This window comes from Bos indicus, chromosome X (genome assembly GCF_029378745.1).
Source record: "Bos indicus isolate NIAB-ARS_2022 breed Sahiwal x Tharparkar chromosome X, NIAB-ARS_B.indTharparkar_mat_pri_1.0, whole genome shotgun sequence".
NCBI classification, from domain to species: domain Eukaryota; kingdom Metazoa; phylum Chordata; class Mammalia; order Artiodactyla; family Bovidae; genus Bos; species Bos indicus.
In genome coordinates this window covers 40,301,347-40,372,371 of record NC_091789.1, presented here as the reverse complement: position 1 = coordinate 40,372,371, position 71,025 = coordinate 40,301,347, and the positions used below count along the sequence as shown (strand labels likewise).

At 46.3% G+C, this 71,025-nt stretch overlaps 2 protein-coding genes and 2 long non-coding RNA genes across 6 annotated transcripts; 1 reads left to right on the top strand and 3 right to left on the bottom strand.

Moving 5' to 3' along the window:
* Positions 1-15,999: 15,999 nt before the first annotated feature.
* On the top strand, positions 16,000-24,649 carry LOC139180869 (uncharacterized). The gene is made up of 2 exons (XR_011565086.1): positions 16,000-17,316; positions 24,445-24,649. It is a non-coding gene; the product is annotated as an uncharacterized lncRNA (long non-coding RNA).
* Positions 24,650-36,029: 11,380 nt separating this feature from the next.
* Positions 36,030-37,629, bottom strand: LOC139181008 (heat shock transcription factor, X-linked member 3-like). The gene is made up of 2 exons (XM_070783675.1): positions 37,070-37,629; positions 36,030-36,676 (listed from the first exon to the last, which is right to left on the bottom strand). The coding sequence occupies exons 1-2, from the start codon at positions 37,550-37,552 to the stop codon at positions 36,140-36,142; spliced, it is 1,020 nt and encodes a 339-aa protein (XP_070639776.1). The 5' UTR covers positions 37,553-37,629; the 3' UTR covers positions 36,030-36,139.
* A 4,572-nt stretch (positions 37,630-42,201) lies between these two features.
* On the bottom strand, positions 42,202-46,875 carry LOC139181499 (melanoma-associated antigen 4-like). Its single transcript, XM_070785026.1, has 6 exons — positions 46,589-46,875; positions 45,574-45,665; positions 45,148-45,226; positions 44,804-45,079; positions 44,534-44,679; positions 42,202-42,410 (listed from the first exon to the last, which is right to left on the bottom strand). The coding sequence occupies exons 1-6, from the start codon at positions 46,873-46,875 to the stop codon at positions 42,202-42,204; spliced, it is 1,089 nt and encodes a 362-aa protein (XP_070641127.1).
* A 6,051-nt stretch (positions 46,876-52,926) lies between these two features.
* Positions 52,927-59,222, bottom strand: LOC139180982 (uncharacterized). 3 transcript variants are annotated; one of them, XR_011565142.1, is made up of 5 exons: positions 59,023-59,222; positions 55,807-58,811; positions 54,883-55,024; positions 54,161-54,324; positions 52,932-53,949 (listed from the first exon to the last, which is right to left on the bottom strand). It is a non-coding gene; the product is annotated as an uncharacterized lncRNA (long non-coding RNA). The 3 variants fall into 3 exon arrangements; XR_011565143.1 differs by lacking the exon at positions 59,023-59,222 and having other exon boundaries at positions 52,941-53,949; positions 55,807-56,279; positions 58,492-58,888; XR_011565141.1 differs by lacking the exon at positions 59,023-59,222 and having other exon boundaries at positions 52,927-53,949; positions 55,807-58,888.
* Positions 59,223-71,025: the final 11,803 nt, after the last annotated feature.

The window sequence follows — 71,025 nt, the reverse complement described above, 5'->3', positions numbered from 1 at the left end:
CATACACAGTGAGAGAGAGACAGAGACATTGTGAGACACACACTGAGACACAAACACATACTTAGAGACATATACATACAGAGAGAGACACACACACACTGAGAGATAGAGAGACATCCACACTGAGATAGAGAAACACACATGGATAAAGACTGAAACACTGAGAGAGAGACACAAAAACAGAGAGACAATATATAGACATGCATACTGAGAAACACACACTGAAACACATACACATACAGAGAGAGAGACACACACACACAGACACACACTGAGAAACAGACACACACACACTGAGAGAACATGCCCACAGACACTCACTGAGACCCACAGCATCAGAGAGTGAGACACATACACTGTGAGAGTCAAACACACTGAGAGTGAGACAAAACCACACTGAGAGTCACACACAAGAGAGAGACACACACATTCACAGGGAGACACACACACAATGAGAGACATACACAGAGACAGAGACACACACACACGCTAAGAACCAGAAACACTCACACTAAACAAGACACACACACTGAGAGAGACACACAAACACACTGAGAGACACACATTCTGAGAGACACACAGAGGCACACAAATTGAGACTGACACACACGCTGAGAGAGACACACATACACTTAGAGACATACACATCAGGGAGAGATACACACACACTGAGTGAGAAAGAGACATCCACACTGAGAGAGAGAAACACACACAGAGACACACACACAAAGAGAGACTTAAATACTGACTGAGAGACACAAACACACTGAGAGTCACACACACTGAGAGACTCACACAAACACTAAAAAGAGACACACAACACTGAGGCAGACACACAGTGAGACCGACACACAAACTTAGAGGGAGAGACGTAATGGGAGACACACGAACAGAGACACTGTGGGGACACACAGAGAGACACACACACAGACACACACACACTGAAAGATACACACACACTGAGAGTTGGCCACGCACACAGTGAGAGAGAGAAAAACACACACACACTGAGAGAGACATACACAATGAGAGAGAGACACAGATATTGAGAGACACACACATGCTAAGAACCAGAAACACTCACACTGAAAGGGACACACACACTGAGAGAGAGACAAAAACACACTGAGAGACACACATACTGAGAGACACAGACAAAGACACACAAATTGAGAATGACATACATGCTGAGAGAGACACCCACATCCAGGAAGACAAACACATTCCTGAGAGCGAGACACACACACACATTGAGGGAGAGAAATATACACAGAGAGAGAGACACACAAACTCCCACACTAAGAGAGACACACAAACACTGAGAGAGAGATACCCACCTACACACCTGGGAGGGAGAAACACACATACTGAGAGACACACACAGACACTAAAAATAGACACAAAACACTGAGGCAGACACACAATGAGACAGACACACACACATTGAGAGAGAGAGACACACCGGGAGACACAAGAACAGAGACACTGAGAGTCACACAGAGACACACACACAGAGAAGCACACACACACTGACAGAGACACACACTGTGAAAGAGGGAACACGCAACACACAGAGACACATACACACTTAGAGAGAGACACACACACTGAGAGAGAGACACACACTGAGAGAGACAGACATCTGCACTGAGAAGGAGGAAAACAAACTGAGAAACACACACACTGAGAGAGACATACACACTGAGTGACAGGCGCAAACATTGTGAGACACACACACTGTGACACCCACTCACACACTTAGAGACATAGACATACAGAGAGAGAGACTCACAGACACTGAGAGACACAAACACACTGAGAGACAGACACACTGAGAGATTCACACAAACACTAAAAACAGACACACAACACTGAGGCAGACACACAGTGAGACAGACACATACACATTGAGAGACACAATGGGAGACACACGAACAGAGATACTGTGGGAGTCACACAGAGACACACACACACAGAGACACACACCCTGAAAGACAGACACACACACACTGAGAGTTATCCACGCACACTGAGAGAGATACAAACACACACACGCTGAGAGACACACACACTGAGAGAGACATACACAGTGAGAAAGGGACACAGACATTGTGAGACACAGGCACAGAGACACACACACACACTTAGAGGCATATACATACAGAGAGAGATATACACACACACTGAGAGTCACACACATTGCAAGAGAGACACAAGCAGACTGAGAGACACACACAAGAGAGAGACAGTCACAGGGAGACACAGACACACTGATAGACATACACAGAGAGGGAGACACACACACACACACACACACATGCTAAGAACCAGAAACACTCACACTGAACGAGACACACACACTGAGAGAGAGACAGAAACACACTGAGAGACACATATTCTGAGAGACAAGCAACAGTTAGAACTCAACATGGAACAGACTGGTTTCAAATTTGGGAAAGGAGTATATCAAGCCTGTATTTTATCACCCTGGTTATCTTATATGCATAGTACATCATGTGAAATGCCAGGCTTGATGAAGCCTGAGCTGAAATCAAGATTTCTGGGAGAAATACCAATAACCTCAGATATGACACCACTCTTATGGTAGAAAGTGAAGAGCAACTAAAGAGCCTCTTGATAAAAGTGAAAGAGGAGAGTGAAAAAGTTGGCTTAAAACTCAACGTTCAAAAAACTAAGATCGTGGCATCTGGTCCCATCACTTCATGGGAAATAGATGGGGGAAGCATGAAAACAGTGACAGATTTTATTTTCTTGGACTCCAAAATCACTGCAGATGGTGACTGCAGCCATGAAACTAAAAGACACTTCTTCCTTGGAAGAAAAGTTATGACCAAACTAGACAGCATAGTAAAAAGCAATGACATTACTTTACTGACATAGGTCTGTCTAGTCAAAGCTATGCTTTTTCCAGTAGTCATGTATGCATGTGACAGTTGGACCAGAAAAAAAGGCTGGGTGCCAAAGAATTGATGCTTTTGAACTGTGATGTTGGAGAAGACTCTTGAGTGATCCTCAAACTGCAAGTACATCGATCCACTCAACCCTAAAGGAAATTGACCCTGAATATTCATAAAAAGGACTGATGCTGAAGCTGAAGTTCCAATACTCCGGCCACCTGATGCCAAGATTTGACACATTGGAAAATAACCGGATGCTGCAAAAGACTGAGGGTAAGAGGAGAAAGGGGCGACAGAGGATGAGATGCTTGGAAGGCATCATCGACTAATGGACATGAGATTGAACAAGCTCTGGTAGATGGTGAAGGACAGGGAAGCCTGGAGTGCTACAGTTCATGGGATCAAACAGAGTCTAAACAACAATTGCATTAAATCATGAAAGCTGTAACAACAAGATGAATTGACCTCTCCTGAGTGCCTTCTATGCATCAGGCACTGTGTTATGGAATTTACACCTATTAAGTGATTCTTATAGGTTTGATAATATTTAATAGATGAGAAAACAGGATTCAAGATGCAAAGTAACTCTATTTTTAGTTCTTTATTAAAGGAACTGAACCTGCCTTGTCATTAATAAGAATATGAAGACAAGCCTCACATTTACTGCAATTTTTATATTTAATTCAGCAAATATTTTAAAGGTAAACCTATTAAGCACTGAGATCAGACTTGGGGAAAGATCAGAAGAGTGAGATAATTAGTAAGACTTTGGACTTGTCCCCAGAGGCTGACTCTGTAACTGGGAGAGAGGAGAAATGGACCAGGTAAAAGGAAGAAAGGATACATCCAGATGCAGTGCAACGCCTCAGGAGAACTTTGGCCAAGAGGACACTGATCCCAACAGAGAGGATGTGGGAAAGCTTGGAGGTGCAGTTCATACTGAGCTGAGTAAACTGCAGGAGGAGACATGGAAGCAGTCGGGTTCCCCGAGTCTCCCTCCATTCTTCAACAGCATGCATTCATGAAGCTGAGCAGACCATTTAAGCCAGGCGGGAGCACTTTCAGACAGAAGATCAAAGTCTGAGAGCAAATCCCTGGCAAGGGGCACACTGTGCAGATCCAGTGCAGTGGAGGAAGGAGAGGGCTACTTGTAGGCTCTGCATGAGTGGCAGGTATAGGCGGCTGGCGTGGAGAGTGCCTTTATAAAATGAGGATCCAACATGCAAAAAGCGGGAGATCTCTTACTGAACTTCAGCTTTTTTGGCCATTCTAGATAAATCAAAAGTCCTGGCACCTGGCCCACACACCCTCCTATTGTGAGTGGCAGCTCCTTCTGGGCTAGATCGTGCTCTCTGCATGTGTTCCAGCCCCCTCGCTTCCTGTGGTTTGTACCCATTGACCTCACTTCTTCAAGTTGCCTGCCAGGGCCCTGGAGCAACAGGGACTCTGTCACTTGGCTCAGTCTCATGCTGAGTCAGAGGACTAAAAAGGTCAACAGGTTCTGTGCTTAAATCTTGTCACTACGACTTTACTACATGCTACCTTAGCTTCCTCATCTGTTAAGTGGGCATAACAGTATACTCAAATCTATAGCAACCACTCAGTATGTGTAATTTTCTTAGCATAGCATCTGGACCCATCAGTTCAGTTCAGTTGCTCAGTCATGTCCAACTCTTTGTGACCCCATGGACTGCAGAATGCCAGGCTTCCCTGTCCATCACCAACTCCCAGGGCTTGCTCAAACTCATGTCTCTTGAGTCAGTAATGCCATCCAAGCATCTCATCCTCTGTCACCCCCTTCTCCTCCTGCCTTCAATCTTTCCCATCATCAGGGTTTTTTCCAATGAGTCAGATCTTTGCATCAGGTGCCAAAGTATTGGAGCTTGAGCTTCAGTATCAGTCCCTCCAATGAATATTCAGGACTGACTTCCATTAGTATTGACTGGTTTTATCTCCTTGCAGTCCAAGGGACTCTGAACAGTCTACTCCAACACCATAGTTCAAAAGCATCAATTCTTCAGCCTTCAGCCTTCTTTATGATCCAGTTCTCATATCCATACATGACTACTGGCAAAACCATAACTTTGACTACACAGACCTTTTCTATACTGTTTACGTTTATCATAGCTTTTCTTCCGAGCAGCAAGTGTCTTTTAATTTCATGAATGCAGTCACAATCTGCAGTGATTTTGGAGTCCAAGAAAATAAAATCTATCACTGTTTCCATTGTTTCCCCATCTGTTTGCCATGAAGTGATGGGACCAGACGCCATGATCTTATTTTTTTGAATGTTGAGTTTTAAGCTAGCTATTTCACTCTCCTCTTTAACTTTCATCAAGAGACGCTTCAGTTCCTCTTTGCTTTCTGTCATAAGGGTGATGTCATCTCCATATCTGAGGTAATTGATATTTCTCCCAGCAATGTTGCTATGCCAACAGCAAGCTGCTTAAAGATAGTCCCCAGAACCCCAGAGGGACACAATAGCAGGCTGGCAACAAGGTGACTTGGAGCACTTTTTTCTGCCCTTGTCAACCAATGGTAGGTCCCAAAAGCAGATGAAAGACCACGGCATAATTTTCCTGGTTCCTTCCCAATATCATCTTTGTGCACCAAGTTTATCCCAACCTTTCAACTCATGGAACCCTCCTTGCTGACCTAGTGACTTTGCACTGTTACTACACCCAGCATACAGATGTGAAACCTGAGGCTGGAAAAGGGTCATCACTGGCTCAAGATCTTAAACCCTGGCCAATGAGCCATGACACCACAAGGCCAAGGACAAACCCAGGCAAGGACACTGATCTGGGCTGCTCAGCCCTGCGCTGTGAGGCTGATGGTCATACACCTTCATGGGTAACCAGGGTACCTGGAGGGACACTAGGGCACAGAAGCTGGGGTGGGCAAACAAGAGACAGCCTCCAGATATTGGGCTGATTGGAAACCACAATTTTGCGCAGGGAAAACATGGCCTTTGCAATTTAGGGTCAAGATTAATCCTAAGAATATTAGCTACCAAGCATGGAGTAAGTGAGGCCTGGGTGCCACTTCCTAAAGGCAGCTTTCCATCCTGTCCAAAGCTAACACACAGGCTTCTCTGAGACAGAGGGGGGCGCCCAGCAAGGCAAGCAGCACCAGCAGCAGCACAATGACCTTTCTCCTCATCTCCTCTACTTGCATTGCCTATTGGCACTTGAGAAGTGTGGTATGAAAGCAAGTCAACAAGGTGAGCCTAATGCTGCTGAGCTTCTGGTGTCATTGCCTATGTCTCAAAACCAGAGATTTCTGAATCACATTAACACCCCAGAATTGTGTGGGTGGACCCAGGTTTTTTTGGGCTGTACTGGGAGACCACACAGGGCTCCTTCAGCTCTTGTCCTGAAACAAGATTGTGGACAGGTGTCCAGAATTACAAACTAGTGAATACACGAGTTTGCCAAGTGTCCGTCTTCTTTTTAGCTCTATGTTCCACCCATTTATACCACAGAAGACCATGGTTGGTACCAAAAGATTCCACATCCTGAGGCTGTTTGGCAGATGGTGTGGTGTATACTCATCCAGGTTGACCTGGGGCTGGCCCTCGGTCCTGCCTGTCCCAGGAAGGGTATCCCTCTAGGCCAAAGGTTGGAGGAAGGTAACAGAACCAGTACCCCTGGGCCTCCGTCAGTCTCTGAAAGTGTTGGCTCTTATTGGGGCTAAGATGACTTGTGCCTAATGCTTTGTCCAAAACCTTTGGGGGCCACAAGAGTTTAGGGATTTAGAAATCATTAATAGTGACACAGAGATCAACACCCAGGCAGGCACATGCAAACACACTGACACGACTGCAGTGAACCATATGACTGTTAATACCAAGTGGGCTACATAGAGAAAATTCGGGATACTATAAATAGCTTCTTGGTATCATCCATTTTTTGTTTTACTACCAAAAGTGTTTAGGTCAATCTGGTGAAAACACTTGGCTGCTGAAGTGTTCTGGGTGATAGAATGGTGGACAGCAGATTATGGACCTGAGGCAGCAGGCAGATGTTGACTCCTGCACAGTTCAGGGAAGAGGCTCACAGCTTCATAGATTCCTAGTCCTGCTAGGAACTTGTGGTCCTAGCACTGGTTCCCCCCAGTTCACAAATCCTTGCAGTTTGACTCAGCTCACAATGCCTGTCTCCAGGGGCCACTATATACATCTTTGCTCAAAATCCACCAGTGGCTCTCAAGCCCCAAACCAGGCCACATCCTATAGAACCTTTGACACTGGGGGCCAATGGTGTCCATCTCTTCCCCCTTTCCTAATCTGAGGATCCTTGCTGTCTCCCTGTCTCCCAGCTGCAGACTTCAAGGTACATGCCTGCATTCCCACTCATTCTGGGGAAAGCTTTCTTGGCAAAAGAGATGCCTCTTCAACCAGTATTCATAGTAGGTGCTTTCTGGTTTACAGACTGCTTTTGTGTGAATCATCCAGTGACTGGCTCACTCCCATCAGATACACAAATAAATAGTATTACTAGTAATGGGCACATTTCACACTGTGCTCATCCTTCAGATAAACAAATGGAGACTCTGAGAGGGAGTGATTTGCTGAGACTCACACTCCAGAAGTGGTGGTGCTGGGGACCAATCCAGGTTTGAGATGGCAGAACAGAGTGTCTTCTTTCTTGCACACCACCTCTGTGGAGGACCATAGCCTCCCCAGCCTTCCTGGCTGCTGCACATACCTGCTCGCAGACTTGCCTCTGCAGGCAATGGATGAAACTTCACAGCACATCAAAGTCTCTAGAAATCCTTTGCTAAAAATCCCTCAGAGGACCTATACAGATGGTGTCAGGCTGCAGGCCCTCCACAAGCTCGCCTGCTCCAGCTACACACCTGGGCTCAGTTCCCTCCATGGGTCTAACTCTTGGCGGGCCTTCCTCCATTTCCCAGCGAAGGAGACCCTCTTCACTACAAGACCCAGCCAAGATGGCCCTCCCGTCTAAAAAGCCCTCCATGGTCCCTTGATGTGAGTCAGTGTTTGGTCCCCCACATTTCATGCTCCCCAACCTCTGCCTCGTATCAAGCTCTGCACTTTACAGGTCTGCCTGGAAGATGTGCTCCAACCTCTCCACCCCGAGCCCTGAGTGATGCAGGTGTGAGGGAATACCTGAGGGCCTGCACAGTGGAGGAGCCTCTTACAGGACAGGTGTCCTTGGACTTGAATGCACTTTTTCTTGGCACCCAAACCTGCCCTCTCCCATCAGATTGTGCTTACACCATGGCTAGCAGATGGCTTGTTGTTGGGGGCCAGAGTGAGGTACTCTGCCCGTGACAAAGGTCATGAGGAAGGAGGCTCGACATACGCAAAGGCAGGATCGAGCCTCAGGAGTCCCCCTGGAACTCCTCGAGCATCTACCCCCATAACCAGAGCCTGCCTACTTTACTACTTTGTGCTCACCTACACCTCTGACTTTACGGGGGGCTGTCCCCCACCACCTCTTTTGGAGAAGGAGTTAACTTAGAGCTCCAGTTTATAATAATTCCTGGGCGTGATAAGAGTGTTTTAACCTACAAACTCCTCTGAAGGTTCTCTGGCCTGCCTGACAGGCTTGTCCGGCCACATGTGATCGCTCACAGCCTCCCAACCGTGAGAAGCACAAGATGCTTTAAACCTTCTAAAAACAGGTTCCTTAGAAAAGTTAGAAAACTATTAGTATAAGTATAATGGGCTAATTAGAAATTGTGTTGGTGAAGGGTTTTTCATTTGTTGAGCCAATGTTTGTTGCTAAGTCTCCACATCCCCTGCCCTTACACACATTAATGAATATATAGAATTAACCTTTGATATTAATCACGTTAGACCTTAGGCTAAGTAAATTCTTTCCTTAACTAAAACCCACTACACCCTCACCCTGTAGGAATGTAACTTTATTTGGGTGGCGTCTGTTTTGAGAATAATCAGCCCTGGAGAAATAAGTGTCCTGATTGACTGACCGCTGTCACAAGGAGAGGGTCGTAAATTGTCAGCAGGCCCCCCTGGCCAGAAGATGATGTAACACCCCTAAGACCTCTGTATACATTTGTGTGAAGCACCTGACTTTAATAAAAGTCAGGACTGCTGTCCCCACGTGACTTTTGTATAACATCTTAGTGTATAAAAACAGACTCTGGAAAATAAAGAATTGGGATCAGTTTCTCGAAATACTGGTCTCCCCATGTCTCTCTCTCCCTCTGGCTGAGTCTCCATCTGGAGCGCGGAACCCACCATGCTTACTAATTATGCCTGGGCTTCTAAGATCCGACCGGGGAGGCCTCAGTGTCTCCTCTCCTTCGGGAGAACGGAAGGACGCCTGCGGCCTACGTAAGTGGTGCAAGCTTCTTGTCTTGAAGTTTTATTGGTCTCCCGCGTAAACCAAGCTACTCAGCCTCTTTTCTCCACTGAATTTTCCTACTGAGCTATCCTTATTCTATTACTCTTTATATCTCTAATTAATATCTAATTGAAGCTATCGTATCCTGACCCTCGCCGACGCCGTCTCTCCTTCGAGTACCCTGGATCAGCCGGGGCTGGTCCTCGGCAGGTGGCGCCCGAGACAGGGATTTTCGAAGGTAAGCTCCCCAAAGCAATCAGAGCCATCAGCCCTATTGCTCCCCGTTCTCGGAACAACTGGGTCACCAGCCCTCTTGTTCCCCCACGGAGCAGTTTGGGTCACCAGCCCTACTGCTCCTCCCTTGGAACAGTTTGGGCCATCAGCCTACTGTTCCTCCCCCGGAACAATCTGGGCCATCAGCCCTATTGTTCTTCCAGTGTTCGGGACGGCTAGGACCCCACTCAAGGGTGCCACGGACCCCCCTGTAGGATAGACAGGGCGAGAGGAGTGGGAAGTGTTGAAAGTGTTAAAGAGTTAGAGTTAGAGAGAAAAAATGGTTTCTGAAGTTAAAAGGCCAAAGAAAAGCCTGATCTTTTGAAAGCTAAAAGCTTTATCTTCTATTATATTTAACTTTCTGACATGGATAACACTGAAACTAAGAATGGCAACTCTTTATACAATTAATCTTGAAACTGTTAAAGCTACTGTTAATTTAGATACTTGGGTGAAGGTGAAAAAAACAACTAAACACTTATCCTATAAATATGATTAAAAATGTTCTGGATCCTCATCATGAGGCTGTGGGATAGCCTATGGGAGAGGCTATAGCGGTGGATGGTAGTGGGTCTCCACCTTCTGCGCAGATCATATTTTCTGCCATTGACGAAGAAAAGGAGGGAGACTGTGCTCTACCTCCGGAGGAAGGAGAGGGCTTACAGGACGCTGCGGCCGGGCGCCCTGGCGAGCCCCCTCCCCCTCTACACAAACCTTTAAAAATTTATCCAACAATTTCTGATTTAAGGCGACTACTCCACCTCCGCTTGCACTTCCCAGGGCCTAAAAATTCCCCAGTTTACATCCAAAGCCTCCCAGAGCATTGCCTAAGGTTGAAAAAGATAAAAAAAGTTTTATTTTTAAACAAAGCAGCTTTTAAAAAATACACAATATACAGAGCCTGCTCCTTGCAGAAAAACCCCCTCAGGGGGGCTTCACCCAAGCAAAAAAAAAAAAAAAGAGAGAAAGAGAGAAAAATAAAAAGAAAAAAGAAAAAAGTGAAAAAGAAAAAAGGAAAGAATATAGAGAAAGATCTAAAGATAGAAAAAGAACTAAAGAGTGAAAAGGAGAGAGGATCGGAGGAGGAAGGAATCAGGGAATGCAGCAAGATAGAAAAAGAAAAAAAAAGGAAGTTAGAAAAAGAGATACAGAGAGAAAGAGAGGGAGGAGGAAAGAAAAAGTTAGAGAGAAAGAGGGTAAAGGAAACGAAACTAAAGAAAGAGAAGGTAGTAAGAAGGAAGAAGGGAGAATGAAAGAGGGAAACAAAAAGGAAATGATAGAAAGTAAAAGAAAAGAGAAAAGGAAGGAAAAAAGAGAGTGAGGGAAAGAAAACTTGAGAAAGATTTAAAGAGAAGAAGTAAGAAAAAATCAGCAGAGGAGAGGAGAGGACTTACAGGACACTGTGGCCAGACGCCCTGGCGAGCTACCTCCCCCTCTGCGCAAACTTTTAAAAAAAAACAAAACTTATCCACCACTTTCTGATTTGGGGCGATAGCCGCCGCCTCCGTTTGCGCCTTCCAGGGCCCAAGAGTTCCCCACTTTGCCCCCAAAGCCTCTCAAAGTGTTGCCTAAGCCTGAAAAAGATAAAAAGTTTTTTAAACAGTGGAGTTTTTAAAACAGACTGCGTATACAATATGCTCCTTGGAGAAAACCCCCTCAGGGGGGTCTCACCCAGGCTAAGAGAAAAGCCAAACGGTAAGGGGATTTAGCAACAATATTAACCCTTGACGAGGTTACTCCAATTCCAACGGGAGTGGCTGGCCCCCTACCTGAGGGCATTGTAGGACTTGTGCTAGGGCGTAGCTCGCTTTCTAAAAAAAAAAAAAAAAAGAAAGAAAGAAAGAAAGAAAAAGAATAAATAAATAAAGAAAAAGAAAAAGAAAATTTCGGTGGTGCATGGTGTAGTAGATTCTGATTATATTGAGAAATTAAAGTTTTGTTCTCACCGCCTACTAAAACTGTGCAAATTAATAAAGGTCAAAGAGTAACACAGCTTTTGCTTTTTACCTTATTATCAGACAAGGAAAAACCTTGACTTCTCAGGCTAGGAGCCACAGAACATTTGGATTTAGTGATCTAGCCTTTTGGGTGCAGGGAATTACAGCTCCAAGGCCTTTAAAAGATCTTTTAATTCAAGAAAATAAAATGTCAGGGCTATTAGACACAAGAACAGACGTCTCTTAGCATTGCTGGAAAAGACTGGCCCAGTTCCTGGCCCACACATACTACTAAAAATGAGTTGGTGGGATTAGAGAAAGTGATATGTGGGGTGAGAATGCTGTAGAAAAAAAAAAAAAAAAAGGTGAGGGAGAGTTTAAAACCTTGAAGAGTAGTGAGTTTCCTGTTGCTGGAAGTATTCAAGCAAAGATTAGATGGTTGCTTGTCATCTAAAAAGCTATAGACCAGATTTAGGTTACAAAACAAAAACTGGAGAAGCTTATAAAGATGTTGTGCAACACCTCTTTACTTGCTTCTCATATTTAGGTGTGCCAAAAGTTTTAAAAACTGATAATGCCCCTTTGAAGCTGTGGAGAGATTGTTTACTAACTTTAAATGATTTCCAAAAATTATTAGGGGACATTAATTGGATATGCCCTCATTTAAAACTGACTACTGCAGATTTAAAGCCTTTATTTGATTGCTTAAAAATTGATCCTAATTCCAGTTCTAAGAGAAAGTTGACTAATGAGACAGAGTTAGCTCTTGTTGAAGTGTATGAGACTTTAAATGGTCAGTTAATTAGGGTTAATATTACCAAAAGATGAGATTAAATTATTCTTGCCCTAAAACATACACCTACAGGATGCTTGTGACAAAAAGGCCCATTGGTTCCATCTACCAGTGACCCCAAGAAAAATAGTTTTATCTTATCCCAGCTTGGTGGCACAATTAATTATAAAAGGAGGAAAAAGGAAGTGTGGAACTTTTTAGAAAAGAAGTAGCAAATATAGTAATTCCCAATAAGGATCAACTACAAGTCTTTTACAAAGTAGTGATGATTGGCAAGTTGCCCTGATAAATTTCAGGGGTCAAATTTTGTTTCATTTGCCCTCAAGCCCCCACAGTAGTTAAAAGTTCAAAAATGTTAGATTGGCAGTTTGAAGATACCTGTGGAACTTTCCAACCCTACGTAGTTCCTACGCTCCCCTTTACCCTATGGGGGAGGGACATGCTGTCTCAAATAGGAGGTACTCAGAGAAGGGTTTTCTCAATTTCTTAGTGATCAACAGGCGGTACAATTAATAATACTATATATATTATTATAAATACATAATATAAATATATTTGCCTAATTGCAGTTCGCCTAATTAGGTATGGGTATAAATAAAATATAATAGAGGTATACCTAATTCTATTTATGGATCTATACTTAATTAATCTGTATATAAATTGGTATGTATACTGTATATGCATATTATATATATACCGTATAATCAAATATATATTGCAGTAATATAATGTGTGTGGTTGATATTAATTGGTATGGTTTGATGTGCTGTGATGATATATGTTCTATATACTGTATAATTATATATGTGTGACATGTACTATTGCAGTACATTGGTTTGTGTTGGCTGGTATTAGCTGTGTACGTGTTGTATTGCTGTAATATATATTAATTAACATTAATTATAAAGATTAATTCAAGTATATTGATTATGTCAATAAGTTTATACTTGTTGCCATGTATAAATACATATATAAATACATTTTGCATTTAGATATATCTGTATACCAAAATGAGATAAGGAGGTTATACATTTATTATTTAAATTTATACACAGACCTAAACTAAACATTAGACCTAAATTAACATATCCCAAAATTTAAAATGTAAATTTTAAAAATTAAATTGACAACTGCTTGACAATTCTTTTACCATAAAACCCCCGTAGGTGTAATTGGGGTAGCCAGACAAAAAATTGGTTTTATGGCAAAACGGCCCCCTAGAATGGGTCCATCTCCCCGCCCAAGCTAAAAAAGTAGTGGCTTCTTATCCAGGACTGATAGCTACGTTGATATTAAAAGGGAGAAAGAGGAGCATTGAATTATTTGGTAAAGAGCCATCAGAAATTGTAATTCCATATAATAAGGAACAACTTGATGCTCTTCTAATGTTTGATGAGGACTGGCAGATTGCCGTAGGAAATTATTTTGGTCAAAATTTTTGCATCATTTACCTTCACATGTTTTGCTAAATTTTATATCCAGACATCCAGTTATTTTTCCTGTCAGATGTAAACAATCTCCTATTCCAAATGCTCAAATAGTTTTTACTGATGGGTCAGCAAATGGTAAAGCCTCCATAGTCACTAAAAATCACCAAAAGGTTTTAGAAACACGGGAAACTTCAGCTCAAAAAGCTGAAATAACAGCAGTCATAGAGGCTTTTGCTATGTTTGCAGATGAAGAATTTAACCTTTATTCTGATTCTCAGTATATTGTCAGGTTGTTTCCACACATTGAAACTGCGGTTTTTGTCTGAAAATAAAACTACCATATTTCATTTGTTAACTAAATTACAGCAACAAATTTGGAAAAGAAATAAAATATTTTTCACTGGACACATTCAGGCTTATTCCGGATTGCCCGGCCCTTTAAATGCCTTTAATGACTTGGCTGACTTGTTAACCAGAAATGCAGTGGCTACGGTGATTGAGGAAGCCAGAGCCTCTCACTCACTTCATCATCAATATGCTACTGCCTTAAGATATCAATTCCAAATTCCCAGAGAAACTGCTAGGGAGATTGTGCACTCTTGCTTACACTGCCCCACTGTTTATAATATAGTCTACCTACGGGAGTTAATCCTCATGGTCTCAAACCTAACGTACTCTGGCAGATGGATGTAACTCATGTCTCTTCATTTGGAAAACTGTCCTTTGTTATACCTTTTCTCATGTCATTATTGCAACTTCTCGTACCGGAGAGGCAGTTAAAGGTGTTATACAACATCTCTTTACTTGTTTTTCATATTTGGGCCTACCAAAAGCTCTGAAAACTGACAATGCTCCTGCTTACATTTCTAAGTCTTTTCAGGAATTTTGTTTACAGTTTCAAATTAAACACAATACAGGCATCCCTTATAATCCCCGGGGACAAACCATTGTGGAAAGAGCACATCAAACATTAAAGCTTCAAATTCAAAAATTAAAAGAAGGGGAGTTTAAGTATAGCTCTCCCCATCAAATCTTGCAACATGCTCTTTTTGTAATAAATATTTTAAATGCCGATTCCGCTGGAACTACTGCAATGCTTCGTCATTGATGCCTGGAGCAATTAAATGTAAAACCATTAGTTAAATGGAAGGACCTCCTCTCAGGACAATGAAAGGGTCCTGACCCATTATTAACTAGCGGTCGAGGATGTGCTTGTATTTTTCCACAGGAAGCAAATTCTCCAATTTAGATCCGGGACAGGTTGATTCTCCATGTTGCAGACCCCCAGACACCCAGTTCCCCCATTGCTTCGATCACAAAAGAGGAGCCCGCCGGCAGGGAAGACAAGATAAACATCGAGATCCCGGCGAGACTGACAGGGCAGCTGCAGCGTGAACTCCAACCAGAAAATAATTCTACTTATTCTGTTTTAGCTTATCCACCCTTGCCTTATGTTTTCCTTTTTACTAATGACTCCAACAAACTTAATGTAGGCATGAATTATTCAGGTGGACCTAACGTAGTGACTTGTGAACAATGTATGCTTTCATCTTATTTAAACCCTCAATGTAATGTTTGCTCCTTTGTGGTGTTACAACGCCCACCCTATCTTATGGTGCCTATATGATAGCTATGGTCTTACTGTGTTACAACAACTGCAGGATTTAATGCGATCGCGACGGTTTGTGGTCTTGCTTATCCTAGGAATAGCAGCTTTAATAGCAGCAATTAGTTCTGTTACTGCAGCAGCAATATCATTGACTCAACAAGTGCATACCGCCCAATATGTTGATACCATGTCTAAAATTGTTTCTTTAACTCTAGCAACTCAGGAAGCTATAGATAGAAAATTGGAGATGAGAGTAAACGCCTTAGAAGAAGCAATTATGCATATTGGGACTGAGTTACAGGCTTTGAAGGTGAAGATGGCTTTGACATGCCACGCTGATTACAGGTGGATATGCGTGACATCTTTGAAAGTAAACGAGACAGATTATGAATGGGAAAAGATTAAAAATCATATCTCAGGTGTTTGGAACAGTTCTGATATTGGCCTGGACTTAGGGAAACTTCATAATCAAATACAGACCTTGGAACACTCTCGACTGGATTTTACCGCCACTGGAGCAGCTAATGACTTTTTTCACACCTTCTCTAACTTTTTTTCTGGAAAAAATATTCTGTCTAATATCCCTAGTCTCTAATTCTACTTCTCATAATCATTCTTCCTTGTATTGTCAGGATTCTCCGGCAGAGCATTCGGAGGCTCGCGACTGAGCTGCATCTGGCTGTTTTAAGAAATAAAAAAGGGGGAGATGTTGGGGGCCAGAGTGATGTACTCTGCCCGTGACAAAGGTCATGAGGAAGGAGGCTCGACATACGCAAAGGCAGGATCGAGCCTCAGGAGTCCCCCTGGAACTCCTCGAGCATCTACCCCCATAACCAGAGCCTGCCTACTTTACTACTTTGTGCTCACCTACACCTCTGACTTTACGGGGGGCTGTCCCCCACCACCTCTTTTGGAGAAGGAGTTAACTTAGAGCTCCAGTTTATAATAATTCCTGGGCGTGATAAGAGTGTTTTAACCTACAAACTCCTCTGAAGGTTCTCTGGCCTGCCTGACAGGCTTGTCCGGCCACATGTGATCGCTCACAGCCTCCCAACCGTGAGAAGCACAAGATGCTTTAAACCTTCTAAAAACAGGTTCCTTAGAAAAGTTAGAAAACTATTAGTATAAGTATAATGGGCTAATTAGAAATTGTGTTGGTGAAGGGTTTTTCATTTGTTGAGCCAATGTTTGTTGCTAAGTCTCCACATCCCCTGCCCTTACACACATTAATGAATATATAGAATTAACCTTTGATATTAATCACGTTAGACCTTAGGCTAAGTAAATTCTTTCCTTAACTAAAACCCACTACACCCTCACCCTGTAGGAATGTAACTTTATTTGGGTGGCGTCTGTTTTGAGAATAATCAGCCCTGGAGAAATAAGTGTCCTGATTGACTGACCGCTGTCACAAGGAGAGGGTCGTAAATTGTCAGCAGGCCCCCCTGGCCAGAAGATGATGTAACACCCCTAAGACCTCTGTATACATTTGTGTGAAGCACCTGACTTTAATAAAAGTCAGGACTGCTGTCCCCACGTGACTTTTGTATAACATCTTAGTGTATAAAAACAGACTCTGGAAAATAAAGAATTGGGATCAGTTTCTCGAAATACTGGTCTCCCCATGTCTCTCTCTCCCTCTGGCTGAGTCTCCATCTGGAGCGCGGAACCCACCATGCTTACTAATTATGCCTGGGCTTCTAAGATCCGACCGGGGAGGCCTCAGTGTCTCCTCTCCTTCGGGAGAACGGAAGGACGCCTGCGGCCTACGTAAGTGGTGCAAGCTTCTTGTCTTGAAGTTTTATTGGTCTCCCGCGTAAACCAAGCTACTCAGCCTCTTTTCTCCACTGAATTTTCCTACTGAGCTATCCTTATTCTATTACTCTTTATATCTCTAATTAATATCTAATTGAAGCTATCGTATCCTGACCCTCGCCGACGCCGTCTCTCCTTCGAGTACCCTGGATCAGCCGGGGCTGGTCCTCGGCAGGTGGCGCCCGAGACAGGGATTTTCGAAGGTAAGCTCCCCAAAGCAATCAGAGCCATCAGCCCTATTGCTCCCCGTTCTCGGAACAACTGGGTCACCAGCCCTCTTGTTCCCCCACGGAGCAGTTTGGGTCACCAGCCCTACTGCTCCTCCCTTGGAACAGTTTGGGCCATCAGCCTACTGTTCCTCCCCCGGAACAATCTGGGCCATCAGCCCTATTGTTCTTCCAGTGTTCGGGACGGCTAGGACCCCACTCAAGGGTGCCACGGACCCCCCTGTAGGATAGACAGGGCGAGAGGAGTGGGAAGTGTTGAAAGTGTTAAAGAGTTAGAGTTAGAGAGAAAAAATGGTTTCTGAAGTTAAAAGGCCAAAGAAAAGCCTGATCTTTTGAAAGCTAAAAGCTTTATCTTCTATTATATTTAACTTTCTGACATGGATAACACTGAAACTAAGAATGGCAACTCTTTATACAATTAATCTTGAAACTGTTAAAGCTACTGTTAATTTAGATACTTGGGTGAAGGTGAAAAAAACAACTAAACACTTATCCTATAAATATGATTAAAAATGTTCTGGATCCTCATCATGAGGCTGTGGGATAGCCTATGGGAGAGGCTATAGCGGTGGATGGTAGTGGGTCTCCACCTTCTGCGCAGATCATATTTTCTGCCATTGACGAAGAAAAGGAGGGAGACTGTGCTCTACCTCCGGAGGAAGGAGAGGGCTTACAGGACGCTGCGGCCGGGCGCCCTGGCGAGCCCCCTCCCCCTCTACACAAACCTTTAAAAATTTATCCAACAATTTCTGATTTAAGGCGACTACTCCACCTCCGCTTGCACTTCCCAGGGCCTAAAAATTCCCCAGTTTACATCCAAAGCCTCCCAGAGCATTGCCTAAGGTTGAAAAAGATAAAAAAAGTTTTATTTTTAAACAAAGCAGCTTTTAAAAAATACACAATATACAGAGCCTGCTCCTTGCAGAAAAACCCCCTCAGGGGGGCTTCACCCAAGCAAAAAAAAAAAAAAGAGAGAAAGAGAGAAAAATAAAAAGAAAAAAGTGAAAAAGAAAAAAGGAAAGAATATAGAGAAAGATCTAAAGATAGAAAAAGAACTAAAGAGTGAAAAGGAGAGAGGATCGGAGGAGGAAGGAATCAGGGAATGCAGCAAGATAGAAAAAGAAAAAAAAAGGAAGTTAGAAAAAGAGATACAGAGAGAAAGAGAGGGAGGAGGAAAGAAAAAGTTAGAGAGAAAGAGGGTAAAGGAAACGAAACTAAAGAAAGAGAAGGTAGTAAGAAGGAAGAAGGGAGAATGAAAGAGGGAAACAAAAAGGAAATGATAGAAAGTAAAAGAAAAGAGAAAAGGAAGGAAAAAAGAGAGTGAGGGAAAGAAAACTTGAGAAAGATTTAAAGAGAAGAAGTAAGAAAAAATCAGCAGAGGAGAGGAGAGGACTTACAGGACACTGTGGCCAGACGCCCTGGCGAGCTACCTCCCCCTCTGCGCAAACTTTTAAAAAAAAACAAAACTTATCCACCACTTTCTGATTTGGGGCGATAGCCGCCGCCTCCGTTTGTGCCTTCCAGGGCCCAAGAGTTCCCCACTTTGCCCCCAAAGCCTCTCAAAGTGTTGCCTAAGCCTGAAAAAGATAAAAAGTTTTTTAAACAGTGGAGCTTTTAAAACAGACTGCGTATACAATATGCTCCTTGGAGAAAACCCCCTCAGGGGGGTCTCACCCAGGCTAAGAGAAAAGCCAAACGGTAAGGGGATTTAGCAACAATATTAACCCTTGACGAGGTTACTCCAATTCCAACGGGAGTGGCTGGCCCCCTACCTGAGGGCATTGTAGGACTTGTGCTAGGGCGTAGCTCGCTTTCTAAAAAAAAAGAAAAAAAAGAAAGAAAGAAAGAAAGAAAGAAAAAGAATAAATAAATAAAGAAAAAGAAAAAGAAAATTTCGGTGGTGCATGGTGTAGTAGATTCTGATTATATTGAGAAATTAAAGTTTTGTTCTCACCGCCTACTAAAACTGTGCAAATTAATAAAGGTCAAAGAGTAACACAGCTTTTGCTTTTTACCTTATTATCAGACAAGGAAAAACCTTGACTTCTCAGGCTAGGAGCCACAGAACATTTGGATTTAGTGATCTAGCCTTTTGGGTGCAGGGAATTACAGCTCCAAGGCCTTTAAAAGATCTTTTAATTCAAGAAAATAAAATGTCAGGGCTATTAGACACAAGAACAGACGTCTCTTAGCATTGCTGGAAAAGACTGGCCCAGTTCCTGGCCCACACATACTACTAAAAATGAGTTGGTGGGATTAGAGAAAGTGATATGTGGGGTGAGAATGCTGTAGAAAAAAAAAAAAAAAAAGGTGAGGGAGAGTTTAAAACCTTGAAGAGTAGTGAGTTTCCTGTTGCTGGAAGTATTCAAGCAAAGATTAGATGGTTGCTTGTCATCTAAAAAGCTATAGACCAGATTTAGGTTACAAAACAAAAACTGGAGAAGCTTATAAAGATGTTGTGCAACACCTCTTTACTTGCTTCTCATATTTAGGTGTGCCAAAAGTTTTAAAAACTGATAATGCCCCTTTGAAGCTGTGGAGAGATTGTTTACTAACTTTAAATGATTTCCAAAAATTATTAGGGGACATTAATTGGATATGCCCTCATTTAAAACTGACTACTGCAGATTTAAAGCCTTTATTTGATTGCTTAAAAATTGATCCTAATTCCAGTTCTAAGAGAAAGTTGACTAATGAGACAGAGTTAGCTCTTGTTGAAGTGTATGAGACTTTAAATGGTCAGTTAATTAGGGTTAATATTACCAAAAGATGAGATTAAATTATTCTTGCCCTAAAACATACACCTACAGGATGCTTGTGACAAAAAGGCCCATTGGTTCCATCTACCAGTGACCCCAAGAAAAATAGTTTTATCTTATCCCAGCTTGGTGGCACAATTAATTATAAAAGGAGGAAAAAGGAAGTGTGGAACTTTTTAGAAAAGAAGTAGCAAATATAGTAATTCCCAATAAGGATCAACTACAAGTCTTTTACAAAGTAGTGATGATTGGCAAGTTGCCCTGATAAATTTCAGGGGTCAAATTTTGTTTCATTTGCCCTCAAGCCCCCACAGTAGTTAAAAGTTCAAAAATGTTAGATTGGCAGTTTGAAGATACCTGTGGAACTTTCCAACCCTACGTAGTTCCTACGCTCCCCTTTACCCTATGGGGGAGGGACATGCTGTCTCAAATAGGAGGTACTCAGAGAAGGGTTTTCTCAATTTCTTAGTGATCAACAGGCGGTACAATTAATAATACTATATATATTATTATAAATACATAATATAAATATATTTGCCTAATTGCAGTTCGCCTAATTAGGTATGGGTATAAATAAAATATAATAGAGGTATACCTAATTCTATTTATGGATCTATACTTAATTAATCTGTATATAAATTGGTATGTATACTGTATATGCATATTATATATATACCGTATAATCAAATATATATTGCAGTAATATAATGTGTGTGGTTGATATTAATTGGTATGGTTTGATGTGCTGTGATGATATATGTTCTATATACTGTATAATTATATATGTGTGACATGTACTATTGCAGTACATTGGTTTGTGTTGGCTGGTATTAGCTGTGTACGTGTTGTATTGCTGTAATATATATTAATTAACATTAATTATAAAGATTAATTCAAGTATATTGATTATGTCAATAAGTTTATACTTGTTGCCATGTATAAATACATATATAAATACATTTTGCATTTAGATATATCTGTATACCAAAATGAGATAAGGAGGTTATACATTTATTATTTAAATTTATACACAGACCTAAACTAAACATTAGACCTAAATTAACATATCCCAAAATTTAAAATGTAAATTTTAAAAATTAAATTGACAACTGCTTGACAATTCTTTTACCATAAAACCCCCGTAGGTGTAATTGGGGTAGCCAGACAAAAAATTGGTTTTATGGCAAAACGGCCCCCTAGAATGGGTCCATCTCCCCGCCCAAGCTAAAAAAGTAGTGGCTTCTTATCCAGGACTGATAGCTACGTTGATATTAAAAGGGAGAAAGAGGAGCATTGAATTATTTGGTAAAGAGCCATCAGAAATTGTAATTCCATATAATAAGGAACAACTTGATGCTCTTCTAATGTTTGATGAGGACTGGCAGATTGCCGTAGGAAATTATTTTGGTCAAAATTTTTGCATCATTTACCTTCACATGTTTTGCTAAATTTTATATCCAGACATCCAGTTATTTTTCCTGTCAGATGTAAACAATCTCCTATTCCAAATGCTCAAATAGTTTTTACTGATGGGTCAGCAAATGGTAAAGCCTCCATAGTCACTAAAAATCACCAAAAGGTTTTAGAAACACGGGAAACTTCAGCTCAAAAAGCTGAAATAACAGCAGTCATAGAGGCTTTTGCTATGTTTGCAGATGAAGAATTTAACCTTTATTCTGATTCTCAGTATATTGTCAGGTTGTTTCCACACATTGAAACTGCGGTTTTTGTCTGAAAATAAAACTACCATATTTCATTTGTTAACTAAATTACAGCAACAAATTTGGAAAAGAAATAAAATATTTTTCACTGGACACATTCAGGCTTATTCCGGATTGCCCGGCCCTTTAAATGCCTTTAATGACTTGGCTGACTTGTTAACCAGAAATGCAGTGGCTACGGTGATTGAGGAAGCCAGAGCCTCTCACTCACTTCATCATCAATATGCTACTGCCTTAAGATATCAATTCCAAATTCCCAGAGAAACTGCTAGGGAGATTGTGCACTCTTGCTTACACTGCCCCACTGTTTATAATATAGTCTACCTACGGGAGTTAATCCTCATGGTCTCAAACCTAACGTACTCTGGCAGATGGATGTAACTCATGTCTCTTCATTTGGAAAACTGTCCTTTGTTATACCTTTTCTCATGTCATTATTGCAACTTCTCGTACCGGAGAGGCAGTTAAAGGTGTTATACAACATCTCTTTACTTGTTTTTCATATTTGGGCCTACCAAAAGCTCTGAAAACTGACAATGCTCCTGCTTACATTTCTAAGTCTTTTCAGGAATTTTGTTTACAGTTTCAAATTAAACACAATACAGGCATCCCTTATAATCCCCGGGGACAAACCATTGTGGAAAGAGCACATCAAACATTAAAGCTTCAAATTCAAAAATTAAAAGAAGGGGAGTTTAAGTATAGCTCTCCCCATCAAATCTTGCAACATGCTCTTTTTGTAATAAATATTTTAAATGCCGATTCCGCTGGAACTACTGCAATGCTTCGTCATTGATGCCTGGAGCAATTAAATGTAAAACCATTAGTTAAATGGAAGGACCTCCTCTCAGGACAATGAAAGGGTCCTGACCCATTATTAACTAGCGGTCGAGGATGTGCTTGTATTTTTCCACAGGAAGCAAATTCTCCAATTTAGATCCGGGACAGGTTGATTCTCCATGTTGCAGACCCCCAGACACCCAGTTCCCCCATTGCTTCGATCACAAAAGAGGAGCCCGCCGGCAGGGAAGACAAGATAAACATCGAGATCCCGGCGAGACTGACAGGGCAGCTGCAGCGTGAACTCCAACCAGAAAATAATTCTACTTATTCTGTTTTAGCTTATCCACCCTTGCCTTATGTTTTCCTTTTTACTAATGACTCCAACAAACTTAATGTAGGCATGAATTATTCAGGTGGACCTAACGTAGTGACTTGTGAACAATGTATGCTTTCATCTTATTTAAACCCTCAATGTAATGTTTGCTCCTTTGTGGTGTTACAACGCCCACCCTATCTTATGGTGCCTATATGATAGCTATGGTCTTACTGTGTTACAACAACTGCAGGATTTAATGCGATCGCGACGGTTTGTGGTCTTGCTTATCCTAGGAATAGCAGCTTTAATAGCAGCAATTAGTTCTGTTACTGCAGCAGCAATATCATTGACTCAACAAGTGCATACCGCCCAATATGTTGATACCATGTCTAAAATTGTTTCTTTAACTCTAGCAACTCAGGAAGCTATAGATAGAAAATTGGAGATGAGAGTAAACGCCTTAGAAGAAGCAATTATGCATATTGGGACTGAGTTACAGGCTTTGAAGGTGAAGATGGCTTTGACATGCCACGCTGATTACAGGTGGATATGCGTGACATCTTTGAAAGTAAACGAGACAGATTATGAATGGGAAAAGATTAAAAATCATATCTCAGGTGTTTGGAACAGTTCTGATATTGGCCTGGACTTAGGGAAACTTCATAATCAAATACAGACCTTGGAACACTCTCGACTGGATTTTACCGCCACTGGAGCAGCTAATGACTTTTTTCACACCTTCTCTAACTTTTTTTCTGGAAAAAATATTCTGTCTAATATCCCTAGTCTCTAATTCTACTTCTCATAATCATTCTTCCTTGTATTGTCAGGATTCTCCGGCAGAGCATTCGGAGGCTCGCGACTGAGCTGCATCTGGCTGTTTTAAGAAATAAAAAAGGGGGAGATGTTGGGGGCCAGAGTGATGTACTCTGCCCGTGACAAAGGTCATGAGGAAGGAGGCTCGACATACGCAAAGGCAGGATCGAGCCTCAGGAGTCCCCCTGGAACTCCTCGAGCATCTACCCCCATAACCAGAGCCTGCCTACTTTACTACTTTGTGCTCACCTACACCTCTGACTTTACGGGGGGCTGTCCCCCACCACCTCTTTTGGAGAAGGAGTTAACTTAGAGCTCCAGTTTATAATAATTCCTGGGCGTGATAAGAGTGTTTTAACCTACAAACTCCTCTGAAGGTTCTCTGGCCTGCCTGACAGGCTTGTCCGGCCACATGTGATCGCTCACAGCCTCCCAACCGTGAGAAGCACAAGATGCTTTAAACCTTCTAAAAACAGGTTCCTTAGAAAAGTTAGAAAACTATTAGTATAAGTATAATGGGCTAATTAGAAATTGTGTTGGTGAAGGGTTTTTCATTTGTTGAGCCAATGTTTGTTGCTAAGTCTCCACATCCCCTGCCCTTACACACATTAATGAATATATAGAATTAACCTTTGATATTAATCACGTTAGACCTTAGGCTAAGTAAATTCTTTCCTTAACTAAAACCCACTACACCCTCACCCTGTAGGAATGTAACTTTATTTGGGTGGCGTCTGTTTTGAGAATAATCAGCCCTGGAGAAATAAGTGTCCTGATTGACTGACCGCTGTCACAAGGAGAGGGTCGTAAATTGTCAGCAGGCCCCCCTGGCCAGAAGATGATGTAACACCCCTAAGACCTCTGTATACATTTGTGTGAAGCACCTGACTTTAATAAAAGTCAGGACTGCTGTCCCCACGTGACTTTTGTATAACATCTTAGTGTATAAAAACAGACTCTGGAAAATAAAGAATTGGGATCAGTTTCTCGAAATACTGGTCTCCCCATGTCTCTCTCTCCCTCTGGCTGAGTCTCCATCTGGAGCGCGGAACCCACCATGCTTACTAATTATGCCTGGGCTTCTAAGATCCGACCGGGGAGGCCTCAGTGTCTCCTCTCCTTCGGGAGAACGGAAGGACGCCTGCGGCCTACGTAAGTGGTGCAAGCTTCTTGTCTTGAAGTTTTATTGGTCTCCCGCGTAAACCAAGCTACTCAGCCTCTTTTCTCCACTGAATTTTCCTACTGAGCTATCCTTATTCTATTACTCTTTATATCTCTAATTAATATCTAATTGAAGCTATCGTATCCTGACCCTCGCCGACGCCGTCTCTCCTTCGAGTACCCTGGATCAGCCGGGGCTGGTCCTCGGCAGCTTGTGACCAGCACACTGGAAGCAGTTCTCTTGCCCAACCCAGCAGTTGTCTGATGCAAAAGATGCCAAGAGCCCCTCCCACCAGGCTGCATGCAGGGCAGAGTGTGGTGCCACCTGGGCAAAAGCACTTGGTGTCCTGTGTGTACACACAGCCACTGCTTGGGCACCAAATCCTGGTTTCTGTTTTCCTGCTCGGTCAATAGCAATCACGAGGCCTCAGGCACTGTGAGGTCCTGAACACCAGGGCCCACTGTGGACACCTCCAATGCCTGTCTGTGCTATGCACCTCCCGATGGGCTGGCAGGAACTGTCAGGTCAACATCACAGGTGAAGGGATGCCCTGTTCAACCATGCCTGCTCCCTGTCCCCTTGGTGGTGAGTCCCCAGCCAGCCTCCAGCACCAACTCCCCACCCTCCCCACCCGTGTGAACAGCCTCACAAAGGACCCATACCAAGAAGGCTGGCCCTGGAGTGGTCCAAGTAGAAGTGGCAAGATGGGCCCGGTACTTGGTTGACATCCCTGTCCCACTGGTTATGAGGACCCATCCTGGGGGTAGTCTATGTGCACTCAGACCTGGGCTCAAGACCACAGTCCAGCTGCTAGAACTTTTCTGGGCTGGCAAGGGGAGAGGAATTCCCCAGCAAGTAAGATCCAGGCATGTGGAATGTGGGGTGAATAGAGGGTAGTGACTTCTTATCTTTGCTGTCTTCAGGCGGATGACCAGCCCAGGATGAAGAACAGTGAGAACCAAGGTGGGATGGTGGCCAGGGTCTCCCTGGAAGCTGACAAAGCTTCAGGCAGTGGACAAACATCGGCCCAAGATTCAATAGGAGTGGCTGAATCTCAAAGACACTGAATGTTCCACCAAGGCAGGCCTGACCCACTGGCATTGGATGTCCTCTTGGGAAAACATGCATCCCTGACATGAAGGCCAGGGAGACTGGGAGGCAGGCCCTAGAAGACCGGGACATCCCAGACATCTCTGAACTTCTGAGCCTGCAGGAGCAGCCCACCTCCCCACCCCATAAAGAGCTGGTTCCCCCACCAGGGAGCAAACTGGACCAGAGTCCTCCACCATAGGTGCCCCTCTGTCCCAGAAATCAGGGGAGCTGGCTGCCCTGATCTGCAGCAGGACCCACGGCACTACCAGCACAAAAACCAAGGAAGCGCGGGAAGAGCTGATCATCTACTGCCCAGCCACCAAGCAGAGCAAAATCACTGTGCAACACAGGCTGGGCATTCCGGGCTGGGTGATGGAGGAGATGGACAACACCCCCCTTCCCCCATACCTGCTGCCCAGGGGCTGCAGCAGAGGTCATGGGGTTGCACTGAGCTGCCAGGAGCCAGGGACCATGACGAAGGCTGCCGCCTCCCAGGAGGCCGGACCCACAGAGCAGGGCAAGTAGTCAACACAACACGGCCTCCTGGAAGCTAGATAGGTGGGTAACCAACCAAGGTATAGTCTAAATGACACTGAGGCCTAGGGCAGCCATCCCAGTAAACAGGTCAAGATCCCTCGCCCAGGTTCAGCCACTGAGCTAGTTCTCAGGTCTGGAACTGAGGAACAGGAATGGGGCAGGACCCCGGGAGAAGGATGCTGCCATACCACAGCAAACAGACACGGGAATGACCCCATCCCCTCCCAAAGGGACCTCAGGCTCTGAGATGGTGAACCCACACAGTGAGGTGGGACCACCAGAGGGGTGGAGGTTGCCAGACACACAGTCAATGTGACACAACATGAGAAACATTGTTAACTCTGACTCTGCAACCCCTTCTGGACCACCCCTTGGGCTGGGGTTTCTGGGCATAAGGGGGTCAAGGGGCAAGGGACATGGGCCCAGTCCTGAGGATTTGTCAGTTGGTCTTGAGCTGGGGGACCTGGAATGCAGTATCCCCCACAGCCAGGTGCAGGGCTTAGTGAGACATCTGTCGAGGAGTCCTTCAGAACCTGGGGGAACATGTGATGTGAGGAAAAGATGGTAAGGCCGAATGGAAACCCTGTGTGAACTCCATCGATTAAAAGAGAAACGCATAGAAAAAGAGGGGGGATACACGCCCCACTCACGAACTGGATAACCTTCTCACTTATGGTGACACTTTATGGGCATCCTCTGCTATTGACTCCTCACACCCTCTCTGTGCTTGGCCAAGTCGCCATGGTGGGCACACAGCATTCAAAAGGTAGCTGGATGGGGCTCCCACCCAGAGCAGGAGAGTCTACTCACTGAAGTCCTCTCACCATGAGTATGGGATGGCAACGCACACTTCAGTCCACCCTCCCTGCTTCTCGTTCTCACAAACTAAGCTGGATCCATTCTGTGGGCCGCAGCCTGGTGTCCAGAAGCCCCCTCCAGTGCTGAGGGTTGTGGCACCCAGGTCATGGCCAACCTGCCCAGATGGAGGACAGTGAAGCCCCCATAGACCCCAGAGCTTGGGAGTGATGGACATGTGGAAACCAGCATCTCCCATCCCCTGGTCAGACGTGATATAAAAGCCTGTGATGTGAATGCAAGCAGGGCAGCGTCAGAGGGTCACAGAAGACCCCCCAGCCCCCCCTGGGTGGTGCCCCATCCCCTGGGCAGTCAGCACCCTGAGGAGCAGCAGCAGAGTGGCCATCCATGTCCACAGGTCCCATGTGTGCCACATCTTCTCAAATAACTGCATCAGAACTGAGATTAAATCAGAAATGCATCCAGTTCTCAGGCTGGCCCCTCCATCTGGGCCATATGGAGAGAGGTGCAGTCAACAGGAGCTGCCCTGGGGACAGAGGGGAAGTAGGTCTGGCTGACCTCCTGAAGCTACATGGCTGCCCCTGGGCTTGTCCTGCATGTGGGAGTCTAAGGCCAAGAACCAAAGCTAGGCAGGTACCAAGGGACTGAAACAGATGTGAAGGAGCCCTCTCTCACGGGCAGAGTGCTGGATGCCAAGGCAGCGTCTCCTCAGGGACTGCTCACTCCAGGTGCCAAGCCTGGGGGTGGATGGTGGCCCCTGGTGGGAGGACCTGACAGACACAGGCTGACCTGTGGGGCACCTATGGCTCCGAGACACTAGGTAAATACTGAGTCCATTGCTAGCCTGCAAACAGAAGAGGACGAATCTGCAATACAAACACCAGGGCGGGATGAGCACCCACACCCTGAAAGAAGTGCCCACAACTCAGTACAGATAGGACACAGAGCTCAGCGGAGAGATGGGTAACAGGCATTTCAGAGAGGAAAACACATCGGCCAAGGAGGACACAAGGGAAACCGAGAATCTGGGTTGAGCCTGTCCCAGGTCAGTGCTGCCCACAAACATACAGCAGGGACAAAATGGAACCCTCATCAAGCCTCAGAGATCCAGGTGGGGTTCGGAGGCAGCAATCCACATGGCTCAGTCCTCACATCTGGGCACGTGAGGAGAGCTGGGGCCAGCAGCAGGGAAGGGACAGGTGCAGAGCAATGCCATGGAGCAGGGCCTCACAGCTGCCCCCATCAGCAGCCACACTTCATAGGTGTCCAGTTCGCTGGGCGAGGTATAGTTCAAAACCAGGATGTGGGAAGAACAGCAGCAGCCCATCCACTATTCACAGGACCCTCCCTCATGATCTGAAACCACTACTGGTTTCATATGTGTCTGGGGTGTCTGGAGGCAGCTGGTAACCAGTCTTGGGGCGAGGAGTGGGGCGCCAGCATGAGGGAGTTTGTGTTGATTGCTTGGGTCCCCACAGTGCTGAGGCCTCAAATTCAGGAGGCAGCCCCTGCCCTTCAACTTGTGGTCAGGAGGCTTCTGCAAGGAGAGAGCAGGCTGCCTGCTGACTCAACATTCCCACAGCAGCAGTTGTGTGGGTACCCAGCTAACAGGAACCAAGGAGATCCTGGCCTTGCCTTCCTGGGTCTCAGCGACCCTGTGGGGGTCCAGACTCGTGCACAACTGCCACAGTCTGGGAGAAAGTAGGGGACAAAGGCGGGCAGCAGGAAGATGCAAGATGCCCCAGAACTCCCAGATGAGAGTGCCTGATACTTGGGCAAATGTAGAAAGGGGTGTTACAGTCGTGCCTGGAGGGAAGACAGTAGGTGGTCAGGACAAGAGGAGCCAGAGGTCCAGGGGCAGGACAAGATTGGCCAATGGTCCAGGGGCAGAACTGCATGAGAAAGTGTGGGGGCCCAGATGAGCTCTGCACAGAGCCCAGGGCCAGCACAGCTAACAGAGTGCTGGGTGACAAGGAAGGAGACCTGGGACTACTGGAAGCCCCCCAAGGTACCACAGATGGGTTGGGGCTTAAATAGGAGAGGGCTCCACTGTGCTTTCCTTCCAGGGTTGAGGACAGATGTGCTTGTGGTGTTACACAGAATCAGTGGTGTGTGCAATGCTGTCTGGAGGAGGAGAGACAAGAGGGGTCCAGACTGATAGGGGGCTGTAGGCTGACAGCACCAGTCCCAGGCCATGAGGCCTGAGCTCAGCTAGTAGCAGTGGGGACAGGAAAAAGAGTATTTACTGTGATCAGTCACTTGGGAGGCAGGGACACAGCAGGGAGGGTGGCGGTCAGGAGCAGAGTCAGGTGGCTGCCCTGGGTGGGCTGAGCCCCCAGACGAGAGGAAGAGGACAGGAAACAGTTTTGAAGGTGAAGCTGCCTTTCTCTGAGACATCTCAGGTCCCAGGGGCAGCAGGAAACACAGTGAGGATTTTATTCTGCCTTTTCCAAAAAAATAGACTGTTGCTCAGCATTGGCCACCAGTCCCAGGTTGGCTTGGAGGGGAGCCAGCCTGGGCTTTCAGCCCAGAGATGGGAAACTCTGCCCAGAGGCTGCCCCTCTACCTGCTTCCCTGGCCCTTGGGGTCCACTCTGAAGCTCAGATGCAGTTGCTGAAGACCCTGGGTCGCAGTCACTTTGACTCTGGCTGAGTCTCACGGACTGGACGCCTATGGCAAGGACTCAAAAGGGCACAGTCTGGCCTCCGCCATGAAGCTGGACAGACCCACTCTCCGTGGGTTCCCTGGACTTCAATCCTGTCAGCCTCACCCCGCCTGTGATGGCTCCACCCAGGCCCAGCCTCACCCCACCCTGCCTCCTTCTCCAGAAGCTCCTTCTCACCCAGGTCTTTCCCACACTTCAGCCTCTGACTCCTTGCCCTGTTCCTCCTGCCTCCGCCCCTCTCTTCTTCCCAGCCGCTCACTTCCTGGTCCTCCTCTGGGTCCTTCTCCAGGCCGCTGATCTGCAGGTTCCTCCCGGCCTGACCTTCCAGGTGCCTCAGAGTGTGGTGGATTCTGTTTCATCTCCTAGCAGACAGGGCCAGTGAAGGAATGCGCCTTTGTTCATATGTGCGTGTCTGCATATGGGCGTGTCTATGTAAATGTGTGCCTGCATGTGTACAGGCAGCCGTACACACCAGAAATGACAGGTGTCAGTGTTTGTGGGTGCCATGCAACTGAGGCCAGCCAGCACTCTCAGCAGTCTCGGTCCTGGTGGTGCACCACTGTCCTGCCTGGCGGCCACAGTCCAGCCATCCCAAAGTGCCCGTGACTCACTCTGTTTGTAGGAAGGGGGGACCTGCTTCATGCATGGAGGTTACCTCCAGACAGGGCTTTCCAGGCTCTGGGACCAGGAGCACCTGCCATGCGGCCGAGCAGCACATTCAGGTCCCCTCCATGGCCACAGTCCCCACCTGCTTTCTTTCCATGTGTGTGTCCTGGTGATGCCCTGGGACACGTGTGAAGGCATCCTTGACCTCCTTCCAGCCTCATACTCCACCCCCAGACTGTGACCCCAAGCGAGCCCCACCTTCCCCCTATGAGCAGCCCCCACCCAGGCCTGACCCTGCAGGGCTCAGCTGCTTGTTCATGGTTCCCCTCCTGGTGGGGCCCAACCACAAGTCCATGGAGGGCGGCCGACTGAATATGGTGACCCCAGGATCCTTCCAGAGTGGCAGTGTGAGGAGAGGAGTCATTTTCTCTGGTTCCTTGCAGGGGTCTCCTGGACTATAAATCACCATCACTCCTGCGGGATGGGTTTCTGTGCTGCTGACTAAGGCATTGTGGGGTCCCTACCCAGCCACGTAAGGACAGGCCAGCTGCTGTGATGAGCAGAACCAACCCTAAGGGAACATGCACATGTGTTTCTCATCAGTTGGGCCCTACTGTGTCCTTGTGGTCTGAGGCCTCTGCTGAGGAGAAGACCGTGGTGGCTTGTCCAAGACTGGTGTATTGTCACTGATGATTTTCTTCCTGTTCCTCTGGTCCTCGTGCAAGTGAAGATGCCCAGTCAAGCAGGCAGAAGTGTGTTTTCTCCTCTGGCCAACAAGCAGGCACCCTCTGCTTCAAGTGGTAGAAGTACTTGAGCCCCTTTTTGCTCAGGGATTCCACCCACACTGATGAGATTTGGAGGCACCCAGGAGGGGATGAGTTGGCTAAAAAACTGAATGGTGGAAACTGGCAAGCCTGGGATCCAGTCACATACCCTAGTAGAAGACATAGCAATGACCAAGCCCAGGGGCCAGCCAGGCTACCTGGGAACCAAGCCAGACCCAGTGAAAAATGTGACCCTTTGTCACTCAGCAGGTGGGCAAAGTTTCAACCAAATGATGATGCTCAGGGCCAGCCAGGGTGTGAGGACATAACACCCTTGCCTGTTGTTGCTGGAGTGGAAACGGGGGATGCCTTTGCAGAAGGCCATTTGCTGGTGTGTGTCAGTACCTCAGGTGTGTGTTCTTTGCCCCAGGCCTCCTCCTGCATGGTTTCTTCAGTGAGTGTGTGGTCATCTTGAGTGGCTGTATTGGCAGAATGAGTTTTCCCTTCCCTTCCATCAGGGGGAAGCATCAGTAACTTGTTGGATCCCTGAAACTGGGAGATGTAAACAGACACCGTGTGAGGTGAAAACATGCACATGAAGTTGTGCAGAAGAGGAGGAGTGTACCTAAGGTCCTGGGACTGGAGAAGACATCCCCCCATGCCCCAATTTCCCTGGCAGAGAGATGTCAGGGCAAGGCTGATCGTCTGGCTTCATTTGCCGGCAGTCGCATCAGGATGGCACCTGGTGGCTCAAAGTATGAACCTTGTTGGTTCAGGAGGCCAGCAGCCGAGGTTGAGGTGTTGGCTGACGTTGGCTCTCATGAGGGCTGTGGAGAGAGTCTGTCACATCTCTTCCCCCCTCACTTCCGGGCATTGCTGGCCATGGTGGTCATGTCTGGGCTTGAAGATCTCCACCTTCCTCTTCACCCCGGTTCTCCTGTGTGCCAGTCTGTCTCTAAATATGTCCTTTGTATGGGGACAGCCATCCTGTTAGAGGAGGATCCATCCTATTGAGCTCACTTGACCCCCATCAGCTCTGTGAAGACTTTTTCTTTGTATGTAACATCACACCGAGGTACTTGGGATTGAGACTCCAGCACCTGACTCTGAGGGGACACAATGTGATTCCTCACACCCTACAAAGGCTCTCAGGAAGGAACACAATGGAATGTTCCAAGGATGGACAGCCTTCATGGCAACCAGGGGTAAATCCAGGGTCGAGGAGAGCAGGCCGCCAGGGTGGGAGCCAGATCATGTGGGGCCTTGTGGGCCTGTGAGAACTGCATCTCTGCTGTGCTCGGGGAAGGAAATGCCCCGGAGGCTCTGGGCTGGGTGCTTCCGGGACCGTGTCCCCGTCCTCACAGCCACATGGAAACAGAGGCTTCCAGCCAGGTGCTGAGACCCTGCTCAGGTTCAGGCCAGCGCCTCTGCTCCTCTGCCTCCAACCCCCTCCAGTGAGCAGGGACCCCCTTCCAGGTATAAGGAAAGAAGTGAGGACAGAGGTGCATGTGGTCAGGTCCCTTGCAGTTATGGGGTATCTCTCTATCCTTCAGTGCCTCCTCAGGTGTCAAACGAGGTGACAGTAACCTAGCGGGTTATTTGAATTCTGTATTTCCCTGCGTGGTGCTGTCCCAGACTTTGGCAAGTACAGGGAGCACACCCATCCCAGAGGTTCCTTCTCTTTGTTCTTTCTCTAGGCTCTGGGCAGGGGCCAGGGCATCTGATAACAGTGGAGGCCGTGGTGTGGGAAGGGCTGCAAGGAAGGTGGCTCCCAAAAGCATGGGGAAGATACCTGGCAAGGCTGTCTGAGGTCCAGGGCAGCCCCAGGACAGAAGCCAGGTTGGTTAGCACAGATCTGCCCTCATCAACCCTGGTCTAAGATGGTAGATCTGCAGAGCGTGGGCAGGGATGGGCCCAGGAGCTGAGGGGTGGGGTAGGGGCTGGGGGTGGTGTAAGCTAAGCCCAGGACAGTGCCCATCTATGCTGGAGAGGACCAAAACCTGCCCACTGCACTGTGAAGCCAGTGAAGCCTCCCTCCTCAGTGCTCCTAGTGTTTTGGTGCCCTCTGTCTTGGAACTCACCATGTGCCTCTCTCTTGCTGTCCTGCCCTCCTTGCTGACTTCCCCACAGACTGCATGTGAAGGACGGGTATTCTGGGGCACAACCCTCCCATCAGTGGACCCCATGGAGACAGATGGAAAAAGCCAGACCTCTCTGACCACCCCCCCACACACACACATTCTGTGTCAGCAGGCTTGGAGGATGCTCGGGCATGTAGAGCGGAGGTCCGGCCCAGGCCTGTGAGTTTGGAGGCTGCTGGGTCAGGCTCCTGACCTTTGTGGTTCTGTGTATCCACAGCCACGTGAAGCCCTTGGAACCCTGGGAGGTGAAGTTCAGCTGTCTGTCCTGACAGCCTTAAGTGGGTTTCATCTTAAATGGTGTCAAGCCCCTGGAGAGGCAATGGCGGCCCGTGTTACATGACCACTGGCACTGTACCCTGGCCATCCACATAGCACACTGGGACTGGGTGGATGTGGCCTGGAGGGAGCTGCTGGGGCAGAGGCTGAGGATGAGCCTCGCCCAGATCCAGGCCTTGCTGCGGGATGGGGACAAGTTCAGCCTCAGTGATCATGGGCAAGTGAGGCCCTGCCCCATGCTGCCTGCATGGCCCCCGGTGCTGCCCTGGATCTCAGCCGGGTTGTGTCCATTTGTTTTCTGTTGAACCAGTTTGTGGGGGGTGGGGAGGCTAAGATTTCTTCAGAGGGACAGCGAGGGTAACTTGGCTGGGAGACAATGGCACGAGGTGCCTGACCACCTCCCTGGCCTCAGTCTCCATTTGTGCTCTGAGCAGAGGTGGGTCTAGGTCTGCACATGCACTTTGTGTGTGTGTGTGTGTGTGTGTGTGTGTGTGTGTGTGTGTGTGTCCTCACGTATGTCTGTGTGCCTGGCAGAGACCGTGAGAGGCAGTAAAGCACCCAGCCTGGGTTCAATACCCACACTGCCAGCAGCCAGGCGTGAGCAAGTACCCTGATTCCCCAGGGGTGAGGCCCCACAGCAACACCCCTCTGCTGGTAAATCCCTTGGGGACCTGATGCCTGCTGGCTCCTGCCGGAGCCCTCTTGCTCTGTCCCTACAGCCTGCAGTGGTCAGACTGAGAACTGGCCATGGCCAGGTGGGTTCATGGAGCACCAGGCCTCTGCCTTTCATTTCACTCCCTCCCTGGCTTGGCCTTGCACCGAATTCCCTTCGCCAAGGTGAGCCCATCTGAAAATGCTCATCCAGGGGACCCGCTTCACCTTGGGTTTCCTCTTAGTCTCTAGCAGGCATGACTTTAAATCACCTTGTTCTCCTTCTGTGTCCTGTCTTTGCACACAGGTCTCCTGGAAACTGGGGACGCTTTGCTGTGCCCAGAAAACCTAGATGCCGATGAGGTAGAGGAGCTGGAGAATCAAGCCCTGCTACCTGACCTTCGACAGAAGTACCTGACTGTGCTCGCCAAGCCCCACTGGCTGCTGCAGCCCGTCCCTGGGAGGGGCGGGAAGGACATCTTCCAGGTGGACATCCCCGAGCACCTGATCCCCTTTGGGCAGGAGGCCTGTCCAGGATGGGCTCTCGAGAGGAAGGTGGCCAAGACACCTGTACATGGTGACACTGTCCAGTCACCACTGCTTCCTGGACGTGCCCATCTGGTTCTGTCTCAATCAGCCCCACCCTGGGGTGTGATGCCAACTTGGTGCGGGTTGGGGGTCTGGGATACCCCTCATGTGGTGCAGCTCAGGACTCAGCATGAGTCTCCAGGACTTTGACCTTTATGATAAGATGGCATCGCCACTCGTTTTGGCCCTGCTGGGTCTGGGTGGTTGAGAGAAATGTGTTGTTATGAAACTGGTTAGTGTTTTCCCCTCTCTGTTCTGGTTCAAACTCCCTGATGTCCAAACAGTGTCCGGGGGTGATGGGGGAAGGCTAGGGGCGGGGCTGAGCGTGAGCAGCCAGTGAGGCCTCTGGCAGGCAGAGAGGCCCACAGGCCCAGAAACAGGCCGTGGTTTGTCCTTGCAGGTGACCCTTGCCCTGCTCTAATGTGTCCCTTGGCTCATAAAGCATGTGTGTTGGATGCGGTGCCTGGCTGCCTCACATCCAAAGACAGGCTCCTAAATACACCTGTGAGGGCAGAGTGACAAGGGCTGGTGTTCACTTTGTGGAAACCTTGTACTTGTCTTTGGGTTTGATGTCATGTGTTTGCAAGGCCCTTGGCCGGTGGGGTGACCCTGCTTTCTGGTCAGCCTCTTGAGGGGTGGCCCCTGGATCAACAGCTGGAGATGCTCAGCTGCTGAGCAGAAACTTGTGGCATTGTTGGGGGACCAAGGAGAAGTCCCTTCTGCTTCAGGGTGCATGACTCAGGGAAGGTGACAACCCCAAGGTCAGGAGCCCGGCTGGGCCGTCTGCTGAGCAGTGACCAGCCTGTCCTGGCTGGCCTCAGCACTCGGCTAGTGAGCCAGACCCTTGGCCAAGCATGTGAAATGCTGCTGCTTCCAATGAAAAGGGACCACGGGGACCAGACAGAAGCCTGCATGAGGCGTGGGCTTCCAGCCTCATCTGGCTCACCCGGCGCCGTGTGAATAGCATGGACAGACAAAGAACACAGACTCGCAGTTTTCATTCAATTCTTTATTTACTCCTGTGTAGTTTTGCTCCACTTTATTAGAGCCAAAAATCAATTTTTTATGACAAGAGTACTTTTGAGTGTCCCTAATAACCTGAGAGGTCAGGGATTGGGTTTGTCCTTGACCTGCTCACAGAGTACACATGTGTGATCTGAGGACTCTCCCTGCTCCTCCTCTGCCTCAGGGGCCTCGTTTGGGGCCGTGAAGGAAAGGGCTGCCGTCAGGAGGGAGTAACAGGTGTTGTACAAAGCCATCACTGAATCATAATCTGGGTACTCTGGGAGGCTCTCGGGCATTTGCCCTGTACTCCCCCTTCCAGAAGTAGCTGGGGGTGCAGACGTGGTATTGCTGGATGTGCCCTTTCCACTGGGGCCACCCTGCTCCCTGGGGAGATGGTTTGCCCCGGCCCGCCTGGCTACACTGCCCATAGACCAAAGGTGAGAGAGCACAAATGATCGCCGGCTGGGGGTTCTGCGAGCAGGTGGGGTTCCCTTGTGGACTTTCTTGCCCACCTCTTGGGTGCACTGGTTGTGGTGGAGTCGAGGAGAGTGTCTGGTCGCCACCGCTCGCTTCTTTCTCTTTGGGATGTTCCGCAGGAGGAGAGGCTTGTCTCTCTGAAAATTGGAGTTGCGATAGATCTGAAAGAAAACGAATCACTTTAGACAGCAAGGGGGAGAAGAGGCCTTCCTAGCCACCCTCCTCCCCACCACCGTCCCAGCCATGCCTATGTATAGAGACAAGATCTCTTCATTGTGGAAGGTTATGAGGCCCTAGCATGTTGCTCCCTAGAGTGCCCCTGGGGCCATCCTCACTTGAGGTGTTACTGGCGGTCCCTGACATTCAGTGGCCGCTCAGGGTCTGGAGTCACCCCTGTGGATCCTGTCTAAGGTGGGTGGTGAAACAAGACAGACCTTGTGTTCTCCTCTTTCCTTAACCACCCTCTCATGAGAACAACGTTCCCCTGGGAAATGAAACCCGTCCAGCACTCAGCTTATCTAGTCTAGCCTCCCCAAAAGGACTTTCTACATTACCATCATCTTCTTCCCTGCAGAGTGATCCGAAGGGGAGATTTTACTGAAACCATACAGGTTCAGTTCACGGATGAAGCTCTTGATGCTGTCTGTCTCAAAGATCTGGTCTGCACCTCTGCGCTGGAGGACCTCTGTCTGGAAGAGATCTGCCTCAATGACCACCATGTCTCCCTCATCGTTCCAGCGCACAGAGGTGAAGGCCTCATCCTCCACGATTCTCCAGAGCTTCCTGGGGAAGGACAGCCCAAGGAAGGTGTTGTTCTCTTCCTTGCTGGCCATTTCTGGCTTCGGGCCCTGTGGGGGCAGATTGTCATGGAGACCTGGATCTGGGCTCTTGGGTTGGTCACCCTGCTTCTCCAAAGTCTCTCCTGAATCAACATTTAGATCTGGGGAGGAATCATGGGGGTCCCCTGCTGCAGGCTCCCCACAAGTTAGTGGGGCCAGCGGGGCTGTGTGTGCCTTGTGGGAGCTCTGACTAGCCATAGAGCCAGTCTAGCTCAGGAGCATTCTCTACCCCAGCAGTGAATGCTCAGGGCAGAAGGGCCTCAGGCCAGGGTCGGGGTGCCCCATAAATACTCTCTGGAGATTCTAGAATCTGGGTCATGGGCCAGGCAGCCAATTAAGTGGTCAGCTTCCTTAACTGTTTCATGATGTCACAGAGGTGATGTGGAGAGGCAGCCCTGGCTCAGTGTGGGGGAGGGGTCTGGGGACAGAGATGGATCCCCAGCTGGTCTCTTTTCTGAAAGTACAGAAAAGTATGTTTCAGGTTGCCTGCAAAGGCTCCCGTCTGCTGCCAGGTGCCTTGTTTCAGGGGACTAGGCCCTGTATGGTTGACAAATGTGCCCCTGGCCTCACCCCCTCCCTACCAACGGGCAGGCCTGTGGTTGGCTTTTGCTTAAGGGCCAGGCCCTGGCGAGTCCTGGCTTAGTTACCACTGTGAGAGATCCCAGGGGTCAGATGGGCCCCTGGCAACTGTCCCTCCCAGAAGATGGGATCCTTAGTGGGCTGGTTAGCCTAGCCTGTGTTGGTGGTCCCACCTCCCCACCCTATGGCCTTGGCCTTGCCCCTCTTCTGGCTTTGTTGTCTTCTGGCTGGTGCTGCTGGTGGGTCTGTCCTACTCAGATGGCCCCAAAGTCAGAGTCCTGTTGTCCTGCCCCCTCCACTCCCTAGGTCGGGCTCTCCCCAGAGTAGGGCTGTGCTTGAGCACAGTGTGAGCAGCCTCAAGTTCCACTTGACTGTTCCCCAAATACCTGAGACAAAGACTCTCCAGGATGCCACATGGGAGGGCACAGCCATGTGCTTTGCTGAGTTTGCAGCCTCCCGAGCTCTGCCCACCCCCAGACAACATCCCACTGCAGATCATAGGCTGCTGTCTTCAGTTTCCATTTCTTCCCATAAAGACTGCTCTCCTGGCCCTAGAGTGCTCACTTTTGGAACACCTGTGTGTGTGCTTTTCTTGTCCCCTGCCCAGAGCCTCGAATTCAGCCTCCCCGGAGGCTGCCTCAAAATTACTGTTTCCTTCATAAATGGGTTGATTGGGCTTCTGCTACCCCTGATCCTGGCCTCCCATGTCCAACTTGGGTGTCTGTGGGTACCTGCCCTTTGAAGGACTTGACTGGGGGCTCAAGGTACAGCCTGTTCTATTGAAAACAAACATTTCACTGGTCCTCTCTGAGGCCAGCTCTGATCTTCTCCGCCCCTGCCCCTGTCCCCACCACCACTGTGGACTTGTTCTCCCTTACCTAGATGGCAGATACATCAAATGATTTTGTTGGCTCACTGGTTAGGCACCTTTCAAGGGGCTTCCTTTACAGACGCTCACTCCCAGAGACATGTCAGACTTGTTGAGCTAGATGTCACCAGAGGAAGCCCCCGTCTACCTGTATTTGAAAATGGATGAGTGTCCATGTGTGGGAGTGGACAAAACTCCATTGAAAGTCACCTGTCTTCAGTGCACATGGGTGATAGGGCAGTGGGTTTAGAGATGTTTCTTCTCTGACCTTTGTGGCCACTGTTCTTCAAAATCACCATGTAGGGAACAGACTGGCACCTTGGAGAGGCCAGTGTGTGAGGACCCTAGGGCACTGTCCCCCTAGAGAAAGTGGAGTTCTGCCACTCAGTGGAGTCATTTGCCCTGTGTGAGGGCCACTGCCTGGTGTCTGAAAGGGGAGAGCTAAGAGGGTGTGGAAGAGGCTTGCCCAGGGGCCTTTCAGCCTGAGGACTGGAGGCTAGAATGGAGCTTGCAGGCCACGACCTGAGTTTGCTCCCTTGCCTTTGCACTGTTAAACAGGTTGACAAAACATTCCTTTAGGTAGGTTCATCTGACTGGGACACGACCCTGAAGGCTGTGATCATCAGTGGGGGACCCTGTTGGCTCCTCTGAAGGGGACCAAAGACCGTGGTATTTGTGGCAGCCTGGCTAGGTGGCCATTCTTGCCTGCCCCCTCTCTGGTCCCCTCCTCACCCCCTGTGTTCTGAGGGAGCTGCCTTTTCTGGTACCCCTCCTTCAGGCACCATGTGGGCCCTGGCAGTGTGTTTGTGTGGCACCAAGTTTTTTAAGCTATGGCTCAGGATACTTGCGTTGTGTACACACAAGCACTCATGATGTCCAAGGCCTGCCTTTCTCAGCCTCACTCTCCTGCCTCTGCCCTTGGCATCCCCACATTGGAGTCCCCAGCCCAGAGGCCCTCCAGCTACTCCCCACCCTCACTGCGGCTAGTGTGAGGAGCCCCATGTGTTGGGCTGCAGGATGCACCTGAGGGATGCGATGCATCTGGAAGGGCCTGGCCTCTGTTGGCACTGTGATGGTGGGGCAAGAATCTCTCACACTGTTGCCTTCAGACACTCCTCCACTCTCCACTGTGGGAAGGGGTTGGTTGGTCTGTGGTCCAGGCCATGTCCGAGAATATGCACTTCAATAGGATGTGGAACAGCTAATCAGCCAAACATGATGATTCATATATAAAACTAGTTAACTTTTCCAGTTAGACCATAGTGGACCATAGTGTTATTAGCTCAGTTGTGTTCAATTCTTTGAGATTCCATGGACTGTAAACCACCAGTGTCCTCTGTCCTTGCGATTCTCCAGGCAGGAATACTGGAGTGGGTTGCCATGCCCTTCTCCAGGCGATCTTCCTGACCCAGGGCTAAAACCCAGGTCTCCCACAATGCAAGCAGGTTTTTAACCTTTGAGGTACCCCAGAAGCCCCATTTCCAGTTAGAGCGCCTGTTAAATTTGGTTGTTGAGGAGTGTTCCAGCAGGAAAAAGCTGCTCCAGGAAAAGCAAGAACCACTCTTTGTCTCTGTCCCAGCCTGTCTTCCATCCAAACCATTATATTCCTTCATTGCAGCCCCAACAAAGATCAGGTCGTTGATTAATGGCCAATTAAAAAATGAGATAATTTAAAGCTCATTAACACCTTACGTTCTGGATCCCTGGTACCAGGAAAGAGAGGGTAGTTCATGGATTGCTTGGGCATCACTTCAAAGGGAGTGTGACCAAAGTTCTCCAGGATTCCTTGCAGATATGGGTGGAAAACACATCCTTTACCCCTGTGGTCAATAGCAATGTGCCAAGAGCCAGGACCCCTTCCTTCCTGCCCCAGAAGGAGATGTCTCTGGGGTTTATCCAAGATGCAAAAGGACACCTCACAGCAATGATCCCTTTCAGACTTTCCCATCACCCCTAAGACACAATGCAATACTGAGGGGTGCCACCATCCAGCCTCATCAAAATCACCCCTCCCAGAAGGAACCCAGCTTTCCAAAGCCCCAAAGTGACCTGGCTCAGACACTAACCCCGGGTTGCTCCTCCTGGAGCCCCACTGCCCTGCCCCGTGTTGACTTGTTCTGTGGGACTAGAGGACGACTCTTCAACTTACTTCTGTGACTCTGGCTCCTAGACCATTGCTCTAGGAGTGGGGGTTGTCCTGCTTCTCCTAGTGTCCTCACTGCTAACATGGCCTTTCAGGGAGCAGAGGCTCTGTAAAGGTCTTCGGAATCAATGAGCCAGTGGGTAGGAGCTCAGATTAATTGCCTGTTACCTCCTTAAATAACCCAGACAAATCAAAGTAAAAAGAGATAATTTAGTTTTTGAAAATGATACCTCAAAAGGACAAAAACATGAATTTACTATGATCACCTTTATTATTGTCTAAATCTCACCCATCAATATTGCTGTTAAGTAAGCTCACATCTCCAAAACAGTTCTAATTCCAATTCCAATGTATCCCTTTCAGGGTCACAAATCAAAATGGAAGAGTGTCCAATCTCTTTTACAACCCACTCCAGTACTCTTGCCTGGAAAATCCCATGGATGGAGGAGCCTGGTGAGCTGCAGTCCATGGGGTCGCGAAGAGTCAGACACGACTGAGTGACTTCCCCTTTCACTTTTCACTTTCATGCATTGGAGAAGGAAATGGCAACCCACTCCAGTGTTCTTGCCTAGAGAATCCCAGGGATGGGGGAGCCTAGTGGGCTGCCGTCTATGGGGTCACACAGAGTTGGACACGACTGAAGTGATTTAGCAGTAGCAGCAGCAGCCTTCTGTCCAGAGAAGGCAATGGCAACCCACTCCAGTACTCTTGCCTGGAAAATCCCACGGATGGAGGAACCTGGTAGGCTGCAGTCCATGGGGTCGCTAGGAGTTGAACACGACTGAAGGACTTCACTTTTACTTTTCACTTTCATGCATTGGAGAAGGAAATGGCAACCCATTCCAGTATTCTTACCTGGAGAATCCCAGGGATGGGGAGCCTGGTAGGCTGCCATATATGGAGTTGCACAGAGTTGGACATGACTGAAGCAACTTAGCAGCAGCGGTATCAGCCTTCTCTTAAACTATCAAAGTTTGGAAATTTTCTAAAGAAAACAGAGATGAATCTCCATGTCATCGTAGAGAACAGGAACCCAAAGATGCTACACAGAGGTTCCCTCAACTGGCCCTGGCCCTCACTTCTGAAGGCTGACTGCTCCGTCTTCAATCACAGAGGGAAAGATCACCTGGCTGCTGCTCTGACTCAGGCCCCCTTTTCCTCCTTCCTTGCCACCACTGCAGACAAGGGTGGGAAGGCCCCCTGTCTTTGGTTGACTCTGAACAGAAACACCATGACTTGCCACTTGCTGGTCTCCGCCTAGGCTTGCGGACCCCACAGGAACTCATAGCAGGCAGAGTGGCTGCCCTCCCCAGGTTCAGAGGAGGCCAAGGGGGATTCAGCCTCCCCCACCTCAGCCCCCAAGAGCTGCACCTCCACAGGGCCTTGAGCCTCTCCTGGGTCCTGAAGATCTTCCTTGGTCTTGCTTGGCTTACTCAGGTCACTCATCTCGACCACAAGCCTGATTCCTAGGATCAAACCATAGACAGGAGTGATGCAGGGAACAGATCGGGACCATGGGCCTTGGCTGAGAAACGCACCCAGGATGGTCTGACACAGGCAACTTAAGTCTCCTCTTGAGGGGTCCCCTAAGTTCTCCCTCAGGGTCCTCACCTAAACTCTTTCAGAACCCAAGAATCTCATCACCAGTCTATGAGGTCCCGCCCCTTATGTAAATTCTCCAATGTCCCTGAGACCTTGTGCTTATGCAGCCACCAGAATTGCCCTAGGCTGACAGCAGGTCCTGGGACCTGCAGGGTTCCCTGTGTCCTCTCTCAAGGTCCTCATCTTGAGCCCTAGCACTTCCAGGAATGCCCCTTGTGTTGATCAGAGGTGGGACCCTCACACCAAGGCCGCCACTGCACCGAGACCCTTAAGGACAGTCTGTGGACATGACATCAGGGTTCCATGCCCAGGGTTTCCCAGAGCTGGGAGGATGTACCCGGCCGTCCTCAAACCTCCTGCTCTTCACTTTGACTCTCAGTAGGTCTGGGCACCACCTTCTCACCCTGACATTGTTCCCCTTAGAACCAGGCCCTCCCCAGCCAGGACCCCTTAGAGGCAAGCGGGAGTAGGGGGCTTATTCCCACAACACTGCTGGGGACCCAGGGTCCGATAGCACTGACATCCTGGATGTCCTGGGGTCCCAGAGCCCACCTCAGGGTTCTACCTTGACTCATAGCACAGCTGGATTCCTTCACTCTGCTGACCTGAACCTGGGCACATGACCCAGGCCCTCACTTCTTCCCTCCCATTGGGATCAGTGATGTCACATCTGGACGCCATTACCCCAGTCCCCCAGGGCTGTCAGGAGGGCAGTACATGCATCCCCTGGGGACCCCCAGTCTCCTCGAGTCTCCGCAGGATGTGGGCCCCTCTGTCTGCCCATCTGTGACTGCACCACAAATTCCAAGCCTCTGAATCCCTGAGTTCACTGAGAAAGTGAGGGGGCGTGGGGTCTCAGCCTGCCAACCCAGACTAGGTCCCCCAGGATGCCCAGTAGGAGTGGAGTGTATTCTTTGGGACCCTCTGTTCTGTCGTGCCTGGACCCTCTCATCCTCACTCAGTAGGGGGCCTCCTTAACCCTTGAGAGAAGGCTGCAGTCCCAGCACAGATGCTGGATGGGGCCTGCTGCACCCATGACCATAGGGGAGCACAGGGAACCACTCACCTTCACATGGGGGCCCCTCTTCAGTCACCAGACTTTGTAAACTTTTGTATAAAAGATGCTGTTTTAGCCAAAGAGGGTGAGGAGTGGCAGGTGAGTTAGCAAGAACTCAGCTGCCTGGAGATGGCCTTGGGCCCTCAGAGTGACTTTAGACTCCCACTCTAGGTATGGGGGTGTCCTGCTTCTCCCAGTGTCCCCACTGCTAACATAAGACCTTCCACAGAACACAGGCTCCATAAAGGTCTGTGGAATAAATGAGCCAGGGATCATGGGGGCTTATTAATCTCATCAATTTTCTCCTGCATTCTTAAATAATATCCAGCAAAATCCAACTAAACAGACATGGCTTAGCTGTAGAAAAGAACAGGCTAAAAGTATAAGAAGAAAGATCACTACAATATTTTTTTTTCTGATTCTTCCACCAACAGTATACTGCTAAGTAAGTTCACCTGTGCAAACTAATTGTAATTCCAATCCATGTTACATTGCTCAGGTTCACAAAATAATGGGAGAGTTTCCAATCTCTTTTACAAAACAGCAAAACTCTGGCCCTTAAACTGGGTACGTACAAATACAAGTGTGATCAATGCCGTTCACAAAGTTAGATATTGAAATTTATTAAGTTTTCAGCTGGAAAAAAAAAAATTTGAACAATTCCTAAAGAAAACAGAGATGAATTTCCATGTCATCGTAGAGAACAGGAACCCAAAAGTGCTACACACTGGGTACCCCAACTGACCCGGGCCCTCACTACTGAGAAGGCTGACTGCTCCCTCTTCAGTCACAGACAGAAGGATCACCTGGCTGCTGCTCTGGCCCAGGGACCCTCTTCCTCTTCCCTCACAGCCTCTGCAAATAGAGGTGGGAAGACCCTGGAAATCCTTTCATTGTCCCTAAGCAGATACTATGTGACTAACCACTTGCTGGTCTCTGCATAGGCCCAGGGATGCCACAGGAACTCATAGCGAGCAAGGTTGCTGTCAGGCACCTGCCGGTACTCCAGGTAACCCTCCCACACCCACACATGGGTCAACAGCTCCCTGGGCTCCCCAAAGATGGAGTGCTCCCTCCTGGGACACACCCCCATCCTGCTGAGTGTTTCCCAGACCACATCCTCAGGGGTGAAGTCTCCATTTTGGATGATCAGGCTGAGGACCAGCAGCAGGAGCCCGGCCTTTGGCAGGCTCTGCCCACCACTCGGTGAGGCCCAGGGTGGGGACCAAGATGTAGATGTGCTCCCTGGGGTACACCTCCTTCACTGCCATGCCAAAGACCAACTGCAAGCACTGGGCGACTTTATGGAAGACCACAGGTATGTGGTCCTGGTTATCCGTGAGGATCATATTCAGTATTTCGGTCTTGGAGTTCAGCTCCTTGGCACAATACTTGAGGAGCATGAACTTAAACAGGTTAGCCATCATCTCCTTAAGAGCTTCTTGGGGCAAGGCCTCCACAGGGCTGAGGAGGAGACTGAGGGAGAGAAGGCTGAGGGGGCTGCAGCCTTCCTCCACCTCAGACCACAGGGACTGCCCCTCTACCTGGCCTCGGCCTCCCCTGGGTCTTGAAGGTCTTCTTCAAGTTTGCTCAGCTCACTCATCTTGATCCTGAGCGCAATGCCTGGGACCAAACCACAGACAGGAGTGAGGCAGAGGGATAGACGCAAACCATGTGCCTGAAGGACAGAGGGGGTGTGAGCGGCCTGACCTGAGAAACGCACCCTGGGCAGTCTGACACAGGCCACTTACAGGTCTCCTCTTGAGGGGTGATCTCGAGCTTCACAGGGGTACTCTTCCTGGACGGCCAGACACCTGGCTACCTGAAGGAGGAAGGGCAATGTCTCCCCAGGGTGCAGTCAGAACAGCTGGAAGTTCCTGAGATGACCAGGTGTGGGAATATGGGCTTTGTGGTTTCCCTCTGTTCTGGGAAGGGGAGCCCCTGGTGCACACTCACGACACCCTCCTCACCTTGACTCCTGGCACTGCCTGGATCTCCTCTGATCTCTGACCTCAGAACACGGGCCTCAGACCTCTGCTTCACCTCCTGTTTCCTGGAGCTCCTGTGAGAGACATGGAGGGGACACCTCAGGGGTAGACTGAGACATATCTCTGGGCCTTCCATGCTGGTAGGTGGGGTGGACTCTGTGAAGTCCCCCCAGTTGTGGGGTGAGGTCCCCTCAGGGCTTCCTTGTAGTGCTCACCTTTCCCCTGGCACAACCTGGTCCCTCCCCTTTGGGGGCCTGCAGGGAAACTCAGAACAAGACCCTAGTCTGAGCAGAAAGTGCTGATGGGCCCCATGTGTGGCCACACTTGCCCAGGGCTTCCTGTGGGTTCTAGGTTGGGGAGATACCCGGTCCTCAGCTCCTCCTCATGTCCTTCCTGGCCTCCAAAAACTGACCACAGGGACAGGACAGGAGTCTACTCAGTTATCCCTCCGGATCTGTAGAGTATACCCTCTGCAGACCTGAACACTGCCCCCTCTGCCCGAACACCTCAGATCCTGAGGTCCCTAAGCCATAGGTCAGGAAAACGCTCATCCTGCTATGGGGCCTCCAAGATCCCCATCAAAGGCAAGGATACCTCCCTGTCTTAAGGTCTAACCACCTCTGTCATTCCTTGCACGGAGCCTGGACTCCAGCAGGGCCCAGGATTGTCCCATCTGCCATTTTGAGACCTCACTGCTTTCACGAGGTCCCCAGTCCTCTGAGACCCCCATGTCAGGAATTCAGACAGGCCTAATGTGCTCTTCTCACACCAAGCTCTCCCAGGGCCGACTATAGGTGTGGAGACCTGCGGGGTTCCATTGGTCCTCACTCAGGGTCTCCTCTGTCCTCTTTCAGGCACCTCACCTTACCTCTGGGCAGGACCTGGGATTCTCGCCTCTCCCCATCTGAAGCCCAGCCCCTTATACCAGGGTCTCATCTCTCCAAGACCCAGATGTCAGGAAATCAGACCATGCCTGTTGCACTCATCCTATCCCCACAATTGCCCTGGACTGACGACAGAGATGAGCTTCTCTGAGGTGTCCTCTGATTGGGGTTCAGGGTCCTCTAGTTCCTTCTCAGGGTCCTCAACCTGACACCCCACCAGACCTGGGAATTGGCCCACCTGAAGCCTTGCCACATATGTGAGGTCCCCAGTCTGAGACCTGGATGCCAGGAAGTCTGGCAGGATGTCAGGATGTCTAATGAGCTCATCGTAACCCAGGGCCACCAAGGACTGACAGCAGGGACCGGCTTCCCTTGGTCTCCTCTGATTGGGGTCCAGCATCCCCTCAGTCCTCCCTCAGGGTCCTCACCTAAACTGCTTCAGAACCTAAGACTCTCCCCTCCAGTCTCTGAGGCCTCACCCCTTATATCAAGTCTCCAGTGTCTCTGAGACCTGATACTCACGTCCCCACCAGAGTCACCCTTGGCATGACAGCAGGTTCTGGGACCTGTGGGATTCCTTGTGTCCTCCATCAAGGTCCTCATCTTGAGCCCTGACATGTCCAGGTATGCCCCTTGTGTTGACCAGAGACGGGACCCTCACACCAAGGCCATCACTTCAGTGGGACCCCCAGCCAGAGGAGTCTGCAGACACGACATCAGGGCTCCATGCTCAGGGATTCCCAGAGCTGAGATGATGCCTTGGACATTCTTCAACCCTCCTTCTGCTCTTCACTTTGACTCTCAGCAGGTCTGAGCACAACCCTCTGTCCCTGACCTTGTTCCCCTTAGAACCAGGCCCTCCCCAGCCAGGACTCCTGAGAGGCAAGTGAGAGTAAGGGGCTAATTCCTACAACTCTGCCAGGGTCTCCCTGGGCTGAGACAATTGATGACTTGGAAATCCTGGTGTCACAGAGACCCTCTGAGGGTTCTACCTTGACTCCTAACACAGCTGGGTTCCTTTACTCTGCTGACCTTAACCTGGGAACCTGACCCAAGCCCTCACTTCTCCCCTCCCATCAGGATCAATGAGGTTAAATTTGAATGCCATGCTCCCTGGTCCCCCAGGGCTCTCAGGAGGGAGGCACAAGCATCCCCTGGGGACCCTAGAGAAGACCCTCATCTCGAGTCTTCACAGGACATGGGCACCTCCCTCTGCCCACCAGAGAATGTGTCCCACAGACCAAGCCTATGACTCCCTGAGTTCACTGAGGAAGTGAGCAGGTGTGGAGTCTCAGCCTGACAGCCCAGACCGGGATGCCCAGATATTTCAGTTGGGGACGAGTTGTGGTTTTTTTTTTTTTTTTTTTTTTTTGATGTTGAAAAATTTTTGATATATAAATTTATTTATTTTAATTGGAGGCTAATTACTTTACAATATTGTATTGGTTTTACGATACATCAACATGATTTCGCCATGGTGTACACGTGTTCCATATCCTGAACACTCCTAATAACTCCCTCCCCATACCATTCCTCTGGGTCATCCCAGTGCACCAACTGCAAGCATCCTGTATCAGGCATTGGAACTGGACTGGCGATTCATTTCACATATGATATTACACATGTTTCAGTGCCATTCTCCCAAATCATCCCACCCTCGACCTCTCCCACAGAGTCCAAAAGACTGTTCTATACATTTGTGTCTCTTTTGCTGTCTTGCATACAGAGTTATCATTACCATCTTTCTAAATTCCATATATATGTGTTAGTATACTGTAGTGGTGTTTTTTTTTTTTTTTCTGGCTTACTTCACTCTGTATAATAGGCTCCAGTTTCATCGACCTCATTAGAACTGATTGAAATGTATTCTTTTTAATGACTGAGTAATACTCCATTGTGTATATGTACCACAGCTTTCTGATCCATTCATCTGCTGATGGGCATCTAGGTTGCTTCCATGTCCTATCTATTATAAACAGTGCTGTGATGAACACTGGGGTATACGTGTCTCTTTCAATTCTGGTTTCCTCGGTGTGTATGCCCAGCAGAGGGACTGCTGGGTCATAAGGCAGTTCTATTTCCAGTTTTTTAAGGAATCTCCACACTGTTCTCCATAGTGGCTGTACTAGTTTGCAATCCCACCAACAGTGTAAGAGGGTTCCCTGTTCTCCACACCCTCTCCAGCATTTACTGCTTGTAGACTTTTGCATAGCAACCATTCTGACTGGCGTGAAATGGTACCTCATTGTGGTCTTGATTTGCATTTCTCTGGTAATGAGTGATGTTGAGCATCTTTTCATGTGTTTGATAGCCATCTGTATGTCTTCTTTGGAGAAATGTCTGTTTAGTTCTTTGGCCCATTTTTTTATTGGGTCGTTTATTTTCTGGAATTGAGCTGCAGGAGTTGCTTGTATATTTTTGAGATTAACTATTTGTCTGTTACTTCACTTGCTGTTATTTTCTCCCATTGTGAAGGCTGTTTTTTCACCTTGCTTATAGTTTCCTTTGTTGTGCAGAAGCTTTTAATTTTAATTAGGTCCCATTTGCTTATTTTTGCTTTTATTTCCAATATTCTGGGAGGTGAGTCATAGAGGATCCTGCTATGATTTATGTCGGAGAGTGTTTTGCCTATGTTCTCCTCTAGGAGTTTTATAGTTGCTGGTCTTACATTTAGATCTTTAATCCATTTGAGTTTATTTTTGTGTATGGTGTTAAAAAGTGTTCTAGTTTCATTTTTTTACAAGTGGTTGACCAGTTTTCCCAGCACCACTTGTTAAAGAGATTGTCTTTTCTCCATTGTATATTCTTGCCTCCTTTTTCAAAGATAAGTTGTCCATAGGTGCATGGACTTATCTCTGGGCTTTCTACTTTGTTCCATTGATCTACATTTCTGTCTTTGTGCCAGTACCATACTGTCTTGATGACTATGGCTTTGTAGTAGAGCCTGAAGTCAGGCAGGTTGATTCCTCCAGTTCCATTCTTCTTTCTCAAGATTGCTTTGGCTATTCGAGGTTTTTTGTATTTCCATACAAATTGTGAAATTATTTGTTCTAGCTCTGAGAAAAATACCGTTGGTAGTTTGATAGGGATTGCATTGAACCTATAGATTGCTTTGGGTAGTATACTCATTTTCACTATATTGATTCTTCTGATCCATGAACATGGTATATTTCTCCATCTATTAGTGTCCTCTTTGATTTCTTTCACCAATGCTTTATAGTTTTCTGTATATAGGTATTTTCTTTCTTTAGGTAGATATATTCCTAAGTATTTCATTCTTTTTGTTGCAGTGGTGAATGGAATTGTTTCCTTAATTTCTCTTTCTATTTTCTCATTATTAGTGTATAGGAATGCAAGGGATTTCTGTGTGTTGATTTTATATCCTGCAACTTTACTATATTCATTGATTAGTTCTAGTAATTTTCTGGTGGAGTCTTTAGGGTTTTCTATGTAGAGGATCATGTCACCTGCAAACAGTGAGTTTTACTTCTTTTCCAATTTGGATTCCTTTTATTTCTTTTCCTGCTCTGATTGCTGTGGCCAAAACTTCCAAACCTATGTTGAATAGTAGTGGTGTAATTGGGGACTCTTGTCTTGTTCCTGACTTTAAGGGAAATGCTTTCAATTTTTCACCATTGAGGATAATGTTTGCTGTGGGTTTGTCATATATAGCTTTTATTACGTTGAGGTACGTTCCTTCTATTCCTGCTTTCTGGAGAGTTTTTATCATAAATGGATGTTGAATTTTGTCAAAGGCTTTCTCTGCATCTATTGAGATAATTATATGGCTTTTATTTTTCAATTTGTTAATGTGGTGTATTACATTGACTGATATGTGGATATTGAAGAATCCTTGCATTCCTGGGATAAAGCCCACTTGGTCAAGATGTATAATCTTTTCAATGTGTTGTTGGATTCTGATTGTTAGAATTTTGTTAAAGATTTTTGCATCTATGTTCATCAGAGATATTGGCCTGTAGTTTTATTTTTGTGTGTGGCATCTTTGTCAAGCTTTGGTGTTAGGGTGATGGTGGCCTCATAGAGTGAGTTTGGAAGTGTACATTCCTCTGAAATTTTCTGGAAGAGTTTGAGTAGAATAGATGTTAGCTCTTCTCTAAATTTTTGGTAGAGTTCAGCTGTGAAGCTGTCTGGACCTGGGCTTTTGTTTGCTGGAAGAAATCTGATTACATTTTCAATTTTCATGCTTCTGATGGGTCTGTTAAGATTTTCTATTTCTTCCTGGTCCAGTTTTGGGAAGTTGTACTTTTCTAAGAATTTGTCCATTTCTTCCAAGTTGTCCATTTTATTGGCATATAATTGCTGATAGTAGTCTCTTATGATCCTTTGTATTTCTGTGTTGTCTGTTGTGATCTCTCCATTTTCATTTCTAATTTTATTGATTTGATTTTTCTCCCTTTGTTTCTTGATGAGTCTGGCTAATGGTTTGTCAATTTTAGTTATCCTCTCAAAGAACCAGCTTTTGGCTTTGTTGATTTTTGCTCTGGTCTCTTTTGTTTCTTTTGCATTTATCTCTGCCCTAATTTTTAGGATTTCGTTCCATCTACTAATCCTGGGGTTCTTAATTTCTTCCTTTTCTAGTTGCTTTAGGTGTAGAGTTAGGTGATTTACTTGACTTTTTTCTTTTTTCTTGAGGTATGCCTGTATTGCTGTGAACTTTCCCCTTAGCACTGCTTTTACAGTGTCCCACAGGTTTTGCGCTGTTGTGTTTTCATTTTCATTTCTTTCTATTCATATTTTGATTTCTTTTTTGAATTCTTCTGTGATTTATTGGTTATTCAGCAGTGTGTTGTTCAGCCTCCATATGTTGTGATTTTTAATAGTTTTTCTCCCGTAATTGAGATCTAATCTTACTGCATTGTAGTCAGAAAAGATGCTTGGAATGATTCCTTTTTTTTTTTTTTTTTTTACCAAGGCTAGATTTATAGCCCAGGATGTGATCGATCCTGGGGAAGGTTCCATGTGCACTTGAGAAAAACGTGAAATTCATTGTTTTGGGGTGAAATGTCCTATAGATATCAGTTAGGTCTAATTGGTCTATCACTATCAGTTCAGTTCAGTCACTCAGTTGTGTTGGACTCTTTGCATCCCCATGGACTGCAGCACGTCAGTCTTTCCTGTCCATCACCAACTCCCAGAGATTGCTCAAACTCATGTCCATCAATCAGTGATGCCAATCAAACATCTCATCCTCTGTTGTCCCCTTCTCCTCAGACTTCAGTCTTTTCAGCATCAGGGTCTTTTCCAATCAGTCAGTTCTTTCAGTCAGTTGGCCAAAGTAGTACAGCTTCAGCTTCAGCTTCGGTCCTTCCAATGAATATTCAGGACTGATTTTCCTTAGGATGGACTGGTTGGGTTTCCTTGCTGTCCAAGGGACTCTGAAGAGTCTTCCTCAACACCACAGTTCAAAACCATCAATTCTTTGGTGCTCAGCTTTCTTTATGCTGCAACTCTTGCATCCATACATGACTACTGGAAAAACCATAACTTTAACTATATGGAGCTTTGTTGGCAAAGTAATGTCTCTGCTTTTTAATATGCTGTCTAAGTTTGTTCTATTTTTTTCTTCCAAGAAGCATGGTTGCAGACACCATATTCAGTAATTTTGAGCCTAAGAAAATAAAGTCTGTCACTGTTTCCATTGCTTCCCCGTCTATTTGCCATGAAGTGATTGGACCAGATGCCATGATCTTCATTTTCTGACTGTTGAGTTTTAAGCCAGCTTCTTCTTTGTTACATTCACTAGTTTGTTGCATTTTTAGATTCCACATACAGATGATATTACAGAGTATTTGTCTTTCTCTTTCCCTAATTTGACTTATTTTACTAAGGAAAATTCCTCACAAGTCCATCCATATTGTTGCAAATAGCAAATTTTCATTCTTTTTTGTGACTGAGTAATATCCCAGTGTGTGTGTGTGTGTGTGTGTGTGTGTGTGTGTGTGTGTGTGCATGCAGCTCTGTATACAATACTGCTTCTTTATTCATTTATCTGTTGATGAGCATTTGGTTTGCTTTCATATCTTGGCTAGTGTCTTAACTAGTGGGATTCTCCCTCTCCCACAAATTCTTTCTTCTTTTCTCTTTAGAGAGGATCCTCTAACATTTATTTCAGGTTTAGTTTAGTATTGATGAACTCTTAATTTTTGCTTGTCTGAGAAGCACTTTGTCTCTCAATTCTGAATGATAATCTTACTGGGTAGATATTCAGGTTGTAAGTATTTCTCTTTCAACATTTTAAATATAAATATATAATGCCACTCACTGTGGCCTGCAAGGTTTCTATACAAAATTTAGCAGATAGCCTTATGGTGCTTCCCTTTTATGTGATTCTGTGATTTCTCTTGCTGCCTTTAGAATCTTCTCTTTATTTTTAACTCCTGCCATTTTAATTATACTGTATCTTAGTGTGCGTTTGTTTTATTTTGGTTTATTTTTGTTTATTTTTGGTTTATTTTGTTTGGTACCCTGTGTGATTTCTGTACTACCTTCTGGTTTTGGAAGTTTTCAGCCATAATTTCATCAAATACAATTTACCATCTTTTCTCTCTTTTATTCTTTTGAGACACCAATAATATGAATGCTGATAAGCTTAATGTTATCCATAGGTCTCTTAAACTGTTCTCATTTTCTTTGGGGGGGGGAAGGTTTCTTTTAGCTATTCTGATTGGTGATTTCCATTATTATTCACTCCTGTGTTATTGTCAGTTCTGCTGTTAATTCTTCTTGTTTTTTTTTTTTTAATTTCTGTTAATGTATTCCTCAGCTCTGTCTGGTTCTTTTTTATATTTTCTGGTTCCTTGTTAGAATTTTCAATGCGTTTTCCTATTTTTTTCTAGTTGAGTTAGCATTATTATTACTGTTTCTTTGGACACTTTACCTAGTTAATTCTTTATCTGTTATTTAGTTGTTTGGTCATAGGTTCAAAATAAAGCACAATTGCACTCATCTCACATGCTAGTAAAGTAATTCTTAAAATTCTCCAAACCAGGCTTCAGCAATATGTGAACCATGAAATTCCAGATGTTCAAGTTGGTTTTATAAAAGGCAGAGGAATCAGAGATCAAATTGCCAATATCTGCTGGATCATCAAAAAAGCAAGAGAGCTTCAGAAAAACATCTATTTCTGTTTTATTGACTATGCCAAAGCCTTTGACTGTGTGTACTGGGGTCCAGCCCTGGTAGGATCCAGGGAATCCCTCAGGAGGATGGCATCAGTGAATAGGGAAAGTAAAAGGGGAGAGAAAGAGGCTTGATCTTCCTTGGTTTACACAGAAAGCCAATAAAGTCCAAGACACTGGACTTGCTCTGTCTACGGAGGCCACAGGAGCCCTCTCGGTGGGGTGAAGACGCAGGGCGCCCTTCCCCTGAAGACGCTAGGCACCTTCCAGATTGAGTCTTAGAAACCCGGGCAGATAAGTGGACTCAGAGAGCCCCTGTGCTCCAAGTAGTCATCCTGAAAGAAGAACAGAGAGAGAAAAGGAGAGAAAAGGGAAAAAGAATGACACGCGGAGACCAAGCTCTGATGAAGCCAGCTCCGTAGCTTTATTTTCAAAAGGACCTTTTATACCCCAAGTTGTACATAGAGGATAATAGGGGGTATAGAGCCATGAAAGGTCAGCAGTCCTTGATCCTTATCGAGACCAGGTTTCTTTCTGCAAACTTACCATATACAAAGGCTTTAGGTGATTTACATCATCTTCTGGCCAGGAGGCATGTTAACATTTTTCTTCTGATAAAGCTGAGTCAACCAGAAAAACTTATTTTCTCCAAAGGTGATTTCTTTAAAGTTTGGCAACACTTTCTGAAAGCACTAGATAAAGTTGCATTCCTATAGGGCAAAGTGCAGTGGGGGATGACAAGGAAAGAATTTATTAACTCAAGGGTCGAAGGAGGTTAACATCAAGGTTACTACTTATATTTCTATATACCAACTATATTAATTAATATACTCACAAGGACACAATGGGTAAGGGATATGGAAACTTGGTAGCAAGCATTAGCTCAAGAATGAAATCTTCCATCAGTTCTGTTCTAATAATTTTAACTCCCTGAGAAGCTCTATATTGTTTGAATATCTTAAGCTTCCCATGCCTCTCGCGGTTGGGAGGCTGTAAACAATCATATGCGTAGCTGTGGGAGTCCGGTTAAACCTGTCAGGCAAGTTAGAAAGCTATCTGAGGGATTTGAATTGAAACACTCCTATTGTGCCCAGGAGACTTATTAACTAGAGCTCTAAGTTGATGTCCTTCAGAGAAAGGTGGTCGGGGATAGCCTCCCATTAATGTCAGAGGAGTTGGTGCAAGTCATAAAATAGTAAGACAGACAGATTCTGGTTTTGGGGTAGATACTCGAGCAGGTCCAGGGGGTCCCTCGAGTCCTGATTCACCTTTGCCTTCAGGTCCTCTCTGCATGACCTTTGTCATGAGTGGGATCTCCCGTGCTGGTTCCTGGCATCTCCCCCTTTTTTATTTCTTAAGACAGCCAGATGCAATTCAGTCGCGAGCTTCTGAGTGCTCTGTTGGAGAGTTCTGACAATACAAGGATGAATAATTATGAGAAGCAGAATTAGAGCAGCCACAGCAGCATAGCAAAAAATAGTAGACAGAATGTTCTTTCCTGAAATAAAGTTAGAGAATGTATGGAAAAAGTCACTTGCTACTCCTGCGGCAGTAAAATCTAATCGGGAGTGTTCCATGGTCTTTATCTGATTATGAAGTTTTCCTAAATCTAAACTAATGCTGGAGCTGTTCCAGACACCTGAAATATGATTTTTAATCTTTTCCCAGTTATAATCTGGCTCGTTTACTTTCAGAGCCATCACACAAATCCACTGAAGTCGGCATGACAGGACAGTGCCAACTTCACTTTTAATGCCTGTAATTCAGTCCCAATATGTATTATTGCTTTCTCTAGGGCATCTACCCTCATTTCCAGTTTCTTGTCTATAGCTTCCTGTGTTGCCAATGTTAAAGAAACATTTTTGGACATAGTATCAACATATTGAGCAGTATGTACTTGTTGAGTCAATGATATTGCTGCCACAGTAACAGAAGTAATTGCAGTTATTAAAGCTGACATTCCCAAGATAAGTAAGCCCACAAACCATCGTGATCACATTAAATCTTGTAGTTATTGTAATACAGCAAGACCATAGTAATAATACCAATATGTGGTTACAGTCACAGGCACCATAAGATAGGGTGGATGTTGAAGCACCACAAAGGAGCAAACATTATATTGAGGGGTCAAACAAGGTGAAAGTATACATTGTTCACAAGTAGTATATTAGGTCCACCTCTTTCTTACTGACCTCTTTGGCCCTGATCACTATGTCTGCATTGCAAAATGCCTGTTGTGGGTGTACCGGGGAGCAGCTGTAGGCATCGGCCTGGGGGAGCAGCGTCTCCAGCAGCAGGTGGCAGAAAGCGAGTGGCAGGCTGCAGGCCACTGTGTCCATGGTGGGCAGAGGGGTGGGGGTCACGGACTCGGGCTAGCTGCTGCCACTTGGGCTCACGGCATTCCCCTCTCACCAGCAGGGCCACATTGGTCTGGATGGTACTCCACAGGCGCACTCTCCTCTCCGGCCTTCACTCGCTGCACAAACTTTTTTGGCTGTAGGTTGCGGGGTGCAATGAGGAGGGTGTGGGACACAACTGGCGGCGTGGAGGCGAGAGCTGGCTGGGGGGTGGCAAGCGACCAAATGCATGTGAAGTGGACCTGGTGTCTGAGGACTGTGACATGACGAATTAGTCTGTCCAGGATCCAAATCGGAGAATCTGCGTCCTGTGTAAAAATACAAGCATACCCTTGCCCACAAGTTAGCAACACATCTGGCCCTTTTCACTCTCTAGTAAGGAGGTCTTTTCACTTGATCAGGGGCCGAGTCATAGCCCCTTCAGGAATCTAGTGTCTCATCATTGTAGTCTGTCCCTGTGTGTCTAAGTTTAAATGATTAATTACAAACAAAGCAGGGTGTAGAACATGACGTGGAGAGGAATATTTAAATTTTTTATCTTAATTTAGCTATCTGATTTTTTAAAGTCTGGTGTGTCCTTTCCACTATGGTTTGACCTTGGGGATTATAAGGTATTCTTGTTGAATGTACTACGGAAAATTGTTGACAAAATCTTTTAAAAGCAGCAGAAGTATAAGCCAGGATATGAGTTTCATCCATTTGCAAGAGAGCATTAGGCCTAAGGCCTTGGGGATTTATTCCTAATGGTGGAGATGGATTAAATATTGGGCAATTTGGACATAACTATTAGTCTAGCTGTTTCCCTAAGGATATGAAATTCATACCTTAAACCAGCTGCATTTTGATGGTGAATTTTGTGAGAATTTTTGGCCTTGTCAATCTTTTTATGTAAGTTTAAAACAATTACTTTAGTCAATGCATCTGCCAAAACATTTCCTTCAAGTAAAGGACTGGGCAAGCCGGAATGGGCTCTAATGTGTCCCACAAAATATTTCTTATCTATGTGTTTAATCTCTTTCTGTAAATCAGATAACAAGGAAAAGATAGTAGTTTTATTTTCTGGAATATTAGCAGTCTCTATATGAGGAAACAACCCTACAATATGTCAGGAGTCAGTCAAAAGATTGAAGGTGTGGTGTCTTAAATGTTGAAAAGCCCAAATAACTGTTTGTAACTCAGCCCTGATATTTTATTCCCTTGAATTAAAACATCTTTTAAAGGCCTTGGAGCTGTAATTTCCTGTACCCAAAAGGCTAGATCACTAGATCCAAATGTTCTATGGCCCTTAGCTTAAGAAGTCAAGTTTTCTCCTGTCTGATAATAAGGTAAATGCAAAAGCTGTGTTACTCTTTGGCCTTTATTAATTTGCACAGTTTTGGTAGGCAGCGAGATCAAAACTTTAATTTCTCCAATATAATCAGAATCTACTACACCAGGCACCACCAAAATTCCTTGAAAAGAAAGTGAGCTACGCCCCAGCACAAGTCCTACAATGGCCGCAGGCAAAGGGCCAGCCACTCCCGTTGGAATTGGAGTAACCGGCACATCAGGGGTTAATATTGTTGCTAAATCCCCTTACCCTTCCGCTTTTTTCCTACCCTGGGTGAGGCCCCCCTGAGGGGGTTTTCTCCAAGGAGCACACTCTGCATATTGTGCACACATCTGTTTTTAAAGTTCCTTTGTTCAAAAAACTTTTTATCTTCTTCAGGCTTAGGCAATGCTTTGGGAGGCTTTGTGGGCAAAGTGGGGAACTCCTGGGCCCTGGGAGGCGCAAACGGAGGCGGCGGTGATCGCCTTAAATCAGAAAGTGGTGGATAAGTTTTTAAAGGTTTGCATAGATGGGGAAGGGGCTCTCCAGGGTGCCTGAACACAGTGTCCTGTAAGCCCTCTCCTTCCTCGGGAGGTAGAGCACAGTCTCCCTCCTTTTTCTCATCAATGACAGAAAATATGATCTGCGCAGAAAGTGGAGACCCACCACCATCCATCTCTATAGCCTCCCCCATAGGCTATCTAACAGCCTCATGATGGGGGTCCAGGACATTTCTAATCACATTCCACAGAGCAAAAGCATCTACAGGAACCCTTTCTGGCCCAAGTATCTAAAGCGTCCCTAATCATGTTCCATAGAGAAAAGGTGTCAGTAGGGACTTTTTCTGGGCCATGCAAAGCATAATAAATTTTTAGCGGTTTTCCTACCTTTTCCCAAGTATCTAGGTTAACAGTACCCTCTTCTGGAAACCAAGGACATTGCTCTTGTACAAATGTAATAAAATATTGAACATTAGCTTTCTTAACCTTAATTCCTCTTTTATTTAACAGTTGCAAGATTACTCCTATAAAGAGTTGTTGTTCTTTTGATTCATTGTTACCCATGTCAGAAAATTTCTATCTTTTCTACTTCTTCTTTGAAAAGATTTCACTTCCCACTCCTTCTCACCCTACTTATCTTATGCAGGGGGGTCTGCAGCACCGAGTGGGGTCCTAGCCATCCGAAAAACTGCACAATGGGGGGAGGCTTACCTTCAGGAGCCTGCTCCGGGCACCACTTACCGGGGTGCAGCCCTGGCAGGATCCAGGGAATCCCTCAGGAGGACGGCATCAGCGAATAGGGAAAGTAAAAGGGGAGAGAAAGAGGCTTGATCTTCCTTGGTTTACAAAGAAAGCCAATAAAGTCCAAGACACTGGACTTGCTCTGTCCACGGAGGCCACAGGCACCCTCTCGGTAGGGTGAAGACGCAGGGCGCCCTTCCCCTGAAGACGCTAGGTGCCTTCCAGATTGAGTCTTAGAAACCCGGGCAGATAAGTGGACTCAGAGAGCCCCTGTGCTCCAAGTAGTCATCCTGAAAGAAGAACAGAGAGAGAAAAGGAGAGAAAAGGGAAAAAGAATGACATGCAGAGACCAAGCTCTGATGAAGCCAGCTCCGTAGCTTTATTTTCAAAAGGACCTTTTATACCCCAAGTTGTACATAGAGGATAATAGGGGGTATAGAGTCATGAAAGGTCAGCAGTCCTTGATCCTTATCGAGACCAGGTTTCTTTCTGCAAACTTACCATATACAAAGGCTTTAGGTGATTTACATCATCTTCTGGCCAGGAGGCATGTTAACATTTTTCTTCTGATAAAGCTGAGTCAACCAGAAAAACTTATTTTCTCCAAAGGTGATTTCTTTAAAGTTTGGCAACACTTTCTGAAAGCACTAGATAAAGTTGCATTCCTATAGGGCAAAGTGCAGTGGGGGATGACAAGGAAAGAATTTATTAACTCAAGGGTCTAAGGAGGTTAACATCAAGGTTACTACTTATATTTCTATATACCAACTATATTAATTAATATACTCACAAGGACACAATGGGTAAGGGATATAGAAACTTGGCAGCAAGCATTAGCTCAAGAATGAAATCCTCCATCAGTTCTGTTCTAATAATTTTAACTCCCTGAGAAGCTCTATATTGTTTGAATATCTTAAGCTTCCTGTGCCTCTCGCGGTTGGGAGGATGTAAACAATCATATGCGTAGCTGTGGGAGTCTGGATAAACCTGTCAGGCAAGTTAGAAAGCTATCTGAGGGATTTGAATTGAAACACTCCTATTGTGCCCAGGAGACTTATTAACTAGAGCTCTAAGTTGATGTCCTTCAGAGAAAGGTGGTCGGGGATAGCTTCCCATTAATGTCAGAGGAGTTGGTGCAAGTCATAAAATAGTAAGACAGACAGATTCTGGTTTTGGGGTAGATGCTCGAGCAGGTCCAGGGGGTCCCTTGAGTCCTGCCTGACTCGCCTTTGCCTTCAGGTCCTCTCTGCATGACCTTTGTTATGGGTGGGATCTCCCATGCTGGTTCCCGGCATGTGTGGATCACAATAAACTGAGGAAAATTCTTCAAGAGATGGGAATACCAGACCACCTGACCTGCCTCTTGAGAAACATGTATGCAGTCAGGAAGCAACAGTTAGAACTGGACATGGAACAAAAGACTGGTTCCAAATAGGAAAAGGAGTACATAAAGGCTGTATATTGTCACCCTACTTATTTAACTTATATGCAGAGTACATCATAAGAAATGCTGGGCTGGAGGAAGCACAAGCTGGAATCAAGATTGCCAGGAGAAATATCATTAACCTCAGATAGGCAGATGACACCACCCTTATGGCAGAAAGTGAAGAAGAACTAAAGAGCCTCTTGATGAAAGTGAAAGAAGAGAGTGATAAAGTTGGCTTAAAGCTCAGCATTCAGGAAACTATGATCATGGCATCTGGTCCCATCACTTCATGGGAAATAGATGGGAAAACAGTGGAAACAGTGGCTGGCTTTATTTTTCTGGGCTCCAAAATCGCTGCAGATGGTGATTGCAGCCATGGAATTAAAGGAAGCTTACTCCTTGGAAGGAGAGTTATGACTAACATAGATAGCGTATTAAAAAGCCGAGACTCTGTGGGAGATGGAGAGGATGGGATGATTTGGGAGAATGGCATTGAAACATGTATAATATCATATATGAAACGAATTGCCAGTCCAGGTTCGATGCATGATACAGGATGCTTGGGGCTGGTGCACTGAGATGACCCAGAGGGATGGTACGGGGCGGGAGGTGGGAGGGGAGTTCAGGATAGGGAACACGTGTACACCCATGGCAGATTCATGTTGATGTATGGCAAAAACAATACAATATTGTAAAGTAATTAGCCTCTAATTAAAATAAATAAATTTATATTAAAAATAAAAAGCAGAGACATTACTTTGCCAACCAAGGTCCTTCTAGTCAAGGCTGTGGTTTTTCCAGCGGTCATGTATGGATGTGAGAGTTGGACTATAAAGAAAGCTGAGCACCAAATAATTGATGCTTTTGAACTGTGGTGTTGGAGAAGACTCTTGAGAGTCCCTTGGACTGCAAAGAGATCCAACCAGTCCATCCTGAAGGATATCAGTCCTGGGTGTTCATTGGAAAGACTGATGTTGAAACTGAAACTCCAATAATTTGGCCACCTGATGCAAAGAGCTGACTCATTGGAAAAGACCCTGATGCTGCGAAAGATTGAGGGCAGGAGGAAAAGGGGATGACAGAGGGTGAGATGGTTAGATGGCATCACCAACTCAATGGACATGGGTTTGGGTGGACTCCGCGAGTTGATGATGGACAGGGAGGCCTGGCGTGCTGCAGTTCATGGTGTCACAAAGAATCAGACATGACTGACCGACTGAACTGACTTTCTCAGTCTTTCAATGGAGATCAGTCCTTCTGTCTTCCCATTTTTCTCTGCCTCTCTGAATTTAATTGCATCAATTATCTATTATGGTCTTGAAGGGGTGATCTTGTGGGGGAGCATCACTGTACAGCCTGTACCATATTCAGTGGGGGGTGGGGGTGGAGGTGGGGGTGGGCCTGAATTTCATGGACTACAAGTCACATCTTTCCTTGGGGTGTGCAAGCAGCTATCACCTGGGAAGTTCGGCGGTCCCAGGTCTGAAGCCAGATGTGAGGCAGAAACTTCCTTTTTCTCAGTGGCTTTCACTGTCCTATTGGGGGCAGGGTGGGGTCCCAAGTTTCTGGAGAAGAAGCCCTGAATGTCAGACCAGATCTGGCTGTGTTCCCTCAAGTATGTACGCTCCCCTCTCCCAGCACTGCAACGCTTGCCACAGAGGGACAAGAGGAGCATGTTCTGGTTAGGAAAAAAAAGGAGCAAATCTATAGGCTGGCTGCTTACACAGGTCCAGGCTACCTCCAACTTGCCATCTGTGCCAGCACCGGCAGTAGCGTCTCCTGCCCTGCTTAAACATAGCTTCTGATCTGAGACCTCTTAGTCCCTCACAGCTGATCACTTCCCCCAGCCTCTGCTATCCCTACCCTGTTGAAGACGGGTGCCATTGGGCAGGTGAGGCCCTCATGGGCTCTGGGCACATACTGGATCATCTCCTGTGGCAGTCTGGCCTCCACCAGAGATCAGCACTTCTCCTGATGTAAGTGCCCTCCATGAGCATGGCCCTGTCTCTCCCACCCAGATGCCGCCCTGGACCAGATGTACCTCTGTTTCCCACATCCCAACTCTCTGCTTCGTCATGGCAGCCCCTGCTCCAATGCAGATAAGCCACACTAAGTAAGCTTGGCATGTGTAGGGGTGGGCACTTGGGGGGAAAACAGGCATCCACAAATGCAGTCTCAATCTGTCCTCTTTACTGTGGCTTGGGAGCAAGCCCCTGAGCACATGCTCCTGGAGAGGGAAGTCCAGGCTTTCCACAGACCTCCTGTTAGTCCACATGGCTCTGCAACCAGCTAAGGGTGTTTCTCTTCCCTATGTCAGACCCCAGGACTTGTGTGCAATATATGGCTCGAACCACTCACACCCAGGGCATATCTCCAACCGTGTAATCTCCCTTATATTCTTAGTCCTCTCCCATGGGCACAGGTCAGGACTTGAATGATACTTTTTCCTTCCTACCCTATTACCCGTGGATCTTTCTTTGAGAGTAGGTTTAGGAATCTTTCTGCATTTTCCGATTAGTTTTTTGAGCTAATTGTTCTACATGTCGATGTATTTTTTTTTTTAATTTGAGTATATTTGATTTACTATGTTGTGTTTTAGGTGTACAGCAAAGTGATTCAGCTTTACATATACATGTATTTGGACTTCCCACTTGGCTCAGTTGTTAAAGAATCAATGAACGAGATTTGGGTTCAATCCCCGCGTTGGGAAGATATGCTCAGAGGGTCATAACAAGCCACTCCAGTATTCTTGCCTGGAAAATCTCATGGACAGAGGACGCTAGAAAGCTACAGTCCATAGGGTTACAAAGACTAGGGCACATCTGAAGCAACTGAGCTTGCACAGGCACACATACATATATCTATTCCTTTACAAATTCTTTTTCCATTTATGTTGTTACAGAATGTCTAGCAGAGTTGCCTGTGGTTTTGTAGTAGGTCCTTTTTGGCTATCTATTTTATATATAGTGGTGTCTATACCACAGCCTTGTCTAAATCAATGAAACTAAGGCATGCCGGTGGGGCAACCCAAGACGGGTGGGTCATGGTGGAGAGATCAGACTGAATGTGGTCCACTGGAGAAGGGAATGGCAAACCACTTCAGTATGCTTGCCTTGAGAACCCCATGAACAGTATGAAAAAGCAAAATGATAAGATACTGAAAGAGGAACTCCCCAGGTCGGTAGGTGCCCAATATGCTACTGGAGATCAGTGCAGAAATAACTCCAGAAAGAATGAAGGGATGGAGCCAAAGCAAAAACAATACCCAGCTGTGGATGTGACTGGTGGTAGAAGCAAGGTCTGATGCTGTAAAGAGCAATATTGCATAGGAACCTGGAATGTCAGGTCCATGAATCAAGGCAAATTGGAAGTGGTCAAACAAGAGATGGCAAGAGTGAATGTCGACATTCTAGGAATCAGTGAACTGAAATGGACTGGAATGGGTGAATTTAACTCAGATGACCATTATATCTACTACCGCTGGCAGGAATCCCTCAGAAGAAATGGAGTGGCCATCATGGTCAACAAAAGAGTCTGAAATGCAGTACTCAGATGCAATCTCAAAAATGACAGAATGATCTCTGTTCGTTTCCAAGGCAAACCATTCAATATCACAGTAATCCAAGTCTATGCCCCGACCAGTAATGCTGAAGAAGCTGAAGTTGAACGGTTCTATGATGACCTACAAGACCTTTTAATACCATTTCTGTCCTTTATAGAGCCCATCTTTGCATGAAATATTCCCTTGGTATCTCTAATTTTCTTGAAGAGATCTCTAGTCTTTCCCATTCTGTTGTTTGCCTCTATTTCTTTGCATTGATTGCTGAAGACTCAGATGGTGACAAGCCATGCCTTATTTATCATCATGTCAACACAAATAACCAATAAATGATATGTAACAGGAGTCAAAATAGAAAAGAATTTTATTGAACCAAACTGAGGACCATGGCCTAGGGAACAACTTCTCAGTAACTCTCAGAAGCTGTGCTGGAGAAGCATGGTTTTCATCACAGTTTTATATCTTTGCAGAATAAAGAACCATCAAACAGAAACATGCAGGGGTATATTCCTTCAAGATTTCAAAAGTAATAGATTAGCACGTACAGAGTGAATCATCAGGACCTTGGTATCTGGGAAGGAAAACTTATATTTAAAGGAATACTAGCATAAGCATCATAGAATAGGGTAGCATTTATCCCCACCTTCAAAGTGTACATGCTTTACTTCTGAATAAAGAATTGTTTTCTTAATGGCTAAAGCAGATGTACACCGCATGATAAACAGGTCGTAAGACAGGCTGTTCTAGTTAGCATAAAGTTCAAGCTAAATCACATATAAGCCAGAATTGTTTCCCCATATCTCAATTGTGAAAATTTCTTCCATCAATCACAAAGTTTCACTGATCCCAAACAGTGGTCTAAAACTCTAATCCTGCATCTGAACTTTGTACAACATTCAAGTTGTGGGCTATATGTTAATTTTGTCCTCCACTCTCCTGGAGGTAGAAAGGAGATTCCTTTTATTTTCTGCTCCTCTTAGGATATGGAGAGAGAACACTGAGCTGAAATTCTAACCCCTTGCAAATCCACAGATGTTTCCTTTACACCCATTTTTGATTCTGTATTCACACTAGGGGATTAGAAGGGATTCATACCCCTTGAGTGGTGCAGAAGTGCGCTGGCTGTGACAGACTGTGCAGAAGCACGTCTGAGAGTGGCTAACCCACGCCCAAGGTCAGGGGTGGCAACTGAGAGCGCCAGGCTGCAATGGCATAGGAGTGACCAAGAGGAGCTACCCCATGCCTGAGTTCAGGGGCAGAGGCCAAGAGGAGCTATCCCATGTCCGAGGTCAGGGGTGGTGGACGAGAGGAGCAACCCCACATCCAAGGAGGGGTGGGTGTGCGGGTGTAGGAGGGCCTAAAGGAGCTACTCCATGTTCAAGGTCAGGAGGGGTGACCTCGTCCAAGGTAAGGAGCAGCAGCTGTGCTTTGCTGGAGCAGCAGTGAAGAAATACCCCACGTTCAAGGTAAGAGAAACCCAAGTAAAATGGTAGGTGTTGCAAGAGGGCATCAGAGAGCACACACTTTGAAACCATAATCATACAAAACTAGCCAATCTGATCACACGGACCACAGTCTTGTCTAACTCAATGACAGTAAGCCGTGCCATGTGGGGCCACCAAGACAGACGGGTCATGGTGGAGAGGTCTGACAGAATGTGGTCCACTGGAGAAGAGAATGGCAAACCACTTCAGTATTCTTGCCTTGAGAACCCCATGAACAGTATGAAAAGGCAAAATGATAGGATACTGAAAGAGGAACTCCCCAGGTCGGTAGGTGCCCAATATGCTACTGGAGATCAGTGCAGAAATAACTCCAGAAAGAATGAAGGGATGGAGCCAAAGCAAAAACAATACCCAGCTGTGGATGTGACTGGTGATAGAAGCAATGTCCAATGCTGTAAAGAGCAATATTGCATAGGAACCTGGAATGTGAGGTCCATGAATCAAGGCAAATTGGAAGTGGTCAAACAGGAGATGGCAAGAGTGAACGTCCACATTCTAGGAATCAGTGAACTAAAATGGACTGGAATAGGTGAATTTAACTCAGATGACCATTATATCAACTACTGTGGGCAGAAATCCCTTAGAAGAAATGGAGTAGCCATCATGGTCAACAAAAGAGTCTGCACTGCAGTACTTGAATGCAATCTCAAAAACAACAGAATGATATCTGTTCATTTCCAAGGCAAACCATTCAGTATCACGGTGATCCAAGCCTATGCCGCAACCAGTAAGGCTGAAGAAGCTGAAGTTGAATGGTTCTATGAAGACCTATAAGACCTTTTAGAACTAACCCCCCACCCAAAAAAAAAAATCTCCTTTTCATTATAGGGGATTGGAATGCAAAAGGAGGAAGTCAAGAAACACCTGGAGTAAGAGGCAAATTTGGCTTGGAATATGTAATTTCCAGAAGCAGGGCAAAGGCTAATAGAGTTTTTCCAAGAGAACACACTGGTCCTAGCAAGCACCCATTTCCAACAACACAAGAGAAGACTCTGCACATGGACATCACCAGATGGTCAACACCGAAATCAAACTGATTATAGTCTTTGCAGCCAAATATGGGGAAGCTCTATACAGCCAGCAAAATCAAGACCAGGAGCTGGCTGTGGCTCAGATCATGAACTTCTTATGGCCAAATTCAGACTTAAATTGAAGAAAGTAAGGAACACCACTAGACCATTCAGGTATGACCTAAATCAAATCCCTTATGATTATACAGTGGAAGTGAGAAATATATTTAAGGGACTAGATCTGATAGACAGAGTACCTGATGAACTATGGACGGAGGTTCATGACACTGCACTGGAGACAGGGGTCAAGGTCATCCCACAAAAAAAGAAATGCAAAAAAGCAAAATGGTTGTCTGACGAGGCCTTGCACATAGCTGTCAAAAGAAAAGGAGTGAAAAGCAAAGAAGAAAAGGAAAAATATTCCCATTTGAAAGCAGAGTTCCAAAGAAGAGCAAGGAGAGATAAAAAAAAAAAAAAAGCCTTCCTCAGTGATCAATGCAAAGAAATAGAGGAAACAACAGAATGGGGAAGACTAGAGATCTCTATAAGAAAATTAGAGATACCAAGGGAACATTTCATGGAAAGATTGGCTCGAAAAAGGACAGAAATGGTATGGACCTAACAGAAGAAGAAGATATTAAGAAGAGGTAGCAAAAATACACAGAAGAACTGTACAACAAAGATCTTCACGACCCAGATAATCATGATGGTGTGATCACTCACCTCAAGCCAGACATCCTGAAATGTAAAGTCTAGTGGGCCTTAGAAAGCATCACTACAAACAAAGCTAGTGGAGGTGATGTAGTTGCAGTTGAGTTATTTCAAATCCTTAAAGATGGTGCTGTGAAAGTGCTGCACTCAATATGCCAGAAAATTTGGTAAACTCAGCAATGGCCACAGGACTGGAAAAGGTCAGTTTTCATTCCAATCCCAAAGGAAGGCAATGCCAAGGAATGCTCAAACTATCTCACAATTGCACTCATCTGTCACGCTAGTAAACTAATGCTCAAAATTCTCCAAGCCAGGCTTCAGCTATACGTGAACCATGAACTTCCAGATGTGCAGGCTGGTTTCAGGAAAGGCAGAGGAACCAGAGATCAAATTGCCAACGTCTGCTAGATCATGGAAAAAGCAAGAGAGTTCCAGAAAAACATCTATTTCTGCTTTATTGACTATGCCAAAGCCTTTGACTGTGTCGATCACAATAAACTGAGGAAAATTCTGAAAGAGATGGGAATACCAGACCACCTGACCTGCCTCTTGAAAAATTTGTATGCAGGTCAGGAAGCAACAGTTAGAACTGGATATGGAACAACAGACTGGTTCCAAATAGGAAAAGGAGTACCTCAAGGCTGTATATTGTCACCCTGCTTATTTACCTTATATGCAGACTACATCATGAGAAACACTAGGCTGGAAGAAGCACAATCTGGAATCAAGATTGCCGGGGGAAATATCAATAACCTCAGATATGCAGATGACACCACCCTTATGGCAGAAAGTGAAGAGAAACTCAAAAGCCTCTTGATGAAAGTGAAAGAGGAGAGTGAAAAAGTTGGCTTAAAGCTCAACATTCAGAAAATGAAGGTCATGGCATCCGGTCCCACTACTTCATGGGAAATAGATGGGGAAACAGAGGAAACAGTGTCAGACTTTATTTTTCTGGGCTCCAAAATCTCTGCAGATGGTGACTGCAGCCATGAAATTAAAAGATGCTTACTCCTTGGAAGGAAAGTTATGATCAACCTAGATAGCATATTGAAAAGCAGAGACATTACTTTGCCAACAAAGGTCCGTCTAGTCAAGGCTATGGTTTTTCCAGTGGTCATGTATGGATGTGAGAGTTGGACTGTGAAGTAGGCTGAGTGCCGAAGAATTGATGCTTTTGAACTGTGGTGTTGGAGAAGACTCTTGAGAGTCCCTTGGACTGCAAGGAGATCCAACCAGTCCATTCTGAAGGAGATCAGCCCTGGGATTTCTTTGGAAGAAATGAAGCTAAAGCTGAAACTCCAGTACTTTGGCCACCTCATGTGAAGAGTTGACTCATTGGAAAAGACTCTGACACTGGGAGGGATTGGGGGCAGGAGGAGAAGGGAACAACAGAGGATGAGATGGCTGGATGGCATCACTGACTCAATGGACGTGAGTCTGAGTGAACTCTGGGAGTTGGTGATGGACAGGGAGGCCTGGCGTCCTGCGATTTGTGGGGTTGCGAAGAGTCGGACACGAGTGAGCAACTGATCTGATCTGATCTGATACTGCTTATGGGACTCTGCTTCTAGGTATTGGCTCCTATTTCCACATACAGACTGTGGTAAATGGACTGAAAGAAAGGCCACAGCAATTCCTCCTGTCCCTGGATGTGCAGCCCTTTTGTTATATGTTGAAGGTGGAGTTGAGGATTTGCTGATGGATTTCGTGAAGGACACGAAAGAAACAGAGGAGTCAAGGAAGATGCCAGGGTGCTTGGCCTAAGCAATAGGAAGTAAAGAACTTTCATTTATCAAGGGGAAGAATGCAGAAGAAAAACAGATTTGGGAGGGGGAAAAAGCAGTCAGTGAGTAAAACGTTCATGAACACTAAATCTATTTGTTTTAAAAACTAAACTTACAAAATCTGTAAAACTAAGATTCCTTTAAATGTTCTGATATATATGCAATATATTAAGTAAGAGTTCAACTAAAATCCAAACTCCAAACAGGTTAATTAATTGCATATTTTATTCTGGAAAGAGTCACATCCTCTTCGGGTTGAGCTGTTGGGTCTATCTAGAAAGGTTGACTTGTAGCACTGTCTCATGAAAACACATGATTTGTGAAAGAAATTGGAGTGTCATTGCCCTAAGTAAACACTGAATTATGTGCATATATGTGATGATGATGTCAGAGAAGGTAGCTTAATGATCTGAGTGGTCTTTTGATTTTCTGGTATTGGTTATAGAATAAAAGCAAATGCCTCTGGTAACATCAGATAACTCTTCATTTTTATCTTTTCACAGCTGATGCAGATGACCAGATGATTATTTTATTTTAGTCTTTTAATGTAGAATGTTAAGATATTTCTTAGCATTAAACCTTCCTTACATTCCCTGGTCACGGTGCACTCTTTGAACATGCTGCTCTGGATTATGCTGGCTAGTATTTGGGGCTTTCCCATTAATGTTGCAGGCAACATCTGCAGCGTAGGTGCCAATAATCTGTCTGAGAGATGCATGAATAAGCAGGAAAATGTGTTCACAGAACCTCATGCAAGCCAAGGAATTCAGAAGGACGAGTGCGTGGCAAACTCGGCAGGGAGGGTGGGCACCTGGCTGACTCCTCTGCTCCAAGTGCAACGGGCCTCACCTCCATCTTGTAAGACACAGAGTTCTGGGCTCGCCCCCTGGGCCCTGGCCCCTGCCCCTCACCCACCGCCTGCCTGGGGAAACCTAGGCCCTGCCCCTCATTTCTGATCCCGCCTCCTTATGGCCATTAGCTCTGCCCCTCCCCCAACCCTCTTCTCCCGCCCCTCCAGTCCTGGCTCTGCTTCCACATTGCACCTGTGCACTAGCAACCATTTGATCTTGAGGGCAGGGCCTGTGCAGGTGACAGTAATGCCCACGGCCCTGTGCACCCCTGCCCTGGGCCTGCCTCCATGGAAAGTGCTTTGGTTGGGGCTTGGGGGTGTAAATTAAGATCAGAATGGTAGTGGGGTTTCATGGTGTTTGGCAGTCTAAATGCAAATGCCTCAGGTAAAATCATACCCACTGACCTGAAATAGGGCCAACGAGAGATGGCTTATAATTTTATATGAGACTCATTCTGTAGCAGGAGAGGATAATAAAAGGGATATAAAGTTCCAGCTGCAATTGGCCAAAAAAAGAAGTGATCTGAGCTCTGCATCCTGATGAACCTCTCAGGCAGGAAATGAGACATTAAAGCTTAGGGTCCTCTAGACTGAATGGCAAGAACAGAATTGATGCCACTTTCATCCCAAGATCTTTATGAAATCCCAGGAAGAGATAGGCAACCAGCCACCCTGAAGAGCTACAGGCAGAACAGACTGCCAGTCTTACTCTCCTTTCCCGTGGGGGTAGGGATGGGCTTACTGACCACAATAGGGCCATTTTCTGGGGAAATGTTTTTTGTTTTTTAATATGTTTTTATTTGGCTGCACTGGGTCTTAGTTGTGGCATGTGGAATCAAGTTTCCTGCCGGGGTCCAGCCCTGGTTGGATCCAGGGATTCCCTCAGGAGGACGGCGTCAGTGACTGAGAGAAATAGAGAAATAGATAAGGAAAGAATTTTGCAGTTAAGAAAATAGAGAAGAGAAAAGAGGCTGATATTCCTTGGTTTATGCAGAAAGCCAATAAAAACCCAGCACATGACTTTCTCTGTTCATGTAGGCCACAGGCGCCCTCTCGAATAGCTGAAGGTGCCCCACCTTAGGCACCTTCTCGAGTGGGTCTTAGAAGCCCAGGCAGGAAAGTGAATGCAGAGGGCCCCTGTGCTCCAGGGAATCAGCCTGAAAAGGAAAAGGAAAGAGAAAGAATGACACGGGGAGACCAAGCCTGATGAGCATGGCCCATACTTTATTTTCCAATGCAGTTTTTATACCTTAAGTTGTACATAGAGGATAATGGGGAGGGGTAGAGTCATGCAATTCAGCAGTCCTTGATCTCTGCAAACTTATCATATACAAAAGCTTTAGGTGATTTACATCATCTTCTGGCCAGGAGGCCTGTTAACATTTTATGACCCTTTCTTCAGAAAACTTATTTTTCTCTAAAGGTGATTATTCTAAGGTCAGGCACCACCCTCTGAAAGCATTAGATAAAGTTGCTTTCTTATAGGGCAAAAGTGTGGTGGGCTATAACAAGAAAAGAATTAACTCAAGGGTCCAAGGTTACAAACATTAAAGCTACTACTTACATTTCTATATACCAACTATATTAATCAATACACTCCCAGGGACACAGTAGGTAAGGGATATGGAAACTTGGAAGCAAGCACTAGCTCAACAAAGA

Coding starts and splice junctions, on each gene's coding strand:
- LOC139181499 (XM_070785026.1), bottom strand. CDS start 46,875: ATGCTGGACCCCAATCAGAGGAGACCAAGGGAAGCCGGTCCCTGCTGT. Junction 45,227..45,573: donor AGGCAGTGCCAGGAGTCAAG/GTGAGGAGGGTG, acceptor GTTTGGTCCCAG/GCATTGCGCTCAGGATCAAG. Junction 44,680..44,803: donor ACCCTGGGCCTCACCGAGTG/GTGGGCAGAGCC, acceptor GGTGTGTCCCAG/GAGGGAGCACTCCATCTTTG.
- LOC139181008 (XM_070783675.1), bottom strand. CDS start 37,552: ATGGCTAGTCAGAGCTCCCACAAGGCACACACAGCCCCGCTGGCCCCA. Junction 36,677..37,069: donor CTGCAGGGAAGAAGATGATG/GTAATGTAGAAA, acceptor GTTTTCTTTCAG/ATCTATCGCAACTCCAATTT.